At 36.3% G+C, this 72,089-nt stretch overlaps 4 protein-coding genes, 2 long non-coding RNA genes and 1 pseudogene across 6 annotated transcripts; 6 read left to right on the plus strand and 1 right to left on the minus strand.

Moving 5' to 3' along the window:
* The first annotated feature begins 10,940 nt into the window (after positions 1 to 10,940).
* On the plus strand, positions 10,941 to 11,471 carry LOC113330067 (F-box/kelch-repeat protein At3g06240-like). The gene has a single exon (XM_026576931.1). The coding sequence runs from the start codon at positions 10,941 to 10,943 to the stop codon at positions 11,469 to 11,471; it is 531 nt and encodes a 176-aa protein (XP_026432716.1).
* Positions 11,472 to 13,453: 1,982 nt separating this feature from the next.
* LOC113329516 lies at positions 13,454 to 16,413 on the plus strand. Its single transcript, XR_003349921.1, has 5 exons — positions 13,454 to 13,702; positions 13,797 to 13,852; positions 14,353 to 14,383; positions 15,718 to 15,803; positions 16,059 to 16,413. It is a non-coding gene; the product is annotated as an uncharacterized LOC113329516 (long non-coding RNA).
* Positions 16,414 to 23,897: 7,484 nt separating this feature from the next.
* LOC113330007 (putative casein kinase II subunit beta-4) lies at positions 23,898 to 27,142 on the plus strand. The gene is made up of 5 exons (XM_026576859.1): positions 23,898 to 24,391; positions 24,706 to 24,924; positions 25,742 to 25,851; positions 25,972 to 26,137; positions 26,591 to 27,142. The coding sequence occupies exons 1-5, from the start codon at positions 24,130 to 24,132 to the stop codon at positions 26,719 to 26,721; spliced, it is 888 nt and encodes a 295-aa protein (XP_026432644.1). The 5' UTR covers positions 23,898 to 24,129; the 3' UTR covers positions 26,722 to 27,142.
* Positions 27,143 to 43,742: 16,600 nt separating this feature from the next.
* LOC113330068 (cytochrome c oxidase-assembly factor COX23, mitochondrial-like) lies at positions 43,743 to 44,161 on the minus strand. Its single transcript, XM_026576932.1, has 2 exons — positions 44,054 to 44,161; positions 43,743 to 43,855 (listed from the first exon to the last, which is right to left on the minus strand). The coding sequence occupies exons 1-2, from the start codon at positions 44,139 to 44,141 to the stop codon at positions 43,743 to 43,745; spliced, it is 201 nt and encodes a 66-aa protein (XP_026432717.1). The 5' UTR covers positions 44,142 to 44,161.
* A 3,963-nt stretch (positions 44,162 to 48,124) lies between these two features.
* LOC113330069 (protein ENHANCED PSEUDOMONAS SUSCEPTIBILTY 1-like) lies at positions 48,125 to 49,060 on the plus strand. Its single transcript, XM_026576934.1, has one exon. It carries the CDS (start codon positions 48,125 to 48,127, stop codon positions 49,058 to 49,060), a length of 936 nt encoding a protein of 311 aa, XP_026432719.1.
* Positions 49,061 to 51,707: 2,647 nt separating this feature from the next.
* LOC113330070 lies at positions 51,708 to 56,544 on the plus strand (annotated as a pseudogene).
* Positions 56,545 to 67,364: 10,820 nt separating this feature from the next.
* Positions 67,365 to 68,495, plus strand: LOC113329904. The gene is made up of 3 exons (XR_003349984.1): positions 67,365 to 67,688; positions 67,805 to 68,005; positions 68,103 to 68,495. It is a non-coding gene; the product is annotated as an uncharacterized LOC113329904 (long non-coding RNA).
* The last annotated feature ends 3,594 nt before the right edge of the window (positions 68,496 to 72,089 follow it).

Consider the following 72,089-nt stretch of genomic DNA (forward strand, 5'->3'; position numbering starts at 1 on the left):
GTGTGTTTAACAAGATCAATCACTTCCTCCATATTTTTCTTTCTTGCGCCAAAAACAGGATTATTTCGTTCATTCAATTAACTTCCAAACTTCTTCTCCTCTTCTCTTCAAAACGTTGGTCTCTCAAGCATCAAAAAGCTACAGTAAAGAACTAGGAATCGGCCATGATATCCTGAAAGCTTTTATAAAATAATCCCAGACTGCGAACGAGAAGGAGCAGTGCAATAACATGTGGTCTGCAGATTCTCTCTAGGTATTACAGAGAACGCAATCATCAAACTCAATATCCACCCCTCTATGTCTCAACATATCCCTAGTAGGCAGTGTTATGAAAACAAGCCCATAGCATGAATCTTACCTTGTGTGGTATGCAATTCTTCCGTAAATGATCCTCAAAACTGCAGAAATCAAACTCACCAGCTAGAAGATCGTAGCACCTGTGTGAATTATAGTTATCCATAATCTGTACTTTATCATACTTTTCAACCAGACTCGGCACCAATGCCAAGTCCCTTCAAAGCAAGTCCCATTCGATCTGGTCATTTGCATTCAACTGCCTCTTAAAAGCACAACACCAACCATTCTGGCCCAGCACCTGAGCTATAATTTTTTTTTTGAAAAAGGCAAAGGATATATTAAAAATGAAAGAAAGAGTGACAAGATGGCACCCTCCAAAGATACACGAAGATAGGCGACTAGAGAGTTTACATTGGACTACTCTCTAAACAAATTCACCCAATCCAAAACAAAATCATCAAATTTGATCTGCTTAAACGACCACTTATCCTGAGCTATAATTGCGTCTTTGTTTTTGACTGCTTTAAAAATCACAGGAAATAGTTCATTCAGAGTCCCTCTATCCAACCACTTATCCTTCCAAAACCTAATCCCCCTTACATTCCTCACAGTAAAATGAGTATACTGTTGAATTACCGGAACCATATTAGCTACATTTTTCACAAGATTCTGCATTGAGGGAGATTATCCACGTCTGGCATGAGCACTTCAGCACTTTTCTTGAACTTCTGGTACACTATCTTCCTCCATAAACTATCTTTAATCTTTTTATATCTCCATATCCATTTAACCAGCAAAGCATGGTTAGTTTTTTCTAAGGTATCTCACACCCAAACCACCATTTGCCTTTGGATGAAAGATTTTTGGCCATCTAACCCAAACCAACTTCTTCTTTCCATCTTCTGCCCCCACAAGAAATTCCTCATAATCTTTTTCATTCTTTTATCAATGCTTACAGGAAGATGAAACAAATAGAGGAAATAAATGGGAAGGCTTGCTAAAAAGCTCTTGATAAGGACCAATCTCCCAGTTTTGTTCAGCTTTCTCTTCTTCCAAGATGCAAGTTTTTGTTGCTTTCAAATAATGACATGATCCCGTACTGTTGTACTTTTCTAGTGAGCAGTAATTGGCATACCAAGATTACTGAAGGGTAAGTTTTCATATTTACAACCGAGTTCCTTTGCTAAAACATTAACCACTTCCTCAGCACCCATACTAATCATTGTACTTTTCTCCATGTTTAACTTCAGCCCAGTGAGTGTTTCGAAAACTGTTAAGATGATAAACAATCTTCTAACTTCATCCACATTTGCATCAATGAATATAAGGGTGTCATCAGCAAAATGTAAGTGAGAGATCATTGTCCCATTATCAACCACCTGAAATCCATGAAGTTGACCTCGATCCACTACATCATTAATTAATTCTGAAAGAACTTCAACCACCAACAAAAAAAAATGATGACAAAGTCTCAAAATAACTTCCATTCACCAAAATAGATATATGAGAAGAAGAGACGCACCATCTGATCCAAGATATGTAAATGTAAGATTGTAAACAAATATTTCCAATTGACGTTATCATAAGCCTTCTCCATGTCAATCTTACAAAGAATTCCTGGCTTCTTAGACTTCAGCCTACTGTCAACACACTCATTTTCAATGAGTACACCATCTAATATTTGCTTGTCATGAATAAAAGCACCTTGGAAATTAAATATAAGTTCAGGCATCACTTTCTTCAACCTCTCAGCAAGAAGTTTAAAGAGTATCTTGTATACACTTCCATTAAGACTAAGAGGTCTAATGTCCTTGGGAGTGCATGCGTCTTCCTTTTTAGGAATAAGAGTTAAGAAAGAGCAATTGAATCTTTAATCAATAGATCCATACCTGTGAAAATCCTTGATAATGTTCATGAGATCCACTTTGACTGTGCTCCAACAACTTCTGAAGAATTCAGCTGTGAATCCATCCGGCCCAGGGGATTATTACTTCCCATCTTCTTGATAACCCCTTGGACTTCTTCCTCTGTAAGTTCTCTTTCAAGCCACAACTTGTCATCCTCCTTCACTGTTGGAAAATATAAATTCTCCATCTGAGAATTGACTTCATCTTGTTGGGTGAAAAGATTAACATATAAATCTCTCATCTCCTGCTTTAGATATTGTCGTGAAGCCTTGTATGTTTGTCGTAAGAGATTTTAAAAGAACCAATTTTTGGAAATGTGTTCAGCTGATCCTCACTCAGCTAGGCATAGAGGACATCTTCTTGCAACCTTAAAGTTCCAACGTTGGAGATTTTGTGGCGCATAAGAGGAGGATGGAATTTGGGGAGGCCAAATGAATTGTGGCCCTTCGTATCTATCTCGAACGATGTTGTGCCATAGAGAGTGAGTTATCTCCCCAAATATCCAACCCCAATTAGCTAGGAGAGTCAAAAATGTAGGAAATATATCATTGATAAGTTAACACTAGACATCTAATTTCTAAAACTAACAACTGCAAAATAAATTTCTACAACAAGAGAACTAGATTGAGAAAAGGCGTGAAGAAACCTCTCTAGACTCCTAAATATGTAAAGATTTCTTATCAGCTTCCTCATGCTATTACCTTTAACATGTCTTAGTATTGATTAATTGTCTCACCATCGTAGTTAAGTTTCTCCGAGCTCTTCCAACGAAACAAGACTGTTCATGTGAGGAATTGCTTTAACGTACACATTGTCGCGGTTATCTCCGTCCCAATACTTTTGGAAAGTCGACGTCTTAGGATCATAACAATAAAGATTACTCGTTCCATTTTTCCACAATAGAATTTGTACTCCGCTTTGTAATGACGAATGGTGTGTACATAACCTCACCTTCCCATGTTATACTGTATTCTTTAGTCCAACTCCATGTGTCGTCCTAGTAGCACTGGCTTGGTTTTCCTTTTCCTTTGCCATAACTATTACTCTTAAAAGCCCATATACCAAGCCGTTTATTTATTGATTAATTGTTCGTATTAACTGTTGGCTGCAATAATTAAAAACAATGAAAAATCTGTTATAAACTAAAAGAGAGATAAAAAGTAAGAAAAGAAGAAGAAGAATTCTCATTAGTTGTGTATAAAATACAATTGTGTAAGGACCTCTATTGATAGGCCATACCATAGAGTGGGTGGTTAATGGCATTAAGTATTAGAGATAATGGCATGCAACCGTTACTAACCATTAACATGTACTTAGGGTGGAGGTTACAAGAAGAATAAATGTAGTGAAGGAGATGTAAAGGTGGTGATGTAAGTGTGGTGTAAATCCACCATATATTTATTTCATAACACCCCTTGGATGACACCACAATAGTAGACATTGCCTCGTTAAAACATCGCTAGAAATACCCGGTGGGAAAAACCTATGCGCAGAATAAAGAGTACAAAATGTGATGTGGACAAGCATATGTTGCCTCGTTAAAACCTTGACAAGGAAAACCCAGTGGGAAAAAAACCTTGACGAAGGAAAAAAAAAGTACAACGCTATAAGTCCAATAAAATACCTATTGAAAAGACGCTCCCCCTGATGGATACTTCGGAAAATCTTGGCTTACAAATCTTTAAGACGACGCATTCTAATCTTGTGAACCAATTTCTTGAATGTTGAAGTTGGTAATGCTTTGGTGAAGAGGTATGCTAGATTGTTACTTGAACGTACTTGTTTAATATCAATCTAACCATTCTTCTGTAGATCATGTGTGGAGAAAAATTTCGGAGAAACATGCTTCGTTCTATCACCTTTAATGAAACCTTCCTTTAGTTGTGCAATGCAAACAGTGTTGTCTTCGTATAATACTGTTGGTAAGTCTTTAATTGAAATAAGTCCACAAGATTCTTGAATGTGATGTATTACTGCCCTTAACCAAACGCATGCATGACTTGCTTCATGGATTGCTAATTTCTTGGAGATGATTTGTATAAATAGTTGATGTAGTTTCTTCAACAAAGTGCCAAGATATGAATACCTTATCATACGTGAAAAAAAATTGCATTTGTGAGAAGGAAATCCAAATTCTTAGGAGATGATTAAATTGATTTGGTTTAATCAAATGTGGGCATCCACTAAACAACCAAAATTGATACAACTCCCCTCGGATGACCATCATGTTGAATTAAATTGCTTTACTAAAACCTTGCCAGTAAAACCCGATGGGAAAAATTTTGGGTGAAGGAAAAAGAGCATAAATATCAACATTTTGAAAAAAAATTAAACGTCAATGAGATGTTGCCTCGTTAAAACCTTGTCAGGAAAACCACATGGGATAAAACCTGAAAACGAAGGAAAAAGAGTACAAATTTTGACGTAAATATGGATGCTTACTCAACTATATGAGTTTTAGAAAAGAAAAGCATCAAACTAATAACTCTAGTTTATTTCAAAAACAAGTTTAAGCTAGCATAATTCTAACTGCAGATTGATGAAAATAAAAATGAAATAGAACTTATGCTGCTAAAGGGTGGATTTTAATGTTTTTATATACTTTTCAAGAGACCTATAAAGTTGATAGCATCAACTATTCCGGATTTTTGGTTTCGTACCAAATATCTAAAAACACAAAGGATTGTGAAACCAAATATAATCGAGTCAGGTGGATGCATGGATATAATTTGAATCCTACAAGGATTAGAAATTAGAACATATTCTCCGAATGCAATATGAGTCATTCAAAAACTACCACTCCAAATGCATTGTTCAGGGAGAAAAGAATATTATTGAATCAATCGTTTGGTTTGAGTAAAAATAAAACCCTCAAATCCTTTTTAATACGATTAATTTCTCTTAATAACGCATCACGACTACACCAACCTGTAATTTTAAGAATCCAGGCTTGCACGTTTACGATGTTAAATCTTGGATCCATAAATCGTGCTATTCAAGAGATTTCAATTTAACATAATTTGAATTTTGTGCATACCAATCACATATGTCGATATTTCTCTGCAGAAGGGTTGACAAACAACCATCATTTCTTATTTCAGTAGCTACTGTGAATAATCGACAATCATATTAACTTACTGTGACCCCACATAATTCTCAAATTAATGTATATATTGAAAATTTCAAATAATTACTGGTATCAGCCTGTGGGAATTATAATCTCCCCGTCTTCCAATGAGGAAATATGAACTAAGAGAATGTGGATCGTAATTTGATAGACTCATTTCGAGCACTACCTGTAGTCTCTTGTAGAGCGTTACATATCGGTTAGATGTGACTGGATATTCCTCTTCAAGAGGCAAAAGCTTATACAAAAAGCTATAAGACATATTTTCGCGCTTATTTAATAACATCCTTTTTCAATTTGATCATAATGGGATAGAAACGTCTGGCAATGTATAGTCTCCCCCTGATTATGGCGGAATTATGATCATGTCATATACGAAAACAAGTTCGCAGATTATTGTCCGATTAAATCGAGGACATATACTTCTTATGAAATATGTCGTTCGACATTTAAAAAAATGTAGTCTTAATAAACATACATATTTATCATCAACCATGGATTTTTATGATTACAACCAAAAACATATAACATATGCAAATAAAACTCCAAAAAGATAAACAAATAAAAATAATGGACACTTCTTTATGAAAATAAATTAATTTCAAGATCAATTTAGTCACTACAAGGACTAATGATATTGGCTAATCAATCTGGGTTCGCACCCTTTGATCTTTAGTGTCCAATTCCAACTACAAGTGGAACTTCAAATTTTGGAGAATACTACAAGAAAGAAAACTATAAATTTTCAAGTATCCCTTAGGAATGTAGCAATTATCCGTTCATTGATGTTTGCGATTGTTGATAACGAGATCTCATCCTTCTACGATTTACAGAGAAGCTAGTTTCAATTGGATTAAATGATTCTTTTTATAAGAAAATAAAGAAATCATTATTGTTATCGACGTTGGAAGAAAAATCCATTATGTGGTCGAAAACGTCGCTCCTTTTTGGCAAAAGTTTAGAAAATATGCCAAGGTTATGAAAACGATGGAGAGAATTAACACCAATTATTACACGATATACCAAACTCTCGTATCGACAAAAAAAAATCGTCGTTTTAGTCATCGCAATGGAAAAATCCACTTTTGTGATCGATTTATGGTTTCTTGTAAAGAGATAGAAACCATATGAGTAAATCACATGATCTTTTTCTATATGACAGATACCAAATTGAATTGGCCGTAGGTTTTTCAACCATGCATGTGATTATTTACCATAAAGGTAATTATAATGCGATAACACCAATTCTTGGTGATTACAGTTTCACCAAAGGAATATAAACTGTAAACCATCTTCCGATGGATTTTTTTTCTTTTTTCTTTTTATAAGGAATATAGAAAAGAAAGGAAATCAAATGTTGTAATATTGATCACCTGCAATCCATATATATGGACCATGTCTTTTTAGAATTAGTCAACGGATTTAATTCAATTGCACCCAAAAATTTAAACTTGGTGCGGCGAAGATATGAAATTCATTGCAGAAAAAAATTCATTTTGATGAGAACATATCCATGAACTCATAGACATGAGTTATGTTATTGTCAATAATACAGAACATAATATGCCAAATAAGGCTAACTAAATATATTCAATAATTAATTAAAAATATTATAGAAGTATCGTAAGAAACTGGTATAAAAAAATAGGTCAGCAATGAAACCAACAATACCATCGATCATCTTTGTTTGCTTATGCATCAAAGTTGTATAAGTCCAGCCAAGTAGAGTACATACAAAAAAAAAATCAAACAAATAATTAGCATAACCGTGCAAGCGTATTTAAAGAATTATAAAACAATTATTAATATAAATTGTTGGAGAGAAAATTTTCTTATAACACCAATTTTCCTTTGTTGATTTTCTTCTTAGAAGTTACGAAGCTCGATGTAGATCGTGTTGTTAACGTGTTATAAACTAAAAGAGAGATAGAAAGTAGAGAGAAAAGAAGAAGAAGAATTCTCATTAGTTGTGTATAAAATACAATTGTGTAAGGACCTCTATTTATAGGCCATACCATAGAGTGGGTGGTTAATGGCATTAAGTATTAGAGATAATGGCATGCAACTATTACTAGCCATTAACATGTACTTAAGGTGGAGGTTACAAGAAGACTAAATGTAGTGAAGGAGATGTAAAGGTGGTGATGTAATTGTGGTGTAAATCCACCATATATTTATTTCATAACAAAATCAAATAAGAAAAAGTTATTGATACTTAGCTATTTTATAATGGAAGTAATCGGTTTGATGAAACAGACGAGCTCCCCAAATCTCCGCAACAAGAACACGGCAAAACTTTGGAAAAACAGAGTGAGTCACGTGTTCAACATGCTGCCCTTAAGACATTAGCGCTCGACTACACTCAAGAGTGATGCTATAGCTCTTACAGGACGGATATTTCCGAGATAAAACACCCTACTACACCTACTATTAGCATATGTAGGAGATGCTAAACTTGAGCTTGGCAACTCCGAAAATATACTTCAGGAAAATCGCAAATGCTTAAGAAAACAATATAAAATATTTCCCTTGGGGGTCTCTCTGAAAAATAGAGAATCTCCTTTCCCAGAGATTTTACAAAAGTAATGAATTTATTTATATAATTGGAAAATACAACTTAATAAGAACAACTCCCCGAGGTGGGACTAAAAATCTTTATATAATCTCTTAAAACAACCTAAAAGTGGAAACTCCACTATATAGGACTAATAAATTTTTCATTCACAAAAAAAATAATTAATTATTATTTTATTAAAATCTGTAAAACTAAATCTTATTAATCGTTTTCCAACATTAACAGCACACAAATTACCTCCCAATAAAATGAGTTTGGAGCTGCGACAATCCATAAGACCACGAAAATAAGGAGGTGATGGGATGGGCCAGAATTCCTCATCCGCCAAACCGAAAGCTACAACAGTCTGGATACAACCGTTCACATTGATCCAATGAAGGGCTCCATTAGCAAAGATACCTGACTCGTTAGCTGAGAAGAGGTGATCAGGGACATTTCCTTTGTCTTTCCATCCAAGGTGACTCCCAAGAGTATACACCTGAACACATGATGCCCCTAAGTACTTGAAATAGATTCGAACAACCTTGTACTCATTGGTTGAACCAACGTAACCGAATCCACCAACGGGAGGTTTTAATCTTCGCTCACGGTATCCCAGTCCACGAATATAAACAGCTTCTCCAGTTATGGGATTATTACATATTAAGGCAAGACCAAAGGCACGACCATCTTTAGAATATATCGGATATTCATCTTTACAGCAAACCAAACCATTGCATGAACCAACCATGCCATTGGGTTCCACTGGTACAGGGACTAATGGTGTAAGTGTATTCTCAGAGTAATAGTTTTCGATCTTAGTTTCGTATCTAGGATCTCCATAGTAGAGTGGTGTTGCATGATCCTTAGTACTACTATATGGTGTGGTTTTTTAAACGTGAAAAGGATACCTACACTTTCACCGACAATCGTTCTCCAAGTTTTGCATACTCGTTTGCACTGCAAGGCGGATTCGATGGGTACGCAGGAAAATATGTTTTCCAGGATATCTGTGAGAAGAGTCTCCGCCATGATGAGAGTTTGAACCTAATCTAGAGGGTTTCCAGATATATTTCTCTCAAGAAGAACGACTATATAAAGGAAGACTGTTACCCTAAACTGAAAAGTGGGTGCTTAGATCGTAGAGTTTGCTAGAGTTGCATACTTGGCTACCAAGCAAGTATAGCTTTTGGACCAGAGTTATCAGGCCATTAAAGTTGAATTCTTTGCACCGAGCCTAAATCATTGTGCCTGTTTTGGATCTCATAAAGTTCCTTTGTTCGTTCAGTGCTGGTTGGTTACTCGCGTTGGTTCAGTTGTAGCAAAAGCATTGGAAATGTGTAGGCAACAACATCTACAGAAAATTGTAAGACAATACCATAGGAGGTTGGAGTTAGGATTAAGAGATAACAGTTGAAGCAACTAAAAATGAAAAGAAGATAAACCCCAACAAATACAACTGAAAAGAAACCCAGAAGGACAATGTGTGACGGTGTGCTGGCTTCATGTGCGAAAGATGCTAGGACCATATTTAAGGAAAAACATAGTAACAAACAATAAGATATGCGAATGCGCCATAAAAACAAAACAAAAAGAATATGGGAACACCAGCAGCAACAAACAGAAGAATTAATTGGTAGCCAAGGGTGTTCACTAGGTCCAAGTACAATAGGAAGTCTTGCAGAAAAGGCCACCATCATAGTGATTATAGAAATGAAGAGGGTTAGAAGAACAAGTATCAACTTTTTCGGCAAGGATTCCAGGAAATCATCATATCCATATTGTGCTATCAGGAGAGCTAAAAACAAAAGTGACGAAGCCGAAGAGAGAAGAGCAAATAAATTTGCTAGCATACACTATAAATGAGTTCCTGTTTGAGAAAATTGGGTTTCCTATTATTACAGCGAAATCAACTGTAATAATAAGTCCAGATACAAATGCACATGATTGAGCTGTATCTTTTATCAAGACTTTCCACCTCCTACACAAAGACGAGGTTGTACTGACGCTCATTATTGTTTCCAATGGCCTCAATGTCATTCTATAATATACCAATAAACAAAATCTTAACTCTAGAGTGTCTCAAAAACGACTAATAAAAGGAAGGATATTGCGCTTAGCTGAAAAGTGTGTTTTTGTGTCTCGAAATTTGTTAGTTTCTCTAAGGATATTTCTCTTAGATAAACGTATCAAAGAAACTAATTATCCTGATTAATAAAATACCAAACTAGTAAATATCCTAATAACTACCCAAGATGGTAGCTATATATTGGAATATACGTGACTTGCCAGATATGTCCCGTATCAGGCTACTCCGCTGCGACGAAACTCGCCTCGAGTTTACAATGAATGAGTAAAATCAGATACAAAATACTAGATACTTGCATTGAAGCAAGAGAATTCCTTATTTAGAAGTAATTAATGATGTGGATTCGTTCTATTTCATCTGTTTCTCTAAGCTTCAGCACAATTTTGCTTTGATTTTCGTGGGATTCTCATGTTGTTTGTTGTCTGAAGATGTAAACCTTTCACCACAATTTCTGTATAAGTTTCACCGCAATATTCTAATGTTGTCTTCTACTAACAAGAATGTCTATATAAGGATTCAAAATAGATAGAGAGAGGGATGGACCAAGTAAGTAAAAAGGCTAGAAAATTGTTAAGCAGAGAAAAGAATAAGTTTATCTTAGAAGTTTTACATTCCCATATATCTCCATAGTTGTAATTGTTAGTTTGAATCCATTGTAAGAATAACACATATACTCAATAGAAGAGCTCTACAAGATTATTCAAGTGTCAAAGTGGTGTATAATATTATTAATATTTGAGTTGATTAATATGACTTAAGCTCTCCGTTATTATCATTATTTGGGTATAGTTGTGGGATTTTCCATTACTACACTAGTAAATATCCTAATAACTACCCAAGATAGTAGCTATATATTGGAATATACGCCATATTACCTCTTCTCCCTCTGCTGTCAAATCAACATTTGTTTTTAAGTGTGTATGTAAATCTTGGTTTCAACTCATTTGTGATCCCGATTTCGTTAAAATGCATCTTAATCGTACTACTGTAACCCAAGCAAAACACTCCAGTGTCATGTTCAAAAGTGATGCTAAAAATGTGTACTCCATAAGTTACGATTCATTATCGAATGAATCTGATGATATTAATTTCGTTAAAATGGATTTCCCCTATAAATCTTTGAAGCGCATTGAATTGTTGGGTTCGTGCAATGGCGTGGTTTACCTTTGGAGCCATGGAATGCAATTACATTTTCTGTGGAACCCAGCCACAAAGGAATGGAAGAAATTACCCAAACTAGGTACAAAATATAACTACCTACCAAGATGCTGCCATGGTTTTGGCTATGATTACGTGGCTGATGATTACAAGTTGGTAGAGATTGTTCGAAATGAGGAGACTACTTCTGTGCAAGTTTATTCTTTGAAATCAAACTCATGGAAAAGCCTTCAAACCATCCAATATAAGTTACGTAGTAGTCGAGCAGGAATATTGTCTACTCGAACGTTATCTGGAATGATTTTTAACGGAGCTCTTCATTGGTTTGGGGATAGGTAAAGAAGCATCCTCCACAATGATAATATGTAAACGAATTTGGATGGTGATAAGGTTGGGTCTTACGGATTAAGAAAAATTTTGGACGGTAAAGATTTGATTTAAAAATGTCATACGGATCAAGGCAAGTGTGTCTTTTTTGTGCTTCCGGTTTGACTTTCGACTAGTTATACAGGTCGTGAAGTAATTTTGACTAATCATACAGACATGATGTAGCTTTAGTTCATACTGGTAGACTCAATAAGCATACAAATTATGAACCAAGAGGCTTCAGGAGGGTTTTGACTTCAAACTTAGCATGATACATCATCGAAATCGAAAAATATGAAGCTCAGTGTCGGTTCAAACTTCAAATTCAATATAACGACAAACAAGCTATAAACCATGAAGCTCAGGGAGGGTTCTGACTTCAAACTTAACATGATACATCATCGAAATCGATAAATATGAAGCATAGTGTCGATTCGAACTTCAAATATGATATACCGACATACAAACTATGAACCAAGAAGCTCTGGAAGGGTTCTGACTTCAAACTTAGCAAAATACATCATCGAGATCGATAAATATGAATCTTAGGTGTTGATTCGAACTTCAAATGTGGTATAACGGAATAAAACTATGTATGTACTAAGTAGCTACGGTGAGCTTCAGAGTTCAAACTTAACATGATACATCACCTAAATCGATAAATATGAAGCTCAATGTCAATTTGTACTTCAAATGTGGTATAACGGCATAAATGCTATGAACCAAAAAGCTCCGGGAAGGTTCTGACCTCAAACTTAGCAGGATACATCATCGAAATCGATAAATATGAAGCTCACTATCGATTAAAACTTCGAATGTGGTATAACGGCATATAAACTATGAACTTAGAAGCTCCGGGAGGGTTCTGACTTCAAACTTAACATGATATATCATCGAAATCGATAAATATGAAACTCAGTGTCGATTCGAACTTCAAATGTGGTATAATGACATACAAACTATGAATTAAAAATCTCCGGTAGGAATCAGACTTCAAACTTAACATGATATATCATCGAAATCGATAAATATGAAGCTCAGTGTCGATTAGAACTTCAAATGTGGTATAACGGCCTACAAACTATGAACCAAGAAGCTCCGGAGGATTATGACTATTATAAGCCGGAAAATTCATAAGAACGATGAATCCAACCACTCATAAGTAAGATTCCATCGGAATATTCTCCGAAACCTTAAACAAACCCTTTTCTGGCGAATTCGAGAAAAAAAAGTGTCTCTGAGTTTGAAACTTGGCAGGGAGCTGACTACTATAAGTCAAAAACTTGGTAAGAACAATGAATCCAACCATTCATATGTTAGATTCTATCGGTATATTCTCTGAAACCTTAAACAAACCCTTTTCTGGCAACTTCGAGAAAGAAGGTGGCTTCGAGGTCGAAACTTGGCCGGGAGTTGACTACTATCACTACGGCATATGGCCCGATTTGAGACAAATGGATTTTCAGGTTTGAGACACATATAAAGGTCTTTAGTGCTTCTACTCTTATAAGCAAATTGAAAACATGGGTTTCTTTAATTTTGATTTTTCAACCACTCTTATATGTATCTTAAATATTATTTATATGTACCTTTAAACTTTATGATTTTAGAACTTTTAATTATTTCAATATATATCAGATTTATAAAAAAAAATTATTTTAATTCTAATTTATTTCTCTCCAAAATCTGAATCCTCCCCCCAAAAATTCTCACTCTTTCTAATTTTCAAAATCTCCCTTGCACCAATTTCCCTCTCAAATTTCCCCCTATATCTTGTAACACCCTAAATAATTTTGAAATTGAATTTATACAACTTGAATTAGTTCCCAACATTTATCTTAGTTTCCCCCTATTTATTTTGGATTATCCTTAATTTAGAAAATATTTGTAATAATTTTTTTTATAGAGACGGGAGACTTTATTTCCTTTTATCTATTCCCTCTCTCTTTCTTTTATTCCCTTTTCTTCAGCTCAAAATCAACTGAAAGAGAAAACCAAACGGAAAGAAATCAGAGAAATCGAGAGAAACAATAAATCAAATCAAAACCTAAAATTAAATAAAAATTATTCTACTGATTGTGACTTTGTGAACCTAAAATTCGTAAACCAAATTCTTCCCTTAAACCAAATTGATTTTTATTTTTAGCTTGAAACTCTCAGAAGAAGATTGAATTTTTAGAAGTACAAACCGTAGAAAATCTCAGGTATGAAATACCCCTTTAAAAGAAATCAAAATTATCTTTGATTTTTAAACCCTAGGAGTTTGATTTCTTTCTTATCTGTGTTTGAAACTCGCAGAATAATATTGAGGTGTATATTATAGAAGATTCAATTACAAATCCTTGAAGATTCAGGTATAAATCTAAACCTATTACTTGTTTGACTTTTTTTCTCTCTATAATTTGTGTTTTTTTAGTTCATTGTGATTTAAGCACAAATCTGTGATTTTGCTGGTTGTTATAACATGTTTGATCTATAATAAGGGTTATGAGTATGGTGGAGGATTGTTAAAACATGTTTTTCTGATTGTTATAATATTTGATCTTTAATATGGTTTTGTCTTTCCTCCAAAGTGTTTATCTTATTTTGATGCAAACATTGATGAAGATTTTGAGTCTGGTGTGTTGTTTACTTGTTTATGAGTTGAGAAAGGATACTTGATTGACATACAAAGACTGATAAACTCTCCTGTGTATAATAACTTGCATCAGTTCTAATCCCATGTTTTTCTTTAAGGTTTTTCAAAGTGGTTCAATGAGCATTTCCCTTTGTTTCCCTCAATATTTGTTGTTTTTGTGCTCATGATTTCTTATCCATCATAGATGGCTCTCACATTTGGATACTTATATTGCAGGTCGTTAAAGAGAACCAGATTCTATATAAAGGTACCCATAAAAATTGAAGAGGATTCTACTACTCTGGGTGAATATTTCATTTTAAAAGTAGTTACGGATCTTATCCTGAATTCATGTTTAATATTTTATCTTCCTGTTTTCCCTCTTTTGTTACTTTAATTTAAGTATCTCTCAAATAAAAGTTTGACCATTCCTTCTACATTATCACCAGATGAAATATCCAGACAAAATTAGGAGGTCATGTTAACTGAGGGAGTATTTCGTTGAACACTTTTTACTGCAAATATTTCAACATAGGTTATCTTAGAAACATCCTCCCTATCTTTCTTTTTTTTAGTAAAATGGTTTGGTGACTTATTCGTTTGATGTTAACATTCCTATCATGTTAACTGAATATAGTGTTGAAATTGGGTTTAAGGTTCCTAATTAAGGTGTTCTACTATGTCAACTTTAATCAACAGTAATGCATATTCAAAATGGGGACTGCAGATCTAGTCCTTTGATCTTATTGGTTCGATTTTGAATTATTTACTCAACTAAATATTTTCTTAAGGCCCTAATTTCTTCAACTAAATGTATGTGACATATTATTTGTAGAATCCTTCTTATTTATCTCGTTCTGTAGCTGGAAGCTATGACAATGAAGTTGTAGCCATCTTTACTTAGATTTTCTCAAATGTTTGAATTTTTTCTTTAATAGCCATTTTCTTAAAAGTTACACTGCTTGGCTAAGTTTTTTTGTCTACTTCACTTTCTCATGTGTTGACCGGTGAGTGAATATATAAGATGCAATGAGAAACAATAATTCTGCAACTAAGAACTGTTTTCTGATCGTAGTATCAAATTATTTACATACGTTGAACACCTTTAGGAGGGTACACCTTTACTATTAACCTTATTGTCCCAATGGATGTGCTTTTGTGTATTGCAACTGGTCATTACTCTCTTCGGCTGTATGTTGCGTATGCTCCTGTTGTAAGTATCTTATTTATGTTTTAGACTCTCCATTCCATTGAATAAATAAACATACATCCATATTTTAGTATGAGATCCCATTAGTTTTAGTTGATTTTAGCGGACAAATGAGATTTTATGTAGTAAGAAGGAAGATTTAAGAGCTATATATGGAAAACAGGGTAAGCAGAAGTACTGGATATCAGGTGTTTCTTTCCGCTGCCGCTTTTTAAGTAGTACTCATACTTTTTCCGTATTGTTTGTGATATATGCTTTGAACATAGTTAACATTTTATATCTTGTACATTTATCTTCATCATATGCATTGTCAGGATTTCTTAGTTTGATAATGACAAAGAATTGGCATTGTTCCTATATGTATCATTAAATGAAAAACCTCGTGCGTGCAGGTTCTCTTGGTCTATTGTTAGCTTCATTGGCGACTATTGTTGGCTTCAATGCTGTGATGACCTCGGAACACTTCATATTATTTTTGGTGAGTTAATCGTTATCAGAGCTTGATTTTTATACTGAAAAAAGATTGTTCAAAAGCAAAGTTGAACTTGGTTTTTCTATTATAATCACAATTGTCTTGTGTATATGGCACAAACTATATTAGAGGACAAGATATATATTGACGGTGCTCTGGGTTAGGAAATCATGTATGAAAAACTTTATCTTTTGAAGTTTTAACTTGAAAGGGCATTTGGTTGTAGTACTGATAATGTTGGGTATGACACGGTGGATATAGGCTGGGATGAATGCGGAAAAGGTGTTGCCACTTGCTATACATACGGGTTCGGATTTTTATGTATGGTTAAAATCCCAAGTTCTTGGAATGGCTCTTGGGATCCAATGATTTGATAGGTAGTTGTTGTTAGAGTTGTTTTCAGTGTTATTACTTTTTTTTCTCATCTATCAAGAAATGATGTTTCTTTTACATTCTCATCGAGGAAGCTGAAGATCAGTGTGCCTTACTGAACTTAGACTGATTATGTGTAAGTTGAAATACTAAAATACGATTGATATGTTTTGGTTCATAGACTTAACAAAATTGTAATGTTACAATCCTCGTTTTAATTGTTGTTGTTGGGTTTGATTTTGAACTTTGTTCCATGTTTATGAAGATCACTCTAATGAAATGCTCTAGCAAAGGTATATCTCTGCCGTATGTCCGGAAACTGTGTGTATGATGAGAAAATTTGTGTGGTTACTCTGAATTTTTTGTTACTATTGAAGAAGGCATCTTTTTACTGCTCAGGTTATCTTATTTTTCATTTGTCTTGTCATGTTTCTTTGGTATTTAAACTGACTCCAATAGATGTTCCATTGACATAAGAAAATCAAGAAGAGAGAGTTGGACAATCATAATAGGATATTGAATTAAAAATGTTGTAGATAATTCATTTTTTTATTTCATGTAAAAAATGTGGATGAAGTCCCATGAACAAGTTTATAGGAAGTACCATGTTATTCAATACCAAAATATGTTGAACTATGATCTCAAATTGTAGTGAGAGACTTGAAGTTATAGGAACTAGCTGTTTTTTTGTTGTAATTTAAGTATCTTACCTATATAATTGTGAATATGAGATAAATCATAATTGTATAATAATTGAATTGTGTTTTCATGTCATATCTGATGGGAAAAAGAATGGCTGGCTAGGTGCCTGTATTCAGGTGCAGAAAATCAATGTGCTGGTGCAGGGAATTTTGATTTTGGGGTTTCTCAACCGAAAAAACAATCTAATATAATTTTGAGACGAATATAAGTGTAGTAAGCACGGATATGAATGTGTTGCATATAGAGTAAACAACATGTAAAAAGACGTCTCTTTATTCATTAATGCGTCGCTTTAATAAAGCGTCACTAACTCATTTAAGATTCATTGAAAATGTGTCGCTTCGATTATTTAAGATTCTCTATAAGTCTCAAAGGATTCCGGAAATAAAATTTTAGACACTTATATATGCCTCTTAAATCCATAGCAACATAAATGTCTCAAAATCGTTGATTTGGTGTAGTGTATAAGTCGGAAATTTCGTAAGAACGATGAATCCAACCATTCATAGGTAAGATTCCACGGAATATTCTCCGAAACCTTAAACAATCTATTTTCTGGTGACTTTGAGAAAGAAAGTGGTTCCGAGCTCGAAACCTTGCCGGGAGTTGGACTACCATAAGTCGGAAACTTCGTAAGAACGATGAATCCAACCATTCATAGATAAGATTTCATAGAAACTCGTAAAGGTGGAGCTCATGTGTCATTTCTAGCTTCAAATGTGGTTCAAGGGGATACGAACCATGAACCCTCAGTGTCTGAAGTTCTTCAAACTACAAATTTAGCAGGATATATCATAGAAACTCGTATAGATGGAGCTCATGTGTCACTTCTAGCTTCAAATGTGTCTCAACGACATACGAACCATGAACCCTCAGTGTCCGAAGTGGTTCTCACTCCAAATTTAGCAAGATATATGATAAAAATCGTAAGATGAACCCTCTACAGGTAAGATTCCATCAAAATATTTTATGAAACCTTAAACAAACCCTCTTTTGGATATTTCTACCCAATTTCAAAAGGTCTAAATTTCAAGAACTTAGTGGGGGTTGTTAGAGAAAATAGTTTTTCGCAGAAGTAGAAAAATTTAACAGACTCAGAGACTAAAATAATTTTTAGCAAAAGTGAGAAATTATTTGCAGAAGTGAATAAAATATACCAGAAGTAAGAAAAATTTAGCATAAGTGTTTATACCTCTATGACGACTCTTTAATAATGTTGCGAAAGGGGGTGCTAGAAGGTCTATTTATCTTTCTTTTCTTATCTTTTCAATCACCCATCATAACCATCCATTTACATCATAATCGTCAATTTATTATTTTTTCCTTTACATCTTTTTTCCTAAATCACTTCTTTTATAAAAGTAGATTTAAAATATAACCAGACATGTAAATGCGGAAGGATGGTTGGAATCCCAGACTTGGAAAGAGGAGGCTCATGTTCGACTAACCTGGGCCTCATTTTTTTTCAAAATCATTTTTTCTTTTTACAGTACAACTTTTATAAAGTTTGTGAATATTGATGACAAAAAAAAACAAAACCACCGATATTGTGAATTTGGAAGGATGGTTGATGACTTGTACTAACACAAAATAGTCTTGTCTTCGAATCTCTCTAACAACATTTTTCTAAATGATATTTTTTTCTTCAACAACCCTTATGAATGTTGTTACAATTATTCACTACATTTAGGATACGAGATGTTAAAATATAAAGGTAGTCACTACTTCTTGCAACTCTTTTCACACAAAACGTTTTGTTTTTGATTCTCGTCACTCCTCTTTGGTCCTAAGAGTTTGACGTTTTTTACTTTGACAACTTTTTGTTTGAAAAAAGTTGTAAAATATGCCACCTTTTACAACTTTAAGAATATGAGTTTTCAACCTATAGTTGTATATAACTATTTTTCCCATAGTATTTTATCTATATTTAGATTGTGTAGTATGACTTTTAGTAGATATGATTTTTTTCATAAAAGAGGATAACACCTAAAACTTACAAAGATAACAATCGTCTTCTGATGAAGTCGTTTGTGTTCGTAATTTGTACATTCCAATTTTATATATTGAAATAGTTCATAATGGCTAAAAGACTTTCACATTTTCAATTATTTTGGATAGTGAATCTATTACAAATCAATAACAAGTTTGCTGCCTAAATGGTATTGAATCTACTTGTTAATAAAAATTCAATAACTTCTAGTAGACATTGTAAATAAGAAATTTTGAGTCGAGCTTGTCTTGTTAAATATCTCGAGATATGATTCAAGCAATAGTTTCTCATGTAATTGACAAACTTGGTTAAGAACAATTTATTGACCATGAACTATTCCCAATTCAAATTAATCATCAAAAAATTTCCCAAGCAATGGTGTTCATCATCTATGGATATTGAGAAAGTTTCACATCTATTAAAGAAATTTTTCAGAACTACTGAAATTTTAAACACGAGAAGGTACACGTACCAAGTACGCATATCATTTCCTTCTGAGTTCCGGAATAGATATAGGGGTAGATACTTGTACCCAGTATGCAAATTAAACTAATGACAAAATAGTAATGTATGTTTTTGTTTAAACTAGACAATTAATATTATAGTTATTAGACGTTAGATGTAAAAAGATGAAGATATAATATACAAAATAAAAAGACTCAACCTGTTACAATCATGTACCAAAATTATCTTTAGTCTAGCAAAAAATCCACTAAAACTTTTAAATTGAAACAAATATATATGAAGTATTAATAATAGTATTCGGATGCTTAATATAATATTAGAACTAAAAGAAAATAAATTGATATATTGATAGGGTCATTTTTCTTCGTAAATAGATTCAATCATCTTTTAAAATGAAAAATTAGTATGGCAAACTTAAACTGTTAGAATTCAAATTAGTATTATATTCTGCATAACTTTAATTAAAATCTCATTAATAAATATATAGCGATAAAATAATGGTTAAGGTTAAATAATTATGAAAAATTATTAATGTTATCTGCGATTAAGTTTTGCAAGGTTAATTAATAGAAAAAAAAATAGTAGAATTATATGTTTTGCGTTTAAACCAGATACTTAATATAAGATTTAGTCGTCAGGATTAAGAAGATGAGGTTATATAATGCATAAAATAGAGACTAAACTTGTTAACGATCTTATATCCAGATTACCTTTAGTCCAGTAAACGATTCACTAAAACACTAAATTTTACACATGAAGTGATACTTATAATACGTGAATGCTTAGTACAAAATTAGGCTAAAAAGAAAATAATTTTGCTTATGAATAAGATACTTATTATTAATACCAAAATCTAAGACATGTTAAAATTTATGCAGAGTCAAATCTAAATCATATTAGAATTACCAACGCCAATATTTAACAAGTTATAGTATACAGATTCAATATAAATAGATAAAATATATGATATCAATCTTTCCGTGAATGTAGAATTATATTTAGAAGATTAAGGTTTAGTGTACCAACGAGACTGTCAACTTAAGATTAATGAGAATAATAATACAGTTGATAATAGCATTCGAATAATTAGATTAGTAACTAATTTATAGTAGATTATATTTGGAAAATTTATATATGGTATTATAGTAAAGTTTTTTTTTTACCAGATATTATAAATTAACGTAAATTGAAATGGGATTATCTATATTGGTAAAAGGAATAAATAAAATAATTTTTGATGACTAAATCGTTTAAAATAATGTGAATCATTTATATTTTACGAAGTAAATTTATCAGAATACACCAGTGACGATAGAGTTTAGAGACTAAATAATCTTAATAAATTAATAATTGGTTAATCCAGCACTGGGGAATAGTGAAGGTTATGTTTTCTCTATTCGTGGGAAGGAATTGTTGGGCTTGGCCAACCTTGACAAGGCAACTTCGTTAAGAGATGACCGATTATAGAAGTTTCTTATAATTCTTTAGGAAACCGATAGATATAATTTCACTTAGAAAGATTCGTAGGAATCTCTCTTGTAATCAGATACAAAGATTTTATAAAATAGAAATTAGTTTAAGAAACTTAGACTTCCCAATTTGATAGAATTTAAATCAGCGTAGTTGAACCTAGAGCCACAAATTTTAGTTGTAGAAAGCCATATAAGTTTGTGCTTTGCTTTATATTGCTTGCGCTTAGATAAGAGATGGGATTATTCTCTAAGGTGGGGAGTTTTGAAGACCATAAGGATGGTTTGATTTTCGAGGAAGAAAATGAATAAGGTGGGGAGAATGTAAAGACCCTCAAGCTCGTCAAAGCTATTAGACTAGTCAAGAGACGTCTTAGCCGCTAATTACTCGATTAGTGTAACTCGAACGTTAATTATTAGAAACTAATCTAACAACGATCTAGATACGAAACTAGTACCGTTAGATAGAACTCGAGAAGTTATGCGAAATGGACTCCTCGAACGTGTCATTCGGGCATTGGACGAAGAAGATGTCATAAATTGATTTGAAGGGCAAAAGAGTGTTTTCACAAATAGAATGACCTGGGCTTCCCTTAGCGAAGCGAGTAGGTGAAATATTATTGTCCTTGGTCTTATCTCCCAAAACCGATCGAAGAAAATCATTTCCTTTTCTTTATTTCTCTTTCTTCTTCTTTATTCTTTTCTTCTCCTTCTTTTCTCCGCTCGTTCTTCTGCTGAATTTCCATGGTTTTTGTGTGGAAATTATCGAAGTAAATCAGCTGAGGAGTATGTGTGGTCGATAAATAAGATGAGATGATTGTAAATCAAAAAGTAGAACAAATACGTATTAGGAAAAGGTATTTCTGAGTGAATCGCCGGATTTTTATGTTCTTACGGATTGATGATGGATGAATATAAAGAGGGTCACTGTTTAAATTGATTTTCAGAAGTTTTTTTCATGAAGAATTAGAGTAGGGTCTCTCATAAGTTGAATTAGGGTTTCTTAATTAAAGAATTATTTCAAAGTGGATTTAATGATGTAGAAGATGAACTGAGGACTAAGTTTAGGTGATTGAGGAACGGGATGAATTTAAGGTTGAATTTGAAGTTGTGATTGATGAACTGAATTTAGGGTTCGTATGTTCTTCCCAAAATTAGAATTAGGGTTTGTAGGAAAAGTCACAGATATAAACGATTGATTTGAAGTGGGTTAACCTGAATTAGAGTATGGTGTTGAAGAATAACTTAAATTTGAGGATAAGGGTTTAATTCTGTTTTAGTGAAGGATTGTTGGAAGTTGGATGTGCTGAACTGCCAGATAAGGGAGGAGATTGTGATGGATTTCTCGAATAAAATCATCTAGGGGTAATTGTTCTTCTTAGATTGTGAACCTTTTTTCACGAGCATCGTGAAACTAGGAATTGGGATAACCCTAAACTTCTCACTTCCAACATCAAATGCAATTATTACGTCGGGGATCAGTAGGAACATAGTCTCTAATAAGTCCAATATCTGAGTTAAAAAGGTCTTCCCCACGGCTCATCAGCTTGTTTCTCCAATATATGGTATCATTTGCATGCACGATGGAGGCACCACCTCATTAATTTTAATTAAGTTGGTCTCATTAAGAGTCACACTGATCCTTGGCCATTTAGTGTCACGACCCAGGGTCAATGCCTCCCAACTTGCATAAGAGTCGCTATGACAAAAGCAGAAAAATTTATGTACCTTCTTCTCTGGATCAAACCCAATTTGATATATCTGTTTGAATTACTCTCTATGTTTAATTGATTATTTTCACTAAAACATTTATCCTTTTCTTCGGATAGTAATGTTGATTTCATCCATGTCACTTCTCCTGTACTGACATTGTATATCATAAAAGCTGTTGTTTCCCAGTGTAGGAAACAATTATCATCGGTTATCTGCTTAACATTATGAATGATAACTTTATCCTCGATAGATAAGTTTGCTGAAAAAATACGCTGAGTTAGCATGTTATTTTGTTTCCGTTGGGGCAGTGGAGTAATGCAGAGGAGATTCAGACGTGATTTCGAACGGATAGAGTGTAGATGAATGAAGTGTTGATCCTGTGTAATCAACGAAAGCCAATGTTTGCATACTGACTTGAACCGTAAGAGTGATTTCGCCGGAAGTCTGCTTAGAATCTCTGTTTCTATGCCCTCATCTAGATAACATGGGAAACTAACTGAAGTCGCATCTTCAGAAAACTTTAAGGATAACAAGGAGTTACTGATCATGTTGATATCCTCCTCCCTTCTTATTTTTTTGTTTGATGAGCGGTCGTAATTAATGCCATTTGGACCCCTTAGAGGTTCCAACCAGGGAGCTCGGAGGTCCCAAAAACGCATAGTTTCTCCTCCAAAAATGACCTCACCTGTTGGGGAACGCATTAGATATTTACCTAAACCGGTCATAAGATTTCCTGAAAAACTTATCAAGGGAATTATGGACTCATTTCTTTTAACTTTAAGTCTCATACATACAATTTTAAGATTATGAGGATAATATCAAATAATATATGGATTTTTATAACAAAAAAGTTCTGTGAATCCAATTTTTTTAAATAAGTTATTAAACACACACAAAATTACATAGATCCAAAATTTGTAATCTCATAAAAATATAAACAGCCTGTGAGTTATAACCCCAAATATGTCATTATTTATCCGTAAAAAACTCATCAAAATAAAAGTAACATAAAAACTCCGAAAAAACAAAAGTAACCTAAAAACCCCAAATAATTTGATAAAATCAATTTTGGTTTCATCATAAAATTTGATGAAACCAATTTTAAAATTTAAAATTTTTATATCAATTATGTTTAACATAGAGTTTAAATAGATCCCAACATTTAAACGGGATTTTTATATCAAGTTTGGTCACCTTAAATTTTTACGACTTGTTGTGAAATATAAATTTATCGTAAATTCTCAAAGCAAACCCACTGCAAGGTAAACCCCCCCCCATGTCAACTATCAAAGAAAGAAACGATGACACAGTAAGGGCCAGTTTGGCACATAGGCCCTTATTGAGGGCCACTTTCCCAAATATTCACGCCCTATACTAAAAAAATCCCAATATTCTCTTCTTCTTCTCTTGTTTGAGTTTCTGCTTCTCTCTCTACTCTCTCCATCCCCAAAAAATCATCAATTTTCAAAATCAAATCTAGGGTTTCCTGTAAATCTGATTGAATTTCTCCCACCATCAATAAATTTCAACCAATTTTGTTTTTTCAAAAAAAAAAAAAAAAAAAAGTTTCAATCTCTTTTCATATGAGAGATTTCTAGAGAAGAAGAAGAAGATCCAATCAATGTATAAAGACAGTAGAGGTGGTGGTGGATCCTCAAGATCAGAAATAAGTATTGATAGAAAGAAAATTAATGATGCTTTAGATAAACATCTTGAGAAATCATCTCCAGCATCAACTTCCAAAAACAACAGAACAACAATTCCTTCTTCTTCTTCTGGTAAACAACAGCAACAACAAAAAATTGATGATAGGACAGCAGCAGCTTCCTTCCTTAAGAAGAATAACAGCAACAACACTAACAACAACAAGTGTTCTGATGTTGGTAACTCGCTCCCTTTACTCCTTTCGATTTTATTGTATGATTTTGTATCTGGGTTTTCGATTTTGTAGCCGGGTTTTTGATTTTGTGATTATTAGCTTAATTTTTATCAAGATCAGAATGTTTTGGTGTTTTGGGGCTCGCCTAGGCGCGCCTCGAGGCGAATTTATTGGTACTGTGTTTATTTGATATCAGTAGATTGTGCTTCTGAGTTTACTGTTGGTGTTGGGGAGTTGGTAATTTGTTTAATGGTGGTGTTGGAGAGATAGATGTTGGGAGTTGGTAATTTGTTTATTAATGGTGTTTGTAATTTGCAGAGGAATCGGAATCAGATAGTGAAGAGTCAGATGTTAGTGGTTCTGAAGGGGATGACACATCTTGGATATCATGGTTTTGTAATTTGAGAGGGAATGAATTTTTCTGCGAAGTGGACGATGAGTATATTCAAGATGATTTTAATCTTTGCGGATTGAGCAGCCAAGTTCCTTATTACGAATATGCGCTTGACTTGATATTGGATGTTGAAACCTCTCATGGTAAGAACTGCTCCTTTGAAATTTCATGTTTTATGTGTTGGTCCTATAGCTGCATGAATTACAAAATATCCTGAGATTTTAACACTTGTAACCTATTTGTATGGAACTTTGTAAGTGCTACATTTACTTCCTGTAGAGTTACACTTCGGTTGTGAGAAGTCATATCGTTAGCCGTGCAATGCCTTATAGAGGACACCGAAGTGGGTTATACTTGTCGCAGGGGAAAGTAGTCTGTATGCATGTTTATCTCTGGTTAGATTTATTAGGTGCGCACAACAAACAAACCTCTTGTTTTCTTGACTCCCAACCATAGGAGCAAAAACAAAAAAGGCGGCGAGTGGGAGGAGCGACCAACCCGGATGTTCACGAACTCGGAACTAAGGGACTCACTTTCTAGCCTAGTGAACCTAGCCTCTTCTTTTAAGAGATATAACTGTCACATTTGCCAATTAGATACGAGACAGAACACAATAAATGTTTATACGATCCAAAACTAAAGGAACAACAGTCTAGATTTCAACAAGCTTCTTCAACTTGTTAATATTCTAATGTTTTGTTGCACGAGACTTTTCTTGGTTATATCTTGTTGCCTTATTGATCATACAACTCAAGCTTGCCCATTACCCCAAATCATAACTAAGAGTGGTACTTCAATTGGTTAATGCATGATTTTACTGATATGAGTTTCTGCTGTATATCTTTTTTGGATGTGTTGGAATTTTTTGAATCCTAGTAATAGCTGCTTATGTTTGTGATGTTTGAATCCTATTCGTTTCAATTGGTAACCAGAAGATTTGTTTCCTTGTGACATACCCAGGTGATATGTTCACTGAAGAACAAAATGAGTTGGTTGAATCTGCAGCAGAGATGCTGTATGGTCTGATCCATGTCCGATACATATTAACCACTAAAGGGATGACTGCTATGGTGAGAACTTGGTCGCCTTTCTTTTGTTTTCCCTCAAACCCTTTCTTTTATAATTATTTTTAGTTTATAGTTAGAACTATGATGATTACTTAAAGCGACGCCACCTACCGTCTTATTCAGATGGACAAGTATAAGAACTATGACTTCGGGAGATGCCCAAGAGTTTATTGCTGTGGACAACCGTGCCTTCCAGTTGGACAATCAGACATTCCTCGGTCAAGTACAGTGAAGATCTACTGTCCCAAGTGCGAAGATATATACTATCCCAGATCCAAGTATCAAGGCAGTATCCTAACATTTTATTTGGTTAATTAGTTCTCTGGCTACATCCATCAAATGCTTCTCATTAGTATATCAACTGTGTTAGTTCTGCATGATTTTACTTGAGTTCAGTTAGATTTATTTTCATATACGCTGGGGAATGTTTGGGTTGAAGTTTTCCTTTCCCCGTGTCCATTCTGCAAGGCAGTATGCTACTTGATTCAGTACGAGTCAGTTGTGCACATATTTAATTGCCTATTGTATGTTATGGTAAAATTTGAGTTTGCTTACTATGGTAGGGGCTCTCATGACTGGATGGTGGGATGCAGCGTCCTCCACCGGCCCCAGCATTTCAGATGATACTCGTGCAGTTGTTCTTGCTTTGATGTATATGTCACATGCCACATGCTCATCCTTGTTCGTACATTACAGCTTGATTTTACTTCATTATGCAAAACTTTTCTTTAACTTGACATAGACATTGACGGGGCTTATTTTGGGACTACATTTCCTCATTTATTCTTGATGACGTACGGACACCTGAAGCCGCAAAAGGCATCTCAAAGCTATGTTCCAAGAGTATTTGGCTTTAAGCTTCACAAGCAATGAGCAGGAGTAGTTCAGCTATGCTATGTTCCAGTATCCCACCATTATAATTCTACTGTTGCTCACTGCGGTCATGGTTCTTACTTACTCAGGTAGGGTTCAGAAATACCTCAAAAATTTGCAATTGGCTTCGCCTATTTTAGATGTTATTGGAAAATATTTGAAAAAGTGATTGAACCTACTTGTCGAACCGAATACATCGAAAGCAAAACCCAAAAAGAAAAAGAAAAAAAAAAGAGAAAACCACTTGTTGAACTGTAAGTTCCTTTACTATAGCCTTTCATTGAGAGCATATGTAATTTTCCTTTTGCTTTTTGTTCAAAAGTGTTCGAAGTGCCCTCTTGTATTGTTTGGTTATGTACTTTGTTTAGATTATTTTTCCCCTTCTACTCTTTATGATTATAAAGCTGAGATTGTTACGCCCCTTACTTCTTCAATAGATGAAGCATTCTGAAATTCAGATAAAGGCATGTTGCTGTTATATACTTGTGCTGTCATTCCTCAGATTGCACATGATTCCATGTTATGTAGATTTTCAATCTCCATATATTTTTCTTTTATTAAAGCAGGTGTTTCATCAATGGAAATTGGGTTTGTGAAGTCAAAAAGGTTAGGGTTATGTTGATCACTCCATTATGTGCATGAAGTAGTTATTTAGATTTTTTGATAGATGAATGTGTGGTTTGTTGGTCACTCCATATAAGAATGGTTCTTTTGTCACTCAAGATTCTGCCACTTTCTGTATATGAGACTGACCACATACCACCCTATGACTCTTTCGGACTCGATGACAGTATCTATTGAACTGAATGCCGCGACAATCGTGTCTGCTGTTGTTACATCAGATAGAATAAGAAGCAATGGCATTTTGTGATTGCGGTGGAAGAAAATTCTAACCATGTGTGATTGTGGTGGAAGAAAATGTAAATTCAAACTAAGCAATGGCATTAGAGCACTTCCTATGGTATGAACAAACTCAAAGTTTGTTCATTTTGCTCCCACTATGAAATGAACAAACATGGAAAATGGATGTTCAAACCAACAAATCTGTTGGTTTGAACATCGAGTCGGAACAATCAGCGCGCGTTTGTTGTAATGATGGACGTCATTTCTTCGAACGCTGGCGCTCGAAAGAAAAACACAAACGTTTCTATAACCAGCGCACTTTTGGCTAAAACGCCCGCGTCAGTGTTAAAAGTGCCAGCACCAACCGCTCAATCTGAACGGCTGTAAAACCCTTTGATCCAACGGCTACATTTTCTTAAATCTATAAATAATCCTCATTTCAACTCTAAATTCACACATTCTACACATTCTTCCCTCTCAAATCATCTACAAAAATGCTTCCCAGAGTTCGTTCTGTTAGATACAATAAAGAAGATGATTTAGCTATTTGCAGAGCCTACGTTTTTCAAACACAAGATGTTCCCCCCATCGGTAGGAATGTATCACAATCGACGTTCTGGCAGAAAGTTTTTGAAATGTTCGCTGCTGAAACAATGAACATAAGTGGGCGTGATTCTCACGGATTGCAGCATCATTTTAGTGTAATTAGTATGAATGTATTGGAGTTTGTCGCTCAACTAATGGAGAATCACAAAAATAAGCTCAACGGTGAAGCCGAACATGAAGTGTTGCCCAGAACTCTAGCGATGTGGCCATCATCTCACCGCGATCGTCAGTTCGAATTCCATGCTTGTTTCAACACTCTTAGGGTGCTCATCAAATACGATCCCTACATCGCTCTAGGAATTCCACCACCCGCCGAGAACTGACGCCTCCTATGTAGTAGTTGTTTTAATCTGATGTATTTCTTTTGTTCTCATGTATGGTGTGGTTGTTCCATGAAGTATGTTTTAATTTATGAATTTGATGGTGCTATGTTTAATCAAAGAAAAATTTAAATTACTTGATATTGATGGTTTTAGATAATCGTAATAACACAAAATAAACAACAAATTAAATAACATAATACCATAGAGAATCGATTTGTCCTACAACTTCAATCAGCCCACTCCACCAAAAACACCTGGGACATTCCCATAAATGCCTTCCATAACAATGACATTTATGTTAATATGTGAATATATAAGGTTCACTATGTAAGTATTAATTTGATGTCCCCTTTTTAACCTTCAATACATATGTATAGTAGTGGTTGGTATTTAAGGTCATATTAGTAATATCAAGGTTACACCAAACTATTTTGTCCTTTTATAACCAACCAAAATCATAACGTATTACATATGTATAGTAGTGCTTGTTACGCCTCCTATGTCCTTTTAGCTAAGAATCGTGGGGAAACACAGACATTCTTCGTGGAAAAATCATATAACGCATATTACAGACATAAGCAAACATCGTATATGCAATTACAATATATATTCATACAGATAGTAGAAGCACATCATACTCATAAGAAAATAAAATAAAAACTCAGTGATTATAAGAAGGTTACAGAGTTTCCACCTGATTTTGTAACAAGCAATGCCTACCTTGAAATACGTAATTCTTTCGAGCCTCACAATTGACTCGAGTGATATGATTATAAAAATGTGCACATATTTGATTTCCTATTGGATTCTATGGTAAACTTTAGTTTGCTAAGTCTTTGGTAGGGCCTTTCTTGACTGGATGGTGGGGTGCAGTGTCCTCCACCGGCCCTAGCATTTTAGATGGTACTCGTGCAGTTGTTCTTGCTTTGATGTATATGTCAAATGCTCGTCCTTGTTGATACATTACTGTTTGATTTTACTGCATTATGCAAAAATTTTCTTTCACTTGACATAGACATTGACGGAGATTTTTTGGGACCACATTTCCTCATTTATTCTTGATGACGCACGGACACCTGAAGCCGCAAAAGGCATCTCAAAGCTACCATCCAAGAATATTTAGCTTCAAGATTCACAAGCAATGAACAAGAGCAGTTCGGATATGCTATGGTTGACTTCCAGTATCAGACCTTTACATTCTGTTGTTGCTCACTGTGGTCATACTCAGGTAGAGTTCAGGAATATCTCAAAAAATTGCAATTGGCTTCGTGTTGTAGGCTTTTAACCCATGGATGTGCGGCCAAATATAATATCTAAGGTTTACTTCCTACATGTATATATATGATATTGTTCCATGTAACCCGATGACGTTGATCAATGAAAACATCTCTTTTCCTCTTTACTTCCTATATGTTTTCCACTACAAAGCGTTATCAAGCACGAGCTCATCCGCCACAAAGAAAGAACCGCAGAGATTTATTTTTGTATTTTTTTGGGTTATCATTGAATCACGAATATATACTTCAAAGAAAAGTTGGGGTTGTTAATCAGTTTATTATTCCTTGCGATCATAAGCTACATCCTGAAAAAAAAGTTGGGTTTGTTGACCTTTTTTTTATTATATTCTTTCAAAAAGCATAAGGTGTAGCGCCCTCAAAGCTAACAGCTGACTAATCCAAGAGATTAGCTAAATAAGAGGCACTAAAAACTAAATCATTTACTTAAACATTCAATTAAGAAATATGCTACAAAACTTAACCCAAAGCTAGCCCCGCTCAGAAATATATATATACAAGGACTTCTCTCAAATGATACATATATACAATAGTCATTTGGTTTATAAATACAATAAACATAATAAAAATTAACCAACTAACGAAATAAACCCTTGAAGCTTTCGCTGCGCAACTCTGATTTGTCTCTGAAACTGAAAGTGGCAATGGGTGAGCACGTCATCCGTTAAAGGGGTGCCCCGTAGGAATAACATTTAACTTTCAAGTACTTATCAAAATGATTTGGAAACAATTCATGTTTTCCCACAACAATAAAACACAACCAATTCACAGTAATAAATAATCATGTATATGGAACTAACTCCTTCTTCAAACAATGTACTGTATTGAGCGTCGACCAATTCCTTACACACCCTATTAGTTTATACTGGTGTCGACCAATTCCTAATACACCTAATACGCATAAAATCTCGAATTCATGTAAATATAAATGAAGGAGAAGTATCTTATATACCACGCATGGAAATTCTTATTTCCAAATAGGTGTCGACCAATTCCTTACACACCTATCGTTTTCCTAATAGGTGTCGACCAATTCCTTACACACCTATTAGGCATACAAACGGGAATTCTTATTTCCCAAACAATTCATAAATACAAACAAAGCATTACAATTCCTTTCCAAGCAATCGAAAGATTAAAAGAATCAATAGTACTTTCAGAATTTAAAAAAAAAAAACAATGCATGGAATACACAATCAGTTAATGCATGAATTTGTTAAACATAAACTTCAGTAGTATAAAACAACAATAATCACAAAAGAGTTAAATGTATTCCCACCTCTTTTGATGACAATCCACGCGTACCTCTAGATCCACGGTCCACCGGTTCATCCTTCGAATCGATCGTTGTTAATTGACTAACTATTAATCATATAAGCACTCTAAGAATCTAGCCAAAAGGCTCACAAGAATCATACAAGTCTTTCTAATGATTCTAGGCCCATTTAAGGTTCTACATATTTTATTCATTTATATTTAGCATATCTAAGGTTTACTAATTGAATTGGGTTGATTCCACAGTCCATTAGGTAAGTCTTATGAATATCTACAACTTTGTAGAAAGAATCTAAGGCTAATTCAGACATAAATGATCCAAAATATCTAACTAAGTATACATGGCACTAAGACCAAGTCTACTAGACTTAGCCCATTACACAAGTATTGACCCAGTAACGGTCACTGATGGTCAAATGGTTGAACTAACAGTCTGATAGACGCATTTATGTGTCTAATATATCTTAATTGTATATATTGTTAGTGCTCGAATTTGTACTTATTTGGTTATTTTATTTATTTGTAGGTATTTTTGGAAAAATAAGGCTTTGCGGCGAAATTAGCTAAAAATACGGCATTTGGACCTCCGTAGATAACATCCCGGAAGCACCACAGAAATATCCCGGAGGAACCCCGAAAAAGTGCTGAAAACATCCCAGAAAAATTACTATAGGCACCCAAGTTTTGGTTATTTCTACCCCAAGAATTTCTATTTCAGCCCCAAATTGCTAAAGGGACACCAGAACTGGATAGGGGACATTCTTTCTCAAATTCAAATCTTTGTTTTTGGCGGGAAAAAGAATTATCACGCATGCAGATTTATGGATGGATTTTTGATCGATCTATGAAGAGATTCAATTGCCGAAATCGATTGGTATGGACTCTAATGGACTTAACAGGGATGCTATGGGCAATTTCCTCGATCCAATTGGCTGGATAAGCCGTGAGAGGGGATCAGAGTTAAACAGGGGAGTTAAGGTTTATCGGGTCCTGTTTGAGTCGGATTAGGAATTCCAGCGTGACCAAGAGTTTCTGAAGATGTGATATATCTTATAAAGAGTTTGATAGAAGTTGGGGACTCATAGAGCCGCGTGAAGAAAGTTTACAGGGAGAATCCCGTAACTTACGGGTGAAGAGAAAAAAAAAGAGATAAACCCAAATATTGGGGAGATTTAGTCGAGCTATGGAGTATATATAGGATGATATGAGTCCCAGAGAAGGTTATCAAAAGTTTGGGGAAGGTTTGGGACGCAGAGGAGCGAAGAAGAAGGATTAACATCAATTCCCACCTGCTGCTGCTGCCATTAGAGGACTTTGAAGAACACGAAGAACGGACTGCACAGAGCAGTCTTATTTTATGCAGTCAACAGCGGCAGCGGTGTGTCGTTGTTTTACTGCAGTTCTCTGATATCGTTTCTTTCTGGACGTATTTTTTCGGTCACAGAACCACTGTTTTATAACTTTTGACTCTTTTGATCACACTTTCATCTTTGAATTAATATTTTGGGTGTATGATTAATATGAATAGCTAAACCCCATTACTGGTATGATGGAGGAAACCATTCTTTATGCATGAGTAATTCTATTTAATTCTTTTATGACTATTTGCACTATTATGAGTTGATTTATGATTTTTCTTGATTATTTGTGATTTTATCTGATGATGTATGCTTAGTATAGGAACTCTTGATGCATCATGCTTATGATTTACATCTAATACTTTACAAAATCTATTTTTGGCAAAGTAAGAGTCGATATTTGTTATCAATATAAGTTTTAATTGTCTAGAATTAATAATTGAATCACATGAGTATAAGAATTGGTGAAATCCTGAGTCCCAGTATCTCTTGATCCTGTGACAAATTTCTGTATATATCTTTATTTTTAAATCTTTACAAGTCCGAGCAACGAACTCTTATTTACCGCATTAAAATTACTACAACACAGTCAACGTCAAGTCAAAGGTCAAAGTCCAGGGTAAATGGTTAAGGTCAAGTCAACTGAGTCGACCCAGGTCAGGATCTATAACTTAGTGAGTCAACACCAATTCATCTCAGTCAGATGGACTAAGTTAGCTAGAGTCAGATCCTGACTAGGCTGAATGCACAAGGCCAAAACACTTGCACAGGCCAGAGCCATTGCTCGGGCCAAGGAAAAGCTACTGTACAATCATTGTGCAACACCAAAACTCTTAACTCTACAACTCTAGCACAATTTCAGTTTCAAACTAATAAAACATCAATAGAATCCTTCAAACAAACTTCAAATAGAATTACCAAAGGTAATACAACCTACCTACAGTAGCAGTTACCAGCTTTGCCTTAGAGAGATTCAACTCAAACATTCATCTAACCTACATTCCTGTAACTCAGGAGAAAACACATAAACAACATAAATAATACCACTGCAACTTCAGTTCTAGTAATACTGCCACCTACCTATACTAATACTCTTATCTGCACCACGGTGCAGTTGAACTCAACTTCTAAAATTTCAATAACAACTCCAAAATTTTGTACACCTAAATAATACCACTGCAACTTCAGTTCTAGTACTTATACTGAACCATCACCTGCAATCTCAATAAACAACAACAACATATACAATTCATCATTTGAATCCACTTCTCTCTGTAATAATACTTAAACCTAATAACCATTATGTTCCTAGTTCTATCTGTAATGTCTCAGCTTCTAACATCATTACCACTAAGTTCTTTTATTGTAACCATCCGAGCTAAACAAACTCTGCAAAGCCTTAAGCATCCATCTATAGCCACCATCACCAGCTGCAAATAAAAAAACTCCCAGTTCTTCCCTGCACAAAAAACCACTACCATATCCTCTTATATGTCTAGTACATACTACCTGCACCACTAACTGTAACACAGTCATGCACATCCATCACTACATCCATCTAAAATCCATATTCATTCACCTCTTGAATACCAGTTACATATAGCATTTAACCACTATTATCAATTCAACTTACAACAACACCAACACCTTAGCCACAACCATATTCTACACCAACTTCAGACAACCAACATCTTCTCATGATAATCACAGTTCCATTATACAAATATCTCAATCTTAACTTCATTGCAATATTCAATAACAACTCATAACTCAAAACTCAATAATGAAAGTAAATAACATTACAGAGTTTGCTAAGAAGAACAATTACCTCTAGATGATTTTATTCGAGAAATCCATCACAATCTCCTCCCTTATCTGGCAGTTCAGCACATCCAACTTCCAACAATCCTTCACTAAAAAAGAATTAAACCATTATCCTCAAATTCAAGTTATTCTTCAACACCATACTCTAATTCAGGTTAACCCACTTCAAATCAATCGTTTATATCCTCAATTTCATCATCTGTGACTTTTCCTACAAACCCTAATTGTAATTTGGGGAAGAACATACGAATCCTAAATTCAGTTCATCAATCACAACTTGCCCGGGAGTGCATGCAAATGGTACCATATATTGGAGAAACAAGCTGATGAGCCGTGGGGAAGACCTTTTTAACTCAGATACTGGACTTAGAGACTATGTTCCTACTGAAACCTACGTAATAATTGAATTTGATGTTGGAAGTGAGAAGTTCAGGGTTATCCCAATTCCTAGTTTCATCCTTGACGATGCTCGTGAAAATAGGTTCAGTGGCCCTATCGCTATGTTAATACTGGGCGGATTCATAAATCTAATATATCAAATGAGTGTTCGCATTTTTAAGGTATGGATGTTAGACGATGATGGGGTCGAAAAAAGATTAGAGAATTCTCGAGGAAAAGGAAGTAGTAACTGGAGCGCATAAAGTATTATACTACCTTTTGATTTTGATATTTGTTTTTTCGGTTTTCATGGAGTTGCAACAAATGCTGATAAGATCTTTTTAAGATTTAATGTAATGGTCCACATGCATTATAACTTTGGTCTTGTGAACAAGACATATTTATCATGCTTTTATGAATGCATCTGTTTTAGTGTAGAATATGTAAGGACAAAGAAGGTTGACATGTATCTCTTTCCTTGGGTCATATATTGACCAAGCTTAGAGAGAGAATGTAAGAACTTTTATTTTAATGAAATCAAAGAGATAGAGAGGAAATACTTTCCCCATCTCCATTTCAAACAAAATCAAAAAACAATCAAATATAATCAAACCCAAATCCAAAAATTGGTATCAGAGCATAGATCAAGTGAATCTGATCTTGGAGAGTAAAAAAAAAATCAATTTCTACCCATTAAATTCAAAAATCAGCAACATTCAAACTTTTCAAATTCTAGATCTAGAATAGTAAAAACCAAATTTCTTCAATCAATCTTCAACAAAATTAATGGCAAGTAGTAGTAACTCAAGTCTATACATTCAACAACCTTCAATACCACTTTTCCATGGAGAAAATTATGATTTTTAGGCAATCAAAATGAAGACCTTGTTCATGTCACAAGATGTGTGGCAGATTGTAAAAAATGGGTATAATGAAATTGAAGATACATCAACTCTAGAACAAACCCAAAAGGATACACTCAAGGAGAGTGGGAAGAAGAATTCTAAAACATCCATGTACATCCAACAAGGAGTTGGAAACACTATTCTACCAAGAGTAATCCATTTTCCTACAGCTAAAGATGCTTGGGATATTCTTCAACAAGAGTATGGAGGTAATAAGAAGGTAAGAGAATTAAAATTACATTCATTTAGAAGAGATTTTCATAATCTAAAAATGAATGAGAATGAATGTTTGAATGAGTTTTCTTCAATAGTTGTTGAAGTTGTTAATAATATGTTGATATGTGGTGAGAAGATGGAAGAAAGAAGAATTTTTGAGAAGATATTGATTTGTTTTCCGAAGAAATATGAACCCATTGTGGCGGTTTTAGAAGAGACTAAAGATTTCTCTACATTAAAGTCACAAGAATTATGGGCTTCCTTGAAGGTGTATGAGCAAAGGTTGTCAAGACACTCCGAAAAGTCAATTGAATTGCAGTCCAATCAAAATTGAACTTGAACTTGAAAAATTCAGCATTGAAGAAAAATGAATACAAGGGTGATACTTCATCTAAATTCAAAGGAAATGGAAAATGGAAGAAAGGATGAGCAAATTCCAACAACTACACAAAGAGTGATTCCTCTCAAGTCCCAAGATGCAATTTTTCGAGAAGAATGGTCATTTGGAGAAGAATTGTTGGAACAAAGGAAAACCCCAATGTCATCATTGTAAGAAGTATGAACATTTGGAGAAAGATTGTAGATACAAAGAACATGAAGAACATGCCGGTAGAGCCGAAGAGAAAGAAGAAAAACAATTTTTTTTTATGCTTGTCAAAGTTCTATGGAGACTTCTTAGAGTGAAGTTTGGTTTGTAGATAGTGGTTTTACGACTCATATTTCCGGTTTGAAGAGCTTGTTTGTTGACATTGATACATACATAAACTCCCTAGTGAAGATGGGTGATGGAAATATGGCTCAAGCTAATGGAAGAGGAACCATTTGTGTGCAAACCATAAATGGAGAAAAATACATTAGAGATGTGTTATATGTTCCGGACTTGGCACAAAACTTGCTTAGTGTTGGGAAACTTGTGGAGCTTGGGTATGCGGTTCATTTTGAAGATGGATATTGCACCATTTATGACAAGAAGCACAACAACAAAAGACAAGTAAGGAAGAATATCAAGATGGAGAATAGTAGAAGCTTCCCAATTGTGTTTGAAAAGGAGAAAAATGTTGCATTGAGGATGAAAACCATTGATGAAACATGGTTATGGCATAAAAGACTTGGCCATTTGAATTTCAATGGTCTCAAGGTGCTTTCCAACAAGAACATGGTGCAAGAACTTCCACAACATATCAACCACAAAGATTGAGTATGTGAAGGTTGTGCACTTGGGAAGCAACATCACAAACCATTCCCAAAAGGTGTAGCATGGAGAGCAAAATAAATTTTTGGTTTGGTACGTACCGATGTGTGTGGACCAATGAAGACACCAACTCATGGAGGTTATATATACTTTATCTTATTCATTGATGATCTTAGTCGTATGACTTGGGTGTACTTCATGAGACAAAAGTCCGAAGATTTTAACATCTTCAAGAAGTTCAAGAGCCTTGTTGGAAAGCAAAGTGGTCACTACATCAAATTTTTGTGAAGTGATAGAGGAAAAGAGTACAACAACAAAGAATTTGATAAATTTTGTGAATATGAAGGCTTAGAAAGACAACTAACCGTGAGTTATACTCCTCAAAAAAATGGTGTTTCCGAGAGAAAGCACCAAACCGTGATGGAGATGGCGAAGTCCATGCTTCATGACAAGGGTATGCCTAATGTGTTTTCGGACAAAGATGTCAACACCGCCGTCTACCTGATGAATAGGTGTCCAACAAAAGCCGTATGGGATAAAACTACTTTTGAAGCATGGAGTAGGAGAAAGACATAGGTAAGACATCTCAAAGTTTTTGGTAGTGTGTGTTATTATCAAATTCCAAAGGTGCATAGAACAAATCTTGATGAATCAAGTAAGAATTGTATATTTCTTGGATATAGCCTCCAATCAAAAGGTTATAGGTTGTATAGCATGAAGAACAACACAATGATTACAAGACGTGATGTGTTATTTGATGAAGGAGCTTCATGGAATTGGGAAGAAGGCAAAATTGAAAACACTTAAAAACTTTTGTTTTGATTTTTAACAAATACTTAAAATAAAAACAAAACAACATTGTAGGTATATCAAGAAGAGGATTCATTTCATAAAGGGTGATTACAAGAAGTGAAAGGCCAAAGTCAAGGATGCACAATCAAAAAATATTCCTTTTACAGGATGCACAATCAAAAAATATTCCTTTTACAGGATCATCAGCAAAAAATATCCTTGTTACATGATTACAAAAAGTATAATGATGCCGCGGATCCTACAAAACGCTGCGATCTCTACCTAAGTGGCGGCCCCATCGGCAGGATTATTCCGAAGACTTGATGGGACGCTCCCACCAGAAGAAGGGCCCGAGGAGCTGGGCAAGGCAGAAGGAACGGGACGACGAGGATAGTTCTTCACGAGACCATGTTCATTCCTTAGGCCAAGTTCTATCCTCTCCAGCATCTTGTTCGTCTCCTCAGCCAATTGACAACGAGCCTTGTGTTTAATAACTGTTGTCCGCTCTTGGGCTTGGGATAATAACTAAGATAACCGATTCACTTCTGTAGAAGCAGCACCAACGGCCTCCTCGCGGGTTGCTGCTAAATTCTTGAAGTGATTGGTCTGTTCTTCCTTTTGCGCTAAGGAAGATTGAGCCTTTTCAAGTTTTTCATTTGTGATGCGAAGGCGTCCCTCGAGCTCTGAAAAAGACAACACCACGGAGTTAGCGTAGAAAAAAGACAAGGTCACACTCGATGAAATGGGATTATACCTTCGACACAAGCCGAAGCCTCTTCATACTCATTAACAACCGCATCTCGCGCTTCATCAAGATGATCATATTCCGCGGATAATTTCTTATAGACTAGTTGAAGGTTGGTGAGAGTAAATTGACGGGAATCTAATTCTACCTGCTTCATTGAGTCCATATGACGAAGGTGGTCGACCTCTTTATTTATCTCTGAGACCCCTTGCTGAGTCTGTACATGCACACTTCGAGATTCCTCTCAGACTCAGCATGACGAGCTACGTCGGCACGAGACGCGGAAAGATCATTGCTGAGAGCGTAGACTTCAGCACAAGCATCATCTCTTTCTCTGGCAAGACAGAGCATATTATCCTGGACCCCTGAAAGAGGAATGGATCGAGCCGTCTGTAATTCTTCTTCCAACCGCTGAATCCTAGACTCCAACAAGGAAGTGCGCTCACGGGCTTCCCGCAGATTATCACGGGTCCACAGCAGTGTGCCATTAAATAAAGCACGATCATGGTTATACAGATTTTGCATGTCGACCATCTGAACATGCCGCGCGCGCCATACCTCAGCCCGAGCATCCCATTTGTTAGCTTCACTCTTAATTTTCTCAACCAAATCTCTAATACGAGATTTTTGCCGAACTCTTTCGTTTCGAAGCCATATCAGCTCGGGGACGCCACCCACTGGAGATAGGGTGGGGAGACTCAGACAGAACAACTAAGAGATAAAAGAATGACGACATACGGCGAGGGAAAAGAACCAAACCTGTGAACGTGGAAACTTGGCTACGAGTTTGCTCTAACTCAGCGCGCACTGCAACAAGTTCTGAACGAAGATCAGCCTCTGCTTCACCCAACTTTTCTTTCTCCTTAAGGCTTTTCTTCAGCTCTTCTATTTCCACCTCAGCCGCAGATAATTCCTTTTCTCGATGACGAAGCTTAGCCTCGAGCTTCAGAGATTTCGCTTTGAAGAACTGATACAGCCCGTGGTTGCAATGCTCGCTCCTCATCATCTACACATCAAGATGACAAAACATTATTTTATCGAAGCGTCTGATCGTCACGTAGAAGTATGTACGAAAATTTACCTCCAGCACACGCTGATGCGGAAAGCCATATTGATACCCGTCGGCGATAGCCATCATATCGGCAACGGAAGTAGGAGGCTCCGGCACGAGGGTAGCTTCGGGAACAGTCAACCTTTTTCCCCAGGCTTCAGACACCTGCGCCTTCGAAGACATCTCCATCATGCGACGGGTATACGCGGTTGATTCCTTTTCCCCAGCGACAACAGGAGCGGGATGAGAGACAAACAGAAGATTCTTTTCCTTAAACCAATCCATGATGGCGTCCTCACCCTCAGACGTCGGCGACTGGGGAAGACTATCGGCGGGCGCGTCAACGACATATTTTCCTTTCTCTGACTCGACCCCCTCAGCATGCTCCTCCGCGCCTACATGCACAGCAGGCTCCTCCGCACCAACATCTTCTACAGTAGCATCCCCATTACCATCACCACCAAGAACATCCCAATCATCATTGGGGGAAAGTAAAGAGAAGTCCTCGGGAAAATCGAGGGCTTCGTCAAAGAACTCCCCCGTGGAATACATCCGATCAAAAGAAAATTCTTGAGAAGTGAGAAGGGTATCCGCGACATCACCAGCAGGTACGGAAACATCCCCGATGACAACGTCATCAGCCATCACAACTTTGTTCCTTCCTTCATCACCAGCGTGACCAGTGAAGACCTCTTCTCCGACATTGATAGGGGAGGTACTAGTACGTTCCTCCCCATCTGTAATCTCGTCCTCAGCAAAATCTTCGTTCACTGGACTAGTAACTTCTTCTTGGGCCTCAACCTCGCCCATCACCGTGGTAGAAGACTGCTTCGGCCTAATCTTTTTCTTCTTCAATACCTGAAACCAACACCACAAAAAGAATTATTTTTCCCGTCTGATGGAAGTTCTAAAAAAGAAGCGCAGCTAGAATCTGCGTACCTGAGCAGCTGAGATATTCTTCGGTGGGAGTATAGCACCGGAACCATCCTCCTCGTCTCCCTCTATGACGTCCAGGGCATAAGGAAAATTCATGCCCGCAAAATTCAGACGCCAGGGGCAGAAATCTCCATAGCGAACAGGAGGAGATTCGCGCGGCTTACTATTCTCGGTAGGCCGCCAACCGCGGGGACCGGGAATCCAACCGTAAGCCCACGGACCAACTACCTCGATAACGGTGGCGTGCCACTCGTAGTCATGATCGCGCTTGATCCTCTCTCGCGCGGGGAAGAGTTTCCGACGACTGGACGCCTCCGTGCCAGGAACATACTTCAGCTTGGCATCGCTGACCTCATTTAACAGACGAATCTCGCCTCGAGGAGCAGGGAGATTCCGAAGGCTGACACTCCACGGCTTGCGATTCCTACTATTGACGTAATCACCAAAGGAGTTATTGAAATTCTCAGGAGTATACCATTCCTTCTCCATGGGATTGGGGACGTAACAAGTCATCGACGTTTCCCCCTTACTCCGCAGATAGCATTCCTTCAGGGCGCGGAGATAATTCCCCGATAGTTGGGATACGGAACGGCTATGAGTATTGGTGGAAGAACCCTCACGACTAGCGAGCACGTCGTAGTAGAAGGAATCACCGAATTTGTACAACGGCAGCATCAGACCAGCCTCGAATGCCCCAACCGTCGTTAACAAATGAAATTCATCGAATTCGTACTTGGAAATAAGCTCATACGTAATATCATCCTCAGGGGCATAGAAACGAACCCCGAAGGCTTGAAGCTCATGATTTTCCTTGAATATTTCAAGATCGATATGCTTGAAGGTTACTTTTTTCCTGCTAACAGAGACACTGCGTATTAAGGGAGCAGCCTCATCCTCCTCGGCGGGGCCGGATGAACTAACGAACGCTTCCGAAGCTTTTCTCTTCACGGGGGGATTCTTTGAAGATTCAACCCTAGGAGCTACGCCCTTCATATTCTTCCCTTTAAAAGTTGGAGAAGACCGTAGATGATGCTCGGGCACTAACGAACGTAGAGGAGAAATGTCAAAAGAAACAGCGCGGGGCGGAGCCTGCGTACTCCTAGTATCATCACGAGGACGAGCCATTGAGCGATCAAAGACTCTTCGAGAACCAGACGGAATTATCGGAGGAATCTCTTCCCTAGAGGACGAGGCTTTCGCTCCAGAAGAAACTCGACTCCGACGAACATCATCTTGAGACTCTCGACGCGGAGGAGATCTCGATAACCCAGAATCAGGAGTCTGATAAGTAGGCCGCGGACGGTCAAACATGGCTGCGGAAAGAATAAAATCAAGAACAAGTTACACACAAAAAAAATCACCAAAATCAAAAAACACATCCATAGCAATACAACCACGATAACGTATCAACCCTAAAAGTAGTATACATGCTCAATATTTCACCCTCGAAGTAATGGCTTCCTTAATTTAAGATGAAGAACAGGGGCAAACTAGTATGCAAGCATCAGAAGAAGTTCTTCATCACAAACAAGGAACAACAGTAGCAGAAAATTCACAAGTCAACACAGCATAAAACGGTGGAAATAAAGAAAAGGAAAACTTACCGGCAAAAACAGCAGTAGAAGAAACAAACAGGAGAAGCGGGCGTGGTTAATGCTAAGGTGGAGAGAATTTAAGATCACAGGTGCAATGAAGACTGACAGAAAATTTAATATCACAGGTGCAATGAAGACTGACAGAGAATTTAAGGTCACAGGTTCAATGAAGACAGACAGAAAATTTAAAGGAAGAATGAAAACTGAGAGAGTGTTTAGGAAGAATGAAATTAAATTTTCTTTCTATCCTTAAAATACCCGAAAGAAAGAGAAGGAAATTAAGGGAGGAATGGGAAACGTGCCCGTTACATAAGCAGTTAATGCACGAATAAAAGACGTGCCCAAGTATCTAGGAGAAGTTATTAGGAGTGAGAAGAATATGCGACGATAGTTTTTCTTCAAGGCACCCATTAGTCATTCAAGCCCGAAGAAAAGGGCAAATTGTGTACACATATATCTCACTATCAGACACGTGTATATAAAGAGGTACGTGGAAAGCATGCAGGCCAAAAACATCAAAACATGATGGGTCACGAAACACCAAATAAACCCCGAGGAGTTACTTTATCTCATCCCCAAAAGAGGACCTAAGATCAACGGTGGAGAGAAAGTTAGCTGACACGGACTGACAGGGGCAGAAGACACTTGTCTGACACGAGCAGACCCCTCAACTACCCACATTAAAAACTGTGAGCAGTGTACGTGTCGACCAACCTGTGGGACGAGCGAGGATGCCTCTGCGGGATCAAGGGGGAAACGCAGACCTCCGCGTGATGGACGCAAGGACACAAGAAGATAAGGTTCCAACGGTCTTCAGAGATGGGTCCCACGTTCTAACCTTATAAATACCCAATCTCCACCAAGAGGAAGGGGGATCGAAAAATATCAGGAAGGGAAGGAGAGAGAGAGAGAAATAGCAAGGGTAAGTTAATCCCTTAGAGGAGAGAAACATGTAAACCCCAAAAATCATTCAACTATTCGTGTAACCGTGAAGAACATAGTAGAACAACAAATCCCGTGGATGTAGGCCTTAGTGCTGAACCACGTAAACCTTGGTCTTATTTACATTTCAGTACTTTACATTCATTTAGCTCCGCACGTGTTTGCTTAAATGTTTTGTTTTCCTTAATACTTATATCCCATGCACAAACGCCACGCCTGGAGTTGTTGGAGGAGGCCATGATAAACCCGAAGGTTTTGAGCCAATGAATCAACATCAGGGTACCATCATCATAATCTCTTTAGATGTTAATGATTGATTGTGAGCGTTCGGACCCCCACGTGGTTCGTGTGCCCACAATGGATACCAGACAACTTATATCATAGGATAGCAGGGATTGTACAAGATGAGTACACTGGAATAAGAAGCGCTACCACTTTCTCAACCCACACCACCATGCTTTAGCTAGCTCTATATTAGAGGATTTAAACCGATTTAAACCCTTCCAACAGAAAAGGCCTATTCCGAGAATTCTAAAGGTAAGTAGTAACTATCACTGATTCCACTAACAACAGCCTGCCTTCTAATCCCAACTGCTGTGCTATCCTCGACGAAATCATGGATTAACTATAAATACTTGGAAGTGGAAGATTTTTTTGGTTGCTTCACCCCTATTCTATACAGATGGATGAACCAAAATTTGGGGAAAAAAACGAGATATGGAACCTCTAAAATTATGACTACAACTTACATATTATAACAAGAATTGGAATGGGAAATTACCTCTTTCTTCTTGCATTCCTTGTAAACATCAAAATGCTCCTGACATTTACTCTTATCAGTGCTGAATTCTTCTAAACCTAAATCATGAATTCACCATTAACAGAAATTCTAGCTCCAATAAAAACCACCAAATTAGATATTCTTCAAGAAAAATTAAGGTCTGGGTTTTTCTTTAAACTTCAATTTAAGGAGATTTCAACAGCAATCACAACAAATTTCATCAATTTTTTTTTTAATACTGATCTAACCAGGAAAAAAGAAGAAGTAGTACATACACTTGAGAGAAGCAGAGTACTGAGGATAGCAATTAGAATCAGAGATTCGAGAAGCACTTGGATATGATGATTGAGATGAGGACTCCATGATTTTGCTATGCCCTTTCTTCTTCGATTCAATGAGAAAGAGTTTTACTTTGCTGTCTCCTCTCTATATTGGAAGCTACAGAACAAATTAAAGACATACGTGGTTCCTTCCACGAGTGCTTTGTTAATTATGATTCTTACACTCCCTTTACACACCTACAAAATTATATTGTTCCTAGTTGGGGGTGAGCATGGGCCGGTATGTACCGGTTTTCACCTCATCTACATCCAATCTTTCAAATTTGGCATCGGTATCCAATCCAACATCCAATGGATGCACGGATGAACGGATTGGATGCGGATAATTTAATGGATTTGTGTGAGTTAAAATTTATAATGAAAAAATGTTATATAGATGACTTCTTATGGAACCTACACACCTAAAACTTCTAAAACTATCCATATATTTTCTAGAAAAATATACAAATGCCCATAATTAAACGGATATGGATGTCCAACGGATTTTCAAGGTTGCATCCGGGTCCAATCCGTAATCCGTTGTATTTTAAAAATTCCATCCTTGTCTAACTCATTAACGAACGGTCCGGGAATCCATCCCTCCATATCATTTTATTAGTCTTGATCTTATAGTTTGAGTCCTATTATTGGGGCTTTAAAAGGCCGTATTTTTTTTCGGTTGTATATAGTCATGAAATAGTAATCATAGAATACTTTATTCTGATATTTTTTAGTAATACCTAATCTACTCTCAATTGGAATAGTGTTAATCAAAATGATTAAGCTAACTAATCAGTATTAGTGAATGGATTAGAGTAATCGAATGATTATTTTTTTGAAAATCAAAACTTTATTTTCTTGGATTTTGAAGAAGGATAAAGGGTAATTTTGGTGGAATTTTTTTTGAAAAACTTTGAAGAAAAATGATGAAACCCTTTTTCCACGTCCACCTCGACCAACTTTTCCTAGCTTTGATTGAACATGCTCATTGGAGCGAGTATTTGAGTCCTCGCCAGAAGAAGGAGACCTAGCCCTCTTACTTCTCCTTGATCGGGCCTCTTCATAAGCATATAGACCTCCTTTGTCATGGTTTATTGTGCATTTAACTCGATTCTGGAGTAATCTTTGTTCAGTGACCGTTATATTCTCACCCGAATTAATGTTACGGGTCATGTCCTCGACCACCCAATTAACACGTTCAACCTGTTTTTTCATATCAAATACACAAACTGTAATTATTCATAGATAATTGAAAAGAAAAAAACATATAAAAACATAATTAGCAGTATATGTACTACCATCTCTCTCCAATCACTTTAACAATTTCTTGATGTCGTTGATTTCGAACTCTCTCCCTTCTTGAAGTATTTCCTCGCTTCCGGATCCAAATTTTCCATATAAGGATGAAACCACTCTTAATACCATTCCATGTAGTTCTCATATGCATCGGAAGTGCCATGACAAGCTTCAAGCCCTCTTCTATTCATTTGGTTTACTGCTTCAGAGCGAGCATTCCAATAATCGGTCAACTGTACTTGTTCATAGGTCAACTTGACATCTTTTTCCTTAAATTGGGAGTTGCTTACACTCAGTTTAAAACGAGGGGGGTTCAGGTACTATTTTTTGGACAATACGAATTTGATGGAACATTCTACGAGGATCTAAAGTGATAAACCCAGTTCGATGAAAGAAAGATCGCACTTAGGTCACCACATCAGACAACACTTTATCACCAACTTCATCTTCTCCATCCTCAGCAAGTCTCAAATATGGATCAAAAACCACATTATCGATTTTCAAAGCATCTAAGTTTTCCTCATGTCGACCATTTTCGTCTCTTTAGCCTTGTGTTGGGCCCTCAAAAGGGATATCTTCCTCCTATAGGTGTTTTTAGAGCCCAATTCTTATCCCGAGAAGGCCTCAAGCATTTAAAATGGTCGTAAGCCCATGAATACGAAAAAAAATTTATGACTAAGATATTACACACAAACCAATATAAAAGTTTGTAAAAAAAGCATTTGCTATGTTGAAACAAAAAGATAAGTGTATAAGAACAACAAATCCCACAATTTTTGTTTCATTCCACCTAGAAGCTTTGAAAAGATTGTCCATCACACTAGAAAGGAGAGAGGTGCCCCACGAGTACCTAGGTACGTCGTTTGTTTCCGAATCGAGACTGAGAGTCTTCAACCACTACAAATAACAAGCATTCACGTTATTTCCTGAGAAATGAGGAAAAAGACAGTCCCAAAAGAGTGCAACAAGTAAGGTATAGTTACATGTCTAGATCTTGCTACATCCATCATCATATAGCATTCTTAGGTCCATAATTCTCAAACTTCTCCCTCAGAAGAACCATGTTAATCTTCCTTTCCATTTTAAATGATTCTTGACGTTCATCGGGTACTATGTATTCCCTTTTAGCTCTGGGAAAGGATCCGCCACCTACCTCAAACTATTTTTTCTCTTCAAGTTTATCCCACCCAAGATAATCTTTCGCCAAGACATAAAGCTCTTCAAAAGGAATAGAATTGTTGAAATCCTCAAACTCAACTTTTCCTTCCAAAGCCAAACCGGTCGTAATTTGCTTTGCATCATCCAGAGTGATAGTCATCTCTCCGAACAGGAGTAGAAAAGTCATGGTTTTGGGCCAGAATCTTTTTCTAAACCCACAAACAGACACAACATCATAGGTTTTTTGCAAAGCCTCGATTCTAGACCATAACCCTTAATCTTTTACCAAGAATACCACATCTGCATGCTCTTTATTCAATGAACAAAACTTTTGTTGTTGGTGCTTTAGTTTAGGGACCGCTTTATCGAGAAAGTACAAACAATAAAAGAATTTGGTTGTTACAATTAACAATCCATAATAAAATTAAAATATCATACATTAAATTTGATTTATTACCTTTGCGGTACAAACCCTAACAACCCAGTAATTAAACAAGACGGATCGATATTTTTGACTCACCCTAAGGTCTCCCATTCTTCTTGGCTGATAAAAACAGTATAGCATCAATGATTTGTCTTGCCGAGTCTTTTGGGGATACTCGTTCTTCTCCTTCTTCTCCTCCTTCATCACGCCTTTACCCTGATCAATAGCAGCAAAACTTTTTTCGTCCAAGTTTTCATCTTCAATCACTAAATTTGGTTGTTCCACAACCACATTTAGACTTCCTCCACCTTTATTTCCTCCATCGGTATAACAACTCCACCTTCATTTTCTCCATCAGTGGCAACTCCACCTTCATTTCAACGAGGATAAAAGGAGCAGGTTATGACGAGGCTGGCAGGATAGCATATGATATGCCATACATTCATGAGTTGGAATTCATTCCACCTCCCCACCCCGACTTGCTCAGGAAAAAAAGGGCTTTCGTATTTCGGATTATGGATAATAATAAAAGATAATATTATTAATTTATAATGGTATACAGACCAGATTACCTTCTTTCCAAAGCATTTTCATCATTGATTTAATTCATTCATGGAGATGTTAAAATGACAACAGAAATTAACTGATACAACTAGGGGAAAAGTTTCTAATAACCAATTGCCTGGCACTAACAAATAATACGTGTTGTGTGCCACTAGTACAATATCTTCCCCATAAATCACATATCCAAAAAGTGGTCATTCGATGATAACACCATTTAGTTATCAGAATTCAAAACTCGGGAACTCCAAAAATGAAAATTGATAAAAAAAAGTCTTTGACAGATTTGTAATTGATCTTGTACGGCTGGCATGATATGGACTCATGCGGCAGAATCTCAATATACAAGATCTACCCTGAATAAAAGAAATCGTGTAGTGTTTTTGGCCGGCACGATGTTTTTTTATTGTAACAACTCCCAACAACTCATTTGACTCAAATAGTTTACTAACAACGATACGAACTAGCCACCTACCATCTTGAAATGCTCAAGAATCCATGAAATAAAAAAGAGATATAATTTTTCAACATCTAGTAGAGCTGTTTTAATTAGCTAGTTAATTAGCACACGGAGTAGAGATCAGAGAATGAGCTTTCCCAGTGTTCGCCGTGTCTCAACAACGAATGTCCGACCAGCCAGCTACACAGATAGAGATGAATTTGATGATAATCATAAACGTATTGATTTGAATCCATGGGATCTCACACATCTAAGACAACTATACATGCAAAGGGGTCTTCTCTTCCAAAAATGGGAACAAGCAGAAGAAGAAACAGCGAAAGAAGTTACCGATAACATGATAACTCGCCTTAAAACTTCTTTGTCATTTACACTTGATTATTTCTTTCCACTAGCTGGTCGTCTTGGTATTCAAAAACATGAAAATGATGGCACAGTCTCCTTCTACATCGACTGCAACTTTGAGGGTGTAGAGTTCATCCATGTGACTGCAGAGATAACGGTAGAGGATATCCTCTCCCCAACTTACACTCCTCAAAGCCTAATTGATTCATTGTTCTCCCTCAATGAAGTTAAGAGCTATGAGGGTCGTACACATCCTTTACTTTCTATTCAAGTAAATGAATTACTTGATGGCTCCATATTCATAGCATGCAGTCTAAACCATTTGGTCTCCGACGGTACATCATTTTGGCATTTCATTAATTCATGGTCTGAAATATCAAGATCGTCATCTGGTAGTTGCCACAATCCAGGTCATCCTCCAGTGTTCGAGCGTTGGTTTCTCAATGACGCAGATTCCCCTATCCGTCTTTCCTTCACTTCCGATGATGAAATTCTCCTGGGAATGAAAAGATCCAGTTCACCTCCACATGGTCTTGTTGAGAAGTGTTTCCGTTTTACCAAAACGAACATTGCAATACTAAAGGCGACTGCCAATTCAGAAATGATATCAGGAGCAAAACAAAATGCGGCAATATCTTCGTTGCAAGCGGTACTAGCTCATGTTTGGGTAGCGGTCACCAAAGTTAGAATGGATTTAGATGGACTTTTTTTGGGTTAATAGCTCAAAAGCCTATTTTGGCAACTCAGTATCGTGTAGGAGAGTAATCGCGAAAGGCGGTGAGGTGCTCAAAAGAGGGTCTGCGTTCTTAGCTTTGCAATTGAACCAAGTGGTTAACTCCCAGAGTGATGAAAATATTAGAAGCTCTTACATGTCGTGGATAGAGAAACCATTTATCGTTGGTTCCGTAGTCAGTACAGGAATTATCAGCAGCAGGTTTTTGGCTAGGAGTTCTCACAGGTTCAATATGTATGGAAACGATTTTGGTTGGGGACGACCTATTGCCGTAAAAACCGGGATGGCTGCCAAATCTACTGATGGGGGAACAACTGTGAATCCAGGACCACTTGAAGGAAGTATTGACATTGAAATCTGCCTTCCAATAGAGGTTTTTCAGGCCCTGGAGAATGATACTGAATTTATGGAAGCCTTCTCATCTTAACTATTTTCTTAAGTTGTCACTAGACACTTATAGTTTTGAGAAATGCATGTACTTTTCTTCATTTTATTTACTCTTGAATTGTATTTTCTTGGAACTAAGAAGATAATAAATGCCAACTCTGCACTCTATTACTCTTGTGCTGCCAAGAATTCATTCATCCTGATTTCTGAATGGTCAAGAAATTTTCCTATTTTTGTTTTGTTCAGTACCTAGTTTTAGGAATTGCACCTATGGTGGTTTGGATTGTTTGCTAGTATTGTGGTGATCATTCGCAAATAAAATTATTACACCAAAATAAAGCTTCTTAAGATTTCTAGTAAAATGTGGCTGGGAGGCGTGGGCAAAGGTGAACTTCCAGTGGGGTTTATTTGGGCAACGATAAGCCTGGATCTACTGTCATGTCTCTTGCTAGTTCATTTGTGCCAAAATCCAATGCATGAAGTAGGCAAGCCAGTGCCATGCGCGAAGCAACTTGGTGGCTGAGTTTAATGCTGGACACATCTTTCATAGAAGGTAAAATGTTGACCACTGAGTTGTGGAAGAGACCTATCCGGCTTAAAGTTTACTGAAAATAGGTTATTTGTCCAAATATTTTTAAGTCACGGTTCAAATGGACGAGTAAAAAATAGTTTGGGTGAAATGGCAAAAAAAAAAAATAGTAAGGATGAAACTGATTTCATCGTAACTTAAATTTAAATAATAGCAAGGATGAAACTGAATACATCCTGTGCAAATTAAAAATAATAAAAAATATTTGAAAATGGGCACGATGAAACTGGTTACATCCTGTCTGTTTTTACATTTTTGTCCATTTAAACAGTTTCAAAATCTAACTGTCAATTTCACCCAGGAATTGTTGATTTTGGTCTTTTTAACCAATTATTTCTCTCTTTTTTCAGTTTTTGTCGGTGACATCAGAATTAGTAAGGATTTTAGTGAAAAAAAAATCGTCATGTAACGTGAGATAAGAAAATATGTTGGTGTTCAAAAAAGAGTCTAACATTCAGTAAATTTGGAAATAGAACTCTTGTTTGTGTACAGAAGACTTAATAGACTATGCAATATTTTATCTCAATCCAATAACGTATGCCAAACATATAATATGGCAACTCTTGTTTTCTCCACAAGACTTGGTAGACTTGAGCAGTGAGCAACGTCTTGATCTCTGGCTCCTGAAGTTTGCCCATAGTCAGGGCCAGATTTTATGGGGGAACTTTGAAAACAATAGTAATATTAAAAAATAAATAAAAAATTGTTGATTCTTTCTGATGATTTCAAGATTTTCCTTTTTTTTTTATCAATCGTCATTTCTTTCATGTATACAATGTATGATTAGGGCATCTCCAACAGAACCACAGTGATGCGATTCTTACGAATGTACGTGGTTGTATTGGGGCATAAACGTTTCTTTTTGAATCCACACTAATGTAGTAATGGGTTTGTGTTGAGATTATTAGTTCCACATTGTCTGGATATTTAAGATTCTGCGATTTATAAAATAAATCAATTGATTTTGCTTTTACGAGGGTTTGGTATTTCCGTTCCTTCTTCTCTATCATTTGAATTATTACGAACAAAACCAAACCCAATAACAAATCTGCGCAATTTAGTATTGTTAGGATCATAAAATGAAGCAATCATTTCTCAAGAGTTATAGTAACAATGTAACAAAAATAACCAAAATATTCTGGATCACTGTAAATAGCTGGGAATCTGTCTGAATCAACGACAAGCATCGCAATTTCAGATTTAAAAATAATCTTTGTTATTGGAATCTGCGGCTAATGCTGTTGATATATGCCACGCCGCTAGGGGTTTTCGGTTCATTTAAATACCCTAGTTGCACGCGCACTTGCACTAGCGTTTTTTCTTCAAAATGCAGGTCTTCCTAGTCAAGTATCTAGAAGATAATGATACCTATTGGGAGCAAAGTTTGGGCGCCAATTAATAAGACCAGGAGATTCTTTTTCAAGTATGTAAGGCTGAGATAGTTGTTTATAATGCATCCAAATTTATAACCTCAAAAATAAAATAATGGAATCCTTAATGATGTGGGTTATATCTCAGCTATATTACAATGCCCACCAAACACGTACTGTAGTAACGAATTAAAGTAGTCATCCATTGCAAATCTCAGCTGTATAATAACTAGGAGCCTTTGAGACTTCCAATTTCACATATTCAGTTCCATCGACAGCATTATTAATGGAACCATCCATGATCAGCACCACTGCTATTCCTGCTCTTGTTAATCAGGATCAGGAAACACGAACTGCCACAAGGAGATCACCATCAACGCAAGGTTTTGCAACTGTGTTAGTCATTGGTACAGCCACACCACCAAACGTTTTTTACCAAGACGATTATACTGATCTTTTCTTCAAACTCACCAACAGCGATGACAAGACTGAACTCAAAGACAAATTCAAGCGCATCTGTAAGTTAATTATTTACCTATTTACACTCTTTAACACTAAAAAAAGTAAAAAATTTGGACATGCCATGAAGACCCTAATCTTAGCTAACTCATATATATATATTTTCCACTGTCTAGACATATTTTTAAGCCAATGGGGTTTTCTTCCCTTTGTGGAACATATCCTGCAGGTGCTGGATCCAAAATAAAGAAACGCCACTTACACTCTACAGAAGAAATCATGAAGGAATTCCCTGAAATGGGAAATGAGTGCATGACTGGATCTTCACTTGATGTACGCCAGGAAATCATGGCTGTTGAAATACCAAAACTGGCAGAAGAAGCTTCGTTAAAAGCTATTGAAGAGTGGTGTCAACCAAAGTCAAAGATCACTCACTTAGTGGTAACTACTCTCTCATGTCTTGATTTGCCAGGTGTAGACCACAACCTTAGCAAACTACTGGGACTAAAACCAACTGTACGTCGATTTGGATTGTACAACCATGGTTGCTATGCTGGTGGGAGTGCTCTTCGTCTTGCAAAAGACATAGCCGAGAACAATGCAGGTGCACGTATACTCGTCGTCTCCACCGAAATGTCATCGATCAACATCTTTACGGGTCCATCCGAGGATTATATAGAGCCACTAGTTTGCCAGGATCTATTCTCCGACGAACCAAGTGCATTAGTAGTGGGTTCAGATCCGGAATCCTTCGAGAATCCACTTTTTGAGGTTGTTTCAGCCTATCAGACGCTAATCCGGGACAGCGATTATGACATTAGCGGAGTCTTCAGACCAGGGACGGAGGTGGAGGTGGCTTAGGTAGCCTAATTGTCGAAAAATTATTGATTAGCCCAGGTAAGGATTCTAGTTAGCCCATTTGTTACATGACTTTTTTACATTTTCAGTAGGGGAAATTAGGGGGAGAAAAAAAATATTATCATTGTCAGCCCCATAATTAATTTTGGGTACGGTGACACCCATAATTATTTCTATGACACTCATAATTATATGTAATTATTAAGAATCAATACAGAACTGGTTATGCATACTAGTTAACAAAATATTATCATTGTCAGCCCCATAATTAATTTTGGGTACGGTGACAACCATAATTATTTCTATGACACTCATAATTATATGTAACTATTAAGAATCAATACAGAACCATTTTCTCGACTAAATAATAAATTATGCATCTTCATAACAAAGTTATGCATCTATAACAAATTATGTAGCTATTGTTTTGGTTGATTTAAGTGCGTACATAAAAAATGCTGCATAATGCATTACGCAGCCATATTTTTGAATGCATAACAGGTTATGCATCAATTTTTTCGATGCATTATGCAGCCATATTTTCGAATGCATAACAGGCTATGCATCCATTTCCTTGATGCATAAAAGATTGTGCAACAATTTTCTCGGTGCATATTGCATTATGCAGTCATATTTTCGGAGGCAAAACCATTTTCACGGCTGCATAACATGTTATGTAGATATTATTATAGGTCCGTAACAAGTTATGCAACCTTATTTTTTGTTGGTTTAAATATTATTAAAAAAATAATTATATAACATATTATGCAACCGTTTTCTACACTGCATAACATATTATGCAACCATCTTTGGAATTGCATGATAAATTATGCAACTATGCGCCCGCTAAAAAAAGAAGCAAAATAAAAAGACCAGCGACGCCGTGCCGTATGGAGTCAGGGTGAATGGGTGTTACTTTGATGATCCGATAATCTAGATTATTTTGGATCATCTGCATTGATCTTTGGATCATATGCGTTAATACTTGCCCTAATCATTGGTGTAAGTATCCTAATAATGTAGCATGATAACAATATAGCAATGTGTCCCCGGATTTCCTTGGAGAACACGTGGAGTTCCACTAGTATTATAGCGTTATGCTTTACACATCGTATTGGCATGCCTTAAGACAGCAAAAAAGAAGTCCAAATTTTATTCGCACTCATCTAACGAGTGTATATTTCACGTTGATTTCTGATTGATGAGGAGGGATCCCCTCACATCTTTAATATCACACTATCACACATGTTGGACGTCATTTTTGTGAACAAAAATCAAACCGTGACGGATTTGAAGTTAATATTTAGGGGATATATTCCTCTTACCAAGTTCTACGTGTCTACCAAAAATGGGCACATTCCGAAATATAAAACCTCAGAATCTAACGGTCTTAAAATTCGTTGATTTTCAACGGTTCATTTTCAAAGTAGTAGATGGTGGTGTTATATGTCTCGAAATACACTCATTTTTGGTAGATATATTAAACTTGGTAAGAGGAACATATCCCCAAAATATTAGCTTCAAATCCGTTACGGTTTGATTTTTGTTCACAAAAATGACGCCCAACATGTATGATAGTGTGATATTAAAGGTGTGAGGGGATCCTTCCTCCTGATTGATTGATTACTTAACTGATGGCCTCATTACCCTTCATGTTTAGAATCATGGACCTCATTACAGAACTCTCTAAATTAAATCAATTACATAGGTTGAAACCTGAAATATACACTCGTTAGGAAATGTGCACGATTTCGCACTCCCAAAAAAGATCCATTGGTCCACACGTGGCTAACAGAGGAATGCATGATGTACACGTACACACAAATTAAGAATTTTTCAGCACTGTCCTAAAAGGCTAAAACAACCAACATTCCCTCTCTTCTCATACAGCAGTCTTCTTCCTCTGTTCCTCACCAACCCAGCTCCATAGATCTTTTTCTTTATTGCATTTCTACACACCCATAGATCAGAACATCTATTTTCTTTTATATCACCGAATAGCTGAATAATCAATGTTTACGTATTTTCTTTTCTTTCCTCCGACCTACCCTACTACCCATCTTCTATAACTGAAATAGCTAAAGTACAGCTTTATTTCTTTTCTTCATCGATTGATTAATCAATGTTTTTCCAGAATCAAATGACTCGTAATTGTTAGAGTATGTAACAGATCAAACTAGTGAATGGGTATTTGGAAGAATTTGATGTTAATTCAAAGAAATTGATGTAAAATTTGTTCTAATGTACCATGTTATTTATTATTTTTCTCTGTTTTTTTTGTTTGATCAATTTCTAAAAATTCAAACGGCTTAATGCATGTTTCAATGAAAAAAGAACTGGTAATTTGTTTATTAGATTGTATTTGAATAGAAGCTTCATCTTGGTTTGATCAAATTGTGAGAATTTAAAAAGCGGCAATATTCTATGCGACGGACAGAAAAAAGCAGACAACAAAACCTAATTTTAGAAAAATATGGGCTTGTCGGAAATTTTTCCCTGCGCGCACCAAGTTTTGTATCCCTGGGTCTGATGGTAGGAAACAACTGGAAAATAGATTTCACGGTAGTTTTCACTTTTCGGTATTTCTAGTTAGAAATTTAGAATCAACGATTATGGAACTTACCTCACACCCCTCTACCCCATATATCAAAATTTGTTAACACAGTGTTTTCCTCCCCTTCCCTTTCTTTTTTTTTTTTTTTTTTTTTTTTTGTTAGAATACGGACATCCAACTTAAAATAAATTGGCAATGAGTGCCTAAGGGATTATAAACCGCAGGATCTTAAATTGTCCAAACAGTGTCGGGCTAATAATATCAACACGTCGCCTCACGTGTAGCCTCGTTGGGTCTAACACGAGGAAAATAAATCGGGTGATGCGGAATAAAGATGCGGTCATATGACTCGACACAAATAACCTGCTCTGATACCATGTTAGAATACGAGCATCCAACTCAAAATCAATTGACAATAAATGGAGAGGCCCTAAGAGATTATGATTCGCAGGATCTTAGATTGCCCAAACAATGTGGGGCTAATAATCTCAACACTTTTCATTCCTTTTTACAAACAATAAAAAGAATTGATGTTAAAATGTTACAATGTACTGGTTCATAATTTCGTGATTCAATTTGAAAATTATACAATGATATAGAAAATAACATTGTAAAATTTCAGGCAGTTTTCGGCCGCAATTTCGTATAATAATACTAATTTTTATTATACGTGTACTGTCTATGCAATTTAAAAATTATCTCTAAACCTTGAATGAGAAGCAACTCGTAGCGTATTTCTCACTGTATATAATTTTGAGGCATTTAGATTATTATAATTTGGGTGTAAGGAAAAAAAAAATTTAGCCCACCCAAACACAAATTCCTGGTTTCATCGCCGCTTCAGACAAGTAGGGGTTGTTGCTCGACTGTCTAAACGTGTTCCCGAGTTAGTAGGTTCAAACATTGAAGAGTGCCTTAAAAAGCTTTTACTCCCCTTGGAATAAGCGATTGGAACTCTTTGTTTTGGGTCGTACACCCTGGTGGTCCTCTTGGTCTCCGTCAAATCGAACTGAAACTCGGGCTAACGGAGAACAAAATGGATGCAACTTATAAAGTACTTAGTGAGTACGGAAATATATTAGGTGCGTCTCTTTACTTCGCAATGGATGCGATGAGGAAGAAGTCGATTAAAGTAGGAAAGTCGACCACTGGTGAAGGCTTGGAATGGGGTGTCGCTTTTGGGTTTGGTCCGGGACTTACCGTTGAAACCCTTGTTCTGCCAAGTGTTCCTATTAATCCAACTCAGAACTAACTCATCATGAATGGTCGATAACTTTTCCGGCTTTTTTCCTTTTATTTTAGTACGTCATTTACGGGTTTGAGGTTTGTTTGTTTGCATGTGTTGTGTGGTATGGGAAGATATCATGATCATGTTGTATTTTTATTTTATTGTTTTCAGATGCAAAATAAATCATGTTGTATTATTGTCAAATAATATCATCCTTTTGTGACTGTCATGTTCATTTTTTTTTTTTGTATTCTAACAGTTTGTACCAAGATATATTTTCGTTCACCAACACAATCGGTCTGATGATAATGACGAGAACACCAGATTTTTTCACAAAACAAACATAAATAAAAGAGACACAAATTTAATGTGGTTTGGCAAGTTTTTCCTACTTCCACAAAGTCTCCATAGGAAAAAAATATTTTATTGATTTGATTGATATAGTTGATTTCTAATCCCTTTTACAGTTTGCTGGGCGTGTCCCCTTAAGGATTGAGATTCCCCTTTATTTGTACAGTTGAATATATGAATTAAACTCTAATTTCAAGATAAACATCCTCTACAAATAAATAACTTGGCCCGCAAGACACCTATAATATTCCAGAAATTTCTCTGTACTCGATGTGGTCAACAATCAACCCGCAGACTTCTAAAACCTTCGTAGAGGGGTCTGGCACTGGAATCAGTGGATACGGCCAGGCCGTCATGGATTACCGATTTGACTGGTGAGCATTGACTTTGACAAGCAGGTTGACTTTCTGGTGTTGGCTGCATGTTGACTTCGGCCGTCGGGCTTTGACTGGCAGGACTTGATGGCAGATTGGGTTAACAGGCATAATGAGCTGGCGTCTTAGAGCAACTGCAGTGGTGCGAGTATAACCAAAGACCAAAGAGGAAAAAAAAGATCAAATTTTGGGTTTAATCTGGTGTGTGACCCTACGGTGGAAAAACTAAATTTGGTCAGACGGACATTATACCAACGCCTGGTGTGGGGCGTAGAATATATCAACGCCTGGTGTGGGGCGTAGAGTATACGTTCGCCCGAAGGAGAAAAAAAAAATAAAAAAATAAGAAAAAAAGTGGGGCGGAGGTATTATGCCCGCCCCATGAATTTGAATTTTGTAAAGAGTGGGGCGGAGGTATTAAACCCGCCCCACACAAAAGATTAAAAAAAAAAAAAGACGGGCGGACATTATACCAACGCCTGGTGTGGGGCGTAGAATATATCATCGCCTGGTGTGGGGCATAGAGTATACGTCCGTCTGGTTATAGGGCGTGGACTATATAAACGCCCGACTATATTTGGGTTTGGTCTTGGTCGCAGACCAAATTTGGTCTGGATTTTAGTCTTTGATCAAATTTTAATCGATGATCCGTCCCACTACGCCTATCAACTGGACACTATATTTGGGTTTAGTCGTCCATTGTGGACGCTCTTAAACGATAAAATGTTGGTTGACAATCATCGGGCAAGAGCAAGGTGCTGGATGACCTGACACCTGATTGACGACGCGATAGATGTTGATTATGTGATCCATTTGTCAATAGCTTCGCTCTGTGAGAGGGAACACAACCATTTTTGACGTAATTGCTGCAAAAATATTTTTCTCCAAATGAAAAAATTTATACCTTCACAATATAGGATATTGAAATATGATGGCTACGAACTAAAAGACGCTCAATTCGGGCGTACAAAGAAGAAGAACCTAACTTCCCAAACCCAAGGTAAGGAGTGGAAAAGCCCAAACCAAACTATAGGGTGGAAACATCCTGAAAGTAAAGGAGTTCGGCATAAAGATGACAAGGGCGCAGGTATCATTAGTGGGAAGTTGAAATGGGTTGAAAATTCCGAAAATTTTAGAAAGCGCCGCCGGATTTTTTTGTCGAACCTTTCCGCCGGCAACACCCGTCGACCGGATTTATTTCAAGATAATTGATCTGATAAAGTGGGTGAACAAGACCATGTCATGGGTGACAAAGCTTAATAGGGGTGAATAGCACGACTAACGTGGATGAAAGTATCATAAAGTGGGTGACAGAAACTTAACAGGGATGAAAGACACAGCTAACGTGAGTGACGACAACATGATATGAGTGAATTAGACCACTAACGTGGATGAGCAACACTGCTGACGTGTCGAAAGCAGCTGCTCGATGACGTGGTATACAACGTGGTGTGATGTGGCTGACGGGGCTGCTAACGCGGAAAAATGGCAGATGAAGTTCTACTATGTTGATAACGTGGCGACATCACTTCTGATGTATCATGTAGTGGTGCTGGCGTGGCGTGGCGTCGCTAGATAGGTCCACTTTGCGTACGCTGCGATATACAGTAAGTGGCACGTGCTTGGACTAAGGTGCCAATACCCGTTTGTTGGATGGAATGGGGCCGAAATATCCTTTCTGGTTTGGCTTAGCTTATAACCTGGATCGACTCGGCTCAGCTTGGCGGATTGACTCTGGCTCGGCTTGCGTGCAAACATCCGAGAGTATAACGGAGTTGGGTGGAAATATCCAGAAGCCAGGCATGGTTAAGGGTGCACAGGAACCGAGCCAGACCGACGGACCGTCCCGGAACCGGTGGAACCGTACCTGTTTTGGTACCGAACCGAGGAAGGGGGTACAGGTACCGGTCCAAAAAATAGGAACCGGGGCTAAGCAGGTACAGGTACACGGTCCTTCCTTAATCCCGTACCGTCCCGGACCGAATGTACCAAATATATTATAACCATTGGATTTAGGGGTAGTAGACTACTAATAGCCATTAGATCGGTATATAAAAAAACTTGGCTAGGGTTCCCCATCTTCTTCTTTATTTTCTCATTGGCTTTCACAGAACTCACACTTGGAGGATCAGGGGAGGATGTCCATTTTGTTGCGGGCTTATTTGGTACTCCAGCTTTCAGATCATGAACTTCTCTACCCACATCTCTAACTACAGCTCCATTATTACTACTTCTGCTGCTTCCTCTTTTTAGCTGATGGAATTTTTGATCATTTAGGATACTAATTATGTTTTCAAAATTCTTTTCATATTTTGTTTTGATCGGAAATATTCGCTTCCATATTGATTAGAATACCAAGCATATCTTCAATGTTAGACCAAGTATTCCTCAGAAAGAATCTGTTCAAGTACTCATCCAATTCACATATCAAGTCTGATAGCCTCTTTCTCAATTGATACTATGATGATTTTTTTGGTCTGGAACCGAGATTAGTACCGGAACCGTATCTGGTACCGACGTGTACCTAATGGTACCGGAACCGAGGTACAAGGTACAGGTCCAAAATTTTGGAACCCAGGTTAGGGAGGTACAGGTACTCGGCAAGAACCGAGCCGAACCGTACCGTGTGCACCCTTAGGCATGGTGGAAGTAAATTCAAGATAAGTTATAAATTCATATTTCCACCGTTAACTAGGTTGCAAGGGCATTAAAACCCACATTGGTGAGTTGAACCGTCAAACCGCCAACACCACTGGCGGCTCAAAGTCATATGATTCCAAAGAAATCGATGGCTTGCTCAGATCTTAACATTAACTACGATTTGATTCACTTTTTTTCTATATTTTACGCGCACAAATGGATTATATATATTTTAAGAATTTCTTTTATTGTTTTGGGCTACAAAATATATCATATTAATGGTGGGTTTAAAAGGAGAGAGAAATGAAACTTGGATTCCTCAAAAAAAAAGTCATATTCAAAACAGAAAATGAGTTATTTGTCCAAATATTTTTAAATCACGGTTCAAATGGACGAGTAAAAAATAGTTTGGGTGAAATGGACAATTTTTTTTAGCAAGGATGAAACTGGATTCATCCTAACTTAAACTTAAAGAATAACAAGGATGAAACTGGATACATCCTGTGTAAATTAAAAATAAGAAAAAATATTTGAAAATTGGCAGGATGAAACCGGTTACATCCTGTTTATTTTTAAATTTTTGGTCATTTAGACAGTATCAAAATAATTTTTAGCTATTTAAATAGTATCAAAATCTAACTGTCTTTTTCACCCAAAAATTGTTGATTTTGGTCTTTTTAACCAATTTTGTGTATTCAAAAATACATCGAATAAGCACCGATTTTAAATAAAATAAGCACCGATTTATCAAAGGTGTTACAATGTCAAATCAGCAACGATAAATATATAGTTTTTCTTTTGAAGCAACAACGGTAAAGAATGTGTACGTATCCATAAAATACTTTTTTGAAAATCGCATGCAAAAGAATAAGATATTAATATTCGTATCAATTATATAGCCTAGAAAAGGAAATCAAGAAGTTAGCTAGCTGGTGATAGAAGATACTTAACTGAAATCTTATTCTCCTAATTGAATTATTCAAGTTTTTATAATAGAATTTTGTATCTAGGGAACTAAATTGTGAATGTCATTTATTTAATTATTTTCGATTCCTCCTAAATATGTAAACATAAGAGTTATTAATATAATTTCATCACTTTGCCAATTGTCATTAACAATTCTGTTAGAGGTGTACAGGAACATTTCAGACACCAGGATCCGGTCCAATACCCTCCACGTTTCCACTTCTCTTAGCTTTTTCTCTAGGATCCGGGCCAATCTCTCCCACGTCTCCACTTCTCTGAGCAGTTTCTCTAGGATCCGGGCCAATCTTCTCCACGTCTCCACTTCTCTAAAGCATTCCTCTTCTTCTTCAACCCTAGAGTCTTATAAGAGGGAGAGTTACTTTGAGATCCAAAGATTGACTAAGAGACTGTGGGTTTGGAATTTTAATACTGAAAACGCAAAAAATAAAAAAAAATATGGTGAGTAAATACGAAGCAGCAAGGTTACAGAGAATGGAAAAAAACAAGAAGAGAATGGATGAGCTCAAACTCAACAGTTTAGCTCTCAGTTTCAAAATATCCTCGCCAAAACCCTCTCAGGTATGTCTCAATCTTCACATTCACTCAGTTTTCTTTAAAACCCCGTTTCTCCATTTAATCTGTATCTAAAACCCTAATTTTTTTGTTCCATGAAGCCAAAACCTGCACCAAAACCAAAAATGGTTCAGAAAAGGCTGGAGTTTGTTGAAGTACGAAGATCAAGCCGCAAGGTGGACAAACCCAAGCCGGTTTATAAAGAAGTGAGTGTGCTCTTTTACTTCTCCATTTTTTCTCCGACTAGTTAGTTATTATTACTAACTTGTTGTTGGGGTATATATTTAAAAACATAGTTTTGTAATTTTATGCCAAACATAGAGAGGTTGTGTGGTGGTATTGTTTTGGGCTCCCACACTATAGATTTCGGTTCAAGTCTCACCCCATGCATTTGACTAGGTATAATTATATATCTATATGTATTTAATAAAATCCGGGAGAGCAGGGCCTTGGGGGTCTTGGGAGGTCTGTGATTCAAAAAGAACTATTTTTTGTACATTTGACTTTTGGTTTTGGAAAATGTTTTAAGGTAATAATTCTCTAATAAATTGTCTTTAATTTTGGCAATAAAATCTATCCGTTTTCTGACTGTTACGGAAGATTAATGAGGGCAGTTACTCAGACTTTATTTTCATTAATTTTGATTGATTCTCTTTAGTTATATAAGACAATTTTTGCAGAGGATGAAAACAAGTTGTTTTACATCTATTGAATTATGAGCAAGTGATAGAGAGAGTAAGATTTAGTTCGATTTCTCAAGGTGCAGAGAAATCGAACAAAGAGAGTATCAGCTGTTTTATCCCATAGGTTTTCGACATTTTTGACTGCTAGCACGATCAAGAGGCAGAGTCGCGAAATACCTTATAGATAGCGACCTAGTCCGCCACTTAGCTGTTTGAGATTCCATTTCATTATTGTTTACTGTTTCCAAAAATTTTAAGGTATTGATTTTGCTATGGAGGTTGAAAAGAAGCGCGTTGATGATACCAACAAGCCTTTCAAATTTGAAGGGTTGCATTTCAGAAGATGGAAGCTGAAGATGTTCTTTTATGTCAAACTGATGAAGCTGCATATGATTGTGTCGAGTGTTCATCCTGGAACCCTGGAACCTGCTGCTGATAAGACTGCTGCTGGTGGTGGTGGTGGTGCTTCTACAGATCCATCTCCTACCGGTGGTGTCGAAGAAGTTGTTTCTCAAACTCCTGAGGAGAAACAAAAGGCCATTGACAAATGGGTCGATAATGACTTTGATTGCAAAAACTACATTCTTAATGCATTATCTGACGATTTATATGAGTATTATTCAACTTTTGAAACTGTTGAAGATGTATGGGATGCATTACAGAAAAAAATATGACACCGAGGAAGCGGTTTCAAAGAAATATGCTGTGAGCCGGTATGTGAGATACCAAATGGTGGATGATAGATCAGTTGTTGCACAGGCTCATGAACTTCAAAAAATTTACCACGAAATTGTGGCGAAGGTATGAAAACTGATGAACAATTTCAAGTTTCTATAATGATTGACAAGTTACCACCTAGCTGGAAAGATTTTCGTAATACTTTGCGTCACAAGACTAAAGAATTTTCTCTTGAAAGTTTGATTGTTAAGCTCAGAGTTGAGGAAGAAGCTTGGAAACAAGATAAGAAGGAAGAGATTCTCATTGTTTCTAACAATAAGACTCATCCGGATCTGAAACCTAAGAAAAGGTATATGAAACCTAACCCGAACCAGAAGAAAGGAGAAAGGCCTAATCAAAACAAGAACCAACACCCACCGAAAAATGGACAGAATTCCAATTCTGAGTTTCTTTGTTATATCTGTAATAAACCAAACCACATGGCTAGGAATTGCTGGTTTAACAAGGAAAAGAATAACGCACAAGCTAATGCTTTGGGTGACGTTATAATTGCCATGGTCTCTGATCCAGAGTTCTACATGGTTGGTGGATCTGATGGGTGGTGGATAGACAGTGGTGCTTCGCGTCATTATTGTTTTGATAGGTCCATGTTTAAGACTTATGCTGAAACCAAAGACAAGAAAGTGTTATTGGGAGACTCTCACAGCACTATGGTGAAAGGTTCTGGTACGGTAGAGTTGAAGTTTACTTCTGGAAAGACACTCATGCTGAAAGATGTCCTTCACACTCCAGAAATGAGAAAGAACCTTGTTTCCGGCTATCTTCTCAACAAGGCTGGGCTGTATCAAACTATTGGGTCTGATATTTACACTATAACTAAGAGTAAGAGTTTTGTAGGAAAGGGTTATGCTACTGATGGAATGTTTAAGCTTAATGTTGATGCTATGAATAAAAAATTGATTCTTCTGCTCATATGGTTTGCAATTTTAATGTTTGGCATGGTAGGCTTTGTCATGTGGGTAAAAAGTTAGTAAATAACATGAGCAAGTTAGGTGTCCTCACTGAATTTTATGAAAATGATTTTGAGAAATGTGAATACTGTAGTCAAGCAAAAATAACCAAGACTTCACATAAATATGTTGTAAGAGAATCAAAACCACTAGACTTAATACATTCTGATTTGTGTGAATATGAAGGTATCCTAACTAGAAATGGCAAGAGGTATATCATGACGTTCATTGATGATTGTTTTAATTATACTTATGTTTATTTGTTGAGCCATAAGAACGAAGCTATTGAAAAGTTTAAGATTTTTATTGATGAAATTGAAAATCAATTTGGTAGGAAAATTAAGAGATTTCGTAGTGATAGAGTAGTGCCCAAAAAATGCCTCTTTTTTTAAAGCATACTCATTCATTATACCATCTAGGGTGGGTTTATAAGGGGTGTCTAAAGGTAATGCAATTACCTATATATCCTTAAACAATTTAAATTACTAGAGTGTCCTTATCCTCAAAAACCTAAAATCCAAAATCAAAATAAATTTTAAACTTAAACATCTTGGACTCCAATTCAATCAAGAAATTGATCAAGCAAAGCAAACACTAATCGAAGTGAGCGATGTTGGAGTGTGAAATCCAAATCTCAATTGCTCTTAGATGTATTTTAGAATGTATGTGTAACAAACTCATCTTGTTTTTGATTGATTTTATTTTGTTTGATCGATAGAATATGATTTCAAAGATGAAATTAGGGTTTTCAGAAGATCAGTTCGGCTGATCTTGGAGTATCAATTTTGAGCCGAACCTAATGTATGATTTAGAGAAACACTATGTTCGGCTATTGCAACTTTGCTAGATTTTGTTCGAATTAGCCGAACCTAAATTCGTCAGTTACAGAGTGAAGTTCGCTGAAAAGTTATTAGCCGAACTGTTCTTCTGGTCAGTAGATCTGGGTTTTAAAAATTCAATTTTTTGACAGATTCAACTTATAAAAAGAAATTAAACCTCGTATAGAAGTCTACCACTGATTTGAATCACACATTTTGGTCACTTCTAATCACTAAAATCTCAAAATTCAAAATCCAAGTTTTTTTTTCACTTCTTCTTCTTCTTCCTCTCAAAAACCCCAACTCTCTCACATAAATTTGATTTTCTACTAATTCACCAATAATAATTTAATTTTTAATCAATCCTTAAAATTCCTAGCTAATTAAATCTAATCATAGTCATTAATACTACTAATCATAATCATTAATACTAATTATGTAAGGGTAGTTATGATATTATCAAAAAGAATGGATAAGGGGTGATGTTTTTTTATTTAGTGACCCTATTTTGGCATTATTTAGTATACCTCAAAAAATTCAGTATGCCTCAAAATAGGTTTCATATTTTGTTAATTTTTTTCTTAGGGTATTATCAAGAATGGTCACACTTTTATAATCCATTTCACAAAATAGTCACAATGTTAACATGTTTTTGCAAACTAGCCATTCGTCCGTTAACCTCAGAATTATGTCATTAAATTCATATTTAACTGAGACATTGCAATTACTTAATTCTTTCCTGAAAATTGGATCCAAAGTTGTTACATAGCTTCACCCTCTGGGATTCACTGTTTCCCCTCTATTGTTTAGCAGAACTGCATCCGAATTCAGGTTTGTAACATGACATTCACGCAAAAGATTCACCGCTTCTTTTTCGTGGTTCAACGAAACTTCTTATGTTTACACCACCACGACCATCACTTCATCATCACCACCACCTCAGCCACTTTAGTTAACTGACGAGGGGTATTTACCGAACCAATTTTTTCAAAATAGTTAAGTTGAATGGAAAAGACTATTTTGTAAACACTAATTAAAAGTACGATGGTTTTGTAAATATAACTAAGACAATATGAAGGTTTTGTAAAGCTTTATCGAAAATGATATGTTTTCCAAAAGAAAATCTCCAAATTTATCTCCTGTATGAGAGAGAATGGGACCATTTTTTACACTATTTTCTTTTGAAACAAGAAAATATAGACTATGAAAATCAAGAGTTTACATGGTTTATAACCTGCAGTAATTGAAAATTGATATTACTAGGAGGAGATTGAATCCAGACACGCCACTCATTCTCACAACTCTAGCTAACTACAACAGAATGTCAATTACCTTATTCTTTTTCTTTGGCACATGCATACATTGGCAGGAGTTAAAATTCCTAAAGAAAGATTTGATTTCAGTAATTAAATTCTGAAGTCTCCACTCGATATTGAAGACATCTTTATTAACCGCATCAATCACAATTTTTGAGTCTAGATGGAAGTAGAACTTTTTCTAGTTGTAATTCTTTGGCCCATTTGACTGCTTCCAGTAGTCCTCTGCATTCTGATTATTCTGCACCCCATGATTCAGCTAGGTAGATGCATTTTCTCCCTTGAATGCCCCTACAAAATTGCGAAGAATAAGACCAACGCCAACAATTTTAGTTAAGTTATTAGGCTTAGTCTTATGGTCTTCTAATCTTGCATCTAGATTGCAAGTTCACGTCAGCTTGAATACCCATCTAAGTCTTATGGTCATTCTAATTTAGCATCTAGATGCACTGAATCATTCAGCGAAAGGTAGAATTTGGTCGCGCTAAATGGAATAGCGCAACCATCTCAACCGTCGGATCAAAAAATAACACAATCTCGTTGAACCATTCCGGGAAAAGTATAATTTTGGTTGCGCTGAATGAAACAGCGAAACTATCCATCTACTAATTGATATTCGTGATACATCTGAAGAGAGAAATAGTGTTGAAGAATAAACAACGGTATGAGACAAATGTGATACGCTTTTTGTCTAATTTAGAAGCCAAATCTAGCCCATAGCCTTACAAGTATCATCAAAGTTAATAATAAGGATGCCTCTAGGGGGAGGCGAAAAGTGCACATTATGCTTATTCACCTTGCACATTCTCAATTTCGATTGTAGACTCGCTGTGTATTTGTTCTTGATTTTTTACTCGGGGTATTTCACCTAATTTAACATGGTATGTGTAGAACACCCTTTTTTTTTAGTATAGACTGTGATGGCTTAGGATGCAAATTTTGAATCATATGAAAATTTTGGATTTTGAATAAAAGTACATGTTTCCAATCACAATTTATTTTTTTTTAGGTTATATAGATTTAGGTGATATAGAGTATTTTGAAATCAGGTGATGAAAACCATCAATAGTCTATTTTGAAGTAAGGGTTCGAAACTCGTAATGGTTAGAATCCGCTCCAATTTAATTTTTGGATCGTCTTCTACCAAATATTTCACATGAATGAGAAGATTTCAAGTGATATGCACACATGACAAACATTTTATGGTCCAACTAAAGCATCCCTTAAAAATTGATTGAATGCAGAAGCAACAAGGTCACTTTTGTCTTTGTACTGAAAAGGTCAAGATCTAAAGGTAGGTAAGTCAACCCCAGTCAAGGGACTATAACGTTGAGATTTAAGAAAACTAGCCGTTACCCTCTCTGTTTCTTTTAAATTTCAATATCTAAACACTTTCCATATCTCTGTTTCTACAAGTCTCAGATTAATGTCAGCTTGTTTAGATACTCCATCTTCTTCTTTTACTTCTCAATTCAATAACAGCGAATCTAACAGCAATATCACAATGGAATCTGAATCTTCACCATTATTATCACCAAGTCCTTCAGCTTCATCTGAGAAAGAAGACTATTGGAGCGCACTTAGAAATCGAGTCGATCCTCTTCTTGAGAATCGCCAATCAGTTAATCAACATTCAGAACTGCCTCTGAAATTAGTTTCATTGATAAGAGAAGAAGATTATTCGCTTCTTCTTAAAGGATTTGATTCTATTTCTTCTTCTTTGTTTCAACTTAAAGGCAATCTACATAAAGCCATTGAGGTAAGTAGTTAGCAATCTTTAATTTCTCTACCATCTTTCACTATCTTCAAATAATTCAATTTTGGGTCTTTTTATTATTCGATTTACAATCCTGGGTCTTTTTATCATGGTGGCAGGGAGCAAGAGATCTATCAAAACCTCCACTAACCGAAATATTGCAAAAAAATGATGTTGAAAGTGTAGAAGAAGAAGAGGGCAAGAAAATGTTGAAGAAGAGAAGGCATGATGAGTCTGAAGAACAATGAATTGAAAATCAGAAAGGAGATGTCGAATTGAAGGATAATTTGAAGAATGGGAAGCTCAAGAAAGCTAAAAATGTTGGTTTTCTTTGGTTTCAATAATGCTCATCTTTTGTTCTGCCGAATGTCGGAATGTGCCTCATTTTAATTCCTTTTTCCTGCTTGTGTTGTGTAGCTTGCGATTTCAATGGCAGCAAATGCAGCTACACTAGCTAGAGAATTGAAGTCGATACGATCGGATTTGTCATTCATGCAAGAGAGATGCGATATGCTTGAGGAAGAGAACATGAGACTTCGCAATGGATCTCACTCTGACAAGGGCGGTGAAGAAGATGATCTGGTGAGACTTCAATTGGAAGCTTTGCTTGCAGAGAAATCACGATTAGCGACTGAGAATGCGAACTTAATACGAGAGAACCAGTGTCTTCACCAGCTCGTCGAATACCATCAGCTCACCTGCTCCTCAGAGGATATTGATCAGACTTATGAACAAGTCTGCTTGGATTTTGATTCTCCTTCTCCTTCAGATGATGATGATGACTCCAACTGTAGTGAAATTGAAGCCCCATTGACACCACCAGGTGACATTGTTGGGTTCTCGGCTTGCCTTGATCAAGAACACGAGTAGTACTAGCTAGTACTTGTGTAAATTTTTAATTCGTTGAGATATGTTTTGTCTCCAATTCATAAGATTGATACAAACAACCAAATTCGTTGTTTTGGCTCTAAAATCCCAAACAAATTCAGTTGTGCTACGGTCACTCGAAACACATGAGTAGAAGAATGCCAAGTATTTGGGACATGGGCCTTTTATGTATATTAGCAAGATAGACGGCTAGCTCCTCAATATATGTCTCTAAATTAGCTTCAAAATGTAAAGTGCCAAGGAGAATGTCAAAAAGGCACTACTTTTTGCTCATTTCACTTTGGCTTTTAAGAAAGAAGATTCACCCCAACATACTTGATTGATTACACTCTGGCTTTTTGAAAATGAAATTTTCAACAAAACATAGGTCTCTCTTAACTAATGGATCAGAAATCCTACTAGGGGTGCACATACCCTATCCATACCCGCCAATCCTACCTTATCCGCCAGTTTTTTAACCGTATCCTATCCTATTCACTATTTGACGGGTAGGGTGACGGGTAAAGATTTTCTTAACCGCCAGTAAATGGGTAGGATGACGGGTATAGGCCATATCCTACCGACCCTACCCGTTGTGCAGTCCTAAATCCTACAATGAACGAAAGGGGGTGAACAATACTCCATCCATCTCTAAAAGAAATTCTTATTCCCCACCATTAAACAAATCTTTGACATTTGTTTGTCTTTAGTTTTGTTTTTGAGTCCATCGATTTGTTTAATTTTTGAAATATTAGCTATCTTCAATGATCTGTTTTATGCAGTAGGGTCTAACAATGAGAAATCCAAGAATTATTCTATGAGACAATGTTGGAACCACGTTTTACATCTTATATCATGTGAATACAAATACGAAGGTGCCTCACTCATGCGTCTTGGAATAGACTTGACTTGGCCATTATTTGAACCATATACAACTGTGCATCTGGTAACACCGCCACATGTATCCGTCTATGCATGCATCAGATGGCAAAGTTTGTTCCGGTGGGAAACGACACATATTTTGGATCGGTTACCGTGCACATTTTGGTTCTGCAAAAATTAAGATATGATCACATGGTAGATTTGGGGCCAAACAATAGATTTTGAGTCAAAATGCAGATGACGTCGAGGCAAAATTTTTATTTCGTAGGAAGGAAAATTTAGGGAATTTAATTGTTCACTGCCAAATGTTGGTTTTCAAATATAATTTATTAAAACTTTTGTTAACTTGTATACGCGTATACATGTTAAAATTTAATAAAGAATTATTTTATTTGTTTGGAAATTATTCCTTTTTGTGATATTTTATAAAAAATTTGTTTTTCTTGCATTAAAAACATAAATTTTATTCCTGATAAAAAGAATTACTATTTTCAATGAAATAAAACAAACAAATCTTTTTCCCAGTACAACAATATTGTTTATGAAAAAAGTCCTACGGACATTGCAACCTTCGTGTACTATTTAAAGAATAATCTTACGCCAATTTAATGACATAAATGTTCCTAAACCAAGATAAAGTTCTTAATCAGTTTGTTAATTAATTTTTGATTATATTCGTATTACATCATTAAGCTAATTAGATTGAGTGGTTGTAAAGGTATCTCATTTGTTCACTTTTCTTCTTGGCATCAATTTTTAGTTTAATACAGATTATCTTTTCCTTTGTCTAAATAATTTAGTTTATCTTTACGAAGGGTCACAATTAATGTAGACACCTCGAAGATCAAAAGATGGATTACATGGGTGTAAGAGCATCCACAGTCATGGAGTCGACCAAATGCCAAATATCAGACCAAAAGCTAAAAAAAATTGGCATTTTACACTGAGCAACCACAGTCGTGGAAGACTATTTTCAGTCAGGCGGAAGTATAACAAACGACCCAGTTCAGGCGCACTTTTAATGACCGTCCCAGTTCAGGCGCGCTTTTAATGACCGTCTCATTCAGGCGCATTTTTAATGTCCGCCTCATTCAGGCGCACTTTTAATGACCGTCTGATATCAGGCGCATTTTTAATGTGCGCCTGATTCAGGCGCACTTTTAATGTCCGTCTAATTCAGGCGCACTTTTAATGATCGCCTGATTTCAGGCGCACTTTCAATGACCGCCTGATTCAGGCGCACTTTTAATGACCGCCTGATTAGTGAATTTACATAAATATTAGCCACTAATCTTCTTCTAATAACGTATTAGCCCACTAATCTTCTTCTAATAACGTATTAGCCCACTAAACGAGTGAATATACCAACGTCCCATTGGGGCGTACATTAAAGCAACGTCCCATTGGGACGTAAAATATACCAACGTCCCATTGGGGCGTACAATATAACTACGTCTGTGTTGGGGCGTATGTATTACATGCGTTTGGTTAGGCGGAGTTTATAGATGCGCCTGATTCATACGTTAATTATACTTCCGTCTGATTTCATACGGTCACTAAAATCTCGTCTGCTTTCATACGCTATTAATACTTCCGTCCCACTATATTTCGTTTAGTCTGGGTTAACGACCACATTTGGTCTCAAACCCTAATTTTAGCGATCAAATTTGGGTTTGGTCCTTTCCGTTGCGGCATATTTTGAGACCAAATTTGAGTTTAGTCCCCAAATTTGGCCGTGACTGTGGTTGCTCTAAGTCAAGAACTTGGTTGTCAAAAATGGCCTAATGTGAGGACACGTTTAATGGTTTGTACCTCACAAGTACAAACACTGATGTGTATTGAGAGTGAAACTTACCGTCTGATGGTTACTTCCTGCCGTCCTTTGATGTTGCGTATTTTTGTAATAGCACGGTGAAAAGTTCATTTTTGTTTGATCCATCGTGCAGATGATTTTTGAATTCACGTAACTACTGCTTTCATCACCTAACAATTTTATCACTAAATTACAAGTTATTGGCCGAGAAAGTACTTAAAAGAGGGTGATGTACCGGCACTTACTGTTCTGGTACAAAAATTTCAAGAGCGACATTTTGACTTTTGCCAACAGTGTTATTCTTTTTTACCCTCCACAGTAAATTTTTCACAACCGGTTTGTTTGACCAGGATTTATCGAGTCCATTTGACTGACCACATCGCATTGTTGACCGTCAACTGTGTTCAGTTGATCAGTCAAGGACGAGAGAGCACACCCACTGGGCACTAGAAAAATATAATGTTGACTGTCGATTAGGTAGTGTTGATCAGTGAAATGAGTCTAGTTGACTAATCAATATTTCAAACACGCTATTAGTACATTCCAGAAAGTGTTCTTATTTTTTTTCGTGCAGTCGTGTACGTCATCATTTCAGGGACATAAATAGTACTTTCACAGTTACTTTTTTCCTTTTTGGTCATAGTTACCTATCTTAGAATTTTTGTGTACGCTGGGTTATGTTGGGTGCAGTAATCAAAAATAAAGAAAAAATCGAATAAGTAAAAGTTATTGATACTTATCTCCTTTATAATGGAAGTGATCGATTGACGAAACGGACGAGCTTCCCATATCTCCACAATAACAACAAGGTAAAACTTTGGGAAAACAGAGTGAGTCACGTG

This window comes from Papaver somniferum, unplaced genomic scaffold, assembly GCF_003573695.1.
Source record: "Papaver somniferum cultivar HN1 unplaced genomic scaffold, ASM357369v1 unplaced-scaffold_117, whole genome shotgun sequence".
NCBI lineage: Eukaryota > Viridiplantae > Streptophyta > Magnoliopsida > Ranunculales > Papaveraceae > Papaver > Papaver somniferum.

Bases quoted from the DNA above. Each gene is read 5' to 3' on its own strand.
- LOC113330067 (XM_026576931.1), top strand. From the start codon at position 10,941: ATGCATCTTAATCGTACTACTGTAACCCAAGCAAAACACTCCAGTGTC.
- LOC113330007 (XM_026576859.1), top strand. From the start codon at position 24,130: ATGTATAAAGACAGTAGAGGTGGTGGTGGATCCTCAAGATCAGAAATA. The intron at 24,392-24,705 runs GTAACTCGCTCC...TGTAATTTGCAG, and splicing joins CAACAAGTGTTCTGATGTTG to AGGAATCGGAATCAGATAGT. The intron at 24,925-25,741 runs GTAAGAACTGCT...TGACATACCCAG, and splicing joins GGATGTTGAAACCTCTCATG to GTGATATGTTCACTGAAGAA.
- LOC113330068 (XM_026576932.1), bottom strand. From the start codon at position 44,141: ATGGAGTCCTCATCTCAATCATCATATCCAAGTGCTTCTCGAATCTCT. The intron at 43,856-44,053 runs GTATGTACTACT...TTCATGATTTAG, and splicing joins GTACTCTGCTTCTCTCAAGT to GTTTAGAAGAATTCAGCACT.
- LOC113330069 (XM_026576934.1), top strand. From the start codon at position 48,125: ATGAGCTTTCCCAGTGTTCGCCGTGTCTCAACAACGAATGTCCGACCA.